Below are 72089 nucleotides of genomic sequence, written 5' to 3'. Positions count from 1 at the left end.
CGAAATATCCTTTCTGAAAGGCAAAAGAAAAATCATTTCCAAATAACATTTAAATAAACACCTTTAATAACAAAGCTTAAAATAACAACAAACATGCTACAAACATAGCAACTACAACAACAATTATAATTGATCACCCATAAATTACTTTCCACTACTATTGCACCATGTTCCATAATCCACATTTACTTGTTTTGTCATCATTATATTCACAAAAAGTGACATAGTATTTGATCTAAGAAATTGGGAATGCCACCAAATCATGTTTTACACATCTTCATCATTTGAAACAAAAACAAAATGGTAAGTTTTTCAAGAAGGTACAGTGACACATGATAAATAAATTCATAACTTCTCGACCCTGAGTTTACAACAATTCACTCTCAATAATCCTCTTATACGTTTAAGCGTAATACCATTTGGGAACCTACACAATGTAGACATCTCACCCTCATAATCAACTGAGGCACAAAAGGAATTGTAAGCATTCATTTCATCAATGTGAAGCATTTTGACTACTATAAATTTTAAATTACACACCCTTCCACTCATCCAACTACACTCTTTTATACTATACGTACTAAAGGTGAGATAAAATGTAACTCTAACATGCATTGAGTGGTTGGGGTGACTCAAGACATGTGTCATCAAGTAAACACACACTAGGTCATGTAAATAACAATTGTCAACTTTAATGAAAATGTGTGCCAAAAAGGTGACCCTGTACGAGATATTACCCTCACATTCATTAGGTGGTTGGGACTGTAACATCCATACTTTTAAAAATAACTATATTAATTATTTTATCTTTACTAAAATAAGAGTTAACAAATCTTACGCTCTAATAATGTGATTATATTCTATTTAAAAAATATATTGTATTCTAGATAAATTTTAAACGTTAGAAAACAAATCAAATACTTTTTAAAAAACATTGTGGTCAAATGAATAAAAAATATTATCCAAACATTAAAAGAAGATAAGAATTAAAATAATTTGTCCTTATACGTGTGTGGGGTGGGTAAAAGCTAAAAAGGATTAAAAAAAATAGAAGGAAGAAAATAAAGGGAGGAAAGAGAGAGATGAGAGATATAAGGGAGATATAAGAAAGTGAGAGAAGGAGAAAGGAGAAAAAGAGAGTGAGAGAAAGAAAGGGAATTGGAGGAGCGAAATTTTGAATTTTCTAGAATTCTAATCTACACCTCAAATGTAAGGGGGAATGTAGTTAAATTCTTTTTATATTAATCATAATAAATTATTTGTGTTTTATTAATCGATTGAATTATATATTATTCTTTTTTTTCTTCCAGTATTAATTTTTATTTATTTATTTATATTTGTGTTATTGAATTTATCTTTAGTTAAGCAATAATTTTATTTATTTATTTATCAATTTATATTTATATTATTTAATTTATCTTGAGTTATACATTGATCCTATTTATTATTTATTTATATTCATATCATTTAATTTAATTTATCTTTGGTTACACATGGATCTTATTTATTAGTTTAATATTTTTTGTTATTTTATTTTTCTATAAGATATCGATCCATATCTAATTATTTAAAAAATTTGCTTTAATTATTATTTTATTGTATTTTTATATTATTTGAAATACTATTTTTTTATAATTCAAAGAAATATATGAAGTAATAATAAAAATAAAGTAAAAGTAATTATTATTTTTATTTAATGAGTTTAGATAAAAATGAACTATATGTTTCATTATTATTTTATGTTTTTTTGTATTTGTTCAAATGACGTGTATAAATTATTGGTAAGATAAATATCACATATTTTAATAGTCATCATATTTTTGCAGTTTTTGGGAGTGTCAAAGAATATGTTAGTTTTGAAAGAGTCATAAAATTTGTTGCTTTGAGTTACATGCTAATATATGAGTTTTTGTGTTTGGAAAGTCATAGTTTATTACAATACGAGATGAAAGACAGAGACCATGGTAGGGTCTAAGGAAGTTATCAAGTAGGTGAATATTTCGATAGTTCAAAATAATTCCCTGGACTAAGCTATTCATAGGCCAAACTTGGAATTGTCTGATACCTGCTCTGAAAGAATATTATGTGGCACCTCACGATTATTTATCTTATTAATTGATCAATTACCATAATTATCCTATTATATTATTGTAATTACTTGATGGACGTAATTACTCTTACCATAAATAATTAGGGTTTTCCCTTGGGTGTATTATAAATAGAGATTACCAGACAACTAAAGAGACACCCTCATATTCTAACATCACATGGCCGAAACTCATTCTCTAAAGGGATTTTTGAGCCTCTCATCTATTTGTCTCTCTACTCACATAATTCCATTCTAAGCGATACACCCTAAAGGGGAACCCGATCAAGATCATGTCTTCGTCCCTCAGCCATACGATCACGTGTCTACCAGGTATTATTTAATCATTATTCTCAACCCGATCAAGATCATGTCTTCGTCCCTCAGCCATACGATCACGGGTCTACCAGGTATTATTTAATCATCATTCTTGTTTCATTATATGATTGAGGAATCCTAATCCAACATGTGGTATTAGAGCGTTTATGTTGCTTAATCGATTCTTCTTTCGTTTTCCCTAAATTTGGAAGAAACGAGGATTTTGATTCAACCTATTGATTTTCGATGTTTTTATTTTGGTATATTATTGAACCACTTATTTTCGATAATCCACCTTGATATCATAAAATAAATTTTAATTTTTTCGAGATCCATAAAAAATTTAATATGAATGTTATGTGTTTTTCATAATTTTCGTGAGTATTCCCTTATTTGGAATGAAATTAATTTTGATTCTATGTTCATCATCATTATTTGTTGTTCATATAATTTTCGTGAGTATTACCTTAATTAGGAATGGATTTGACTTGATTGTGTTTTCCTAAAAAAAAAAAAAATTGATATCTTAGTCTCAAAGTTTTTCCTTGATTGTGTTTTCCTTATTAATTTTCGGGTATTATTATTATTATTACTATTTTCGAAAATAGCAGTCGTGTCAAACTTGGAAACATATCAATCTAATTAAAATTTTGAAGACCAAATCTAAAATCAAATCCCTAATATTTCGCTACTCACCTTATCGGGTTTATGAGTAACATATTTACGCGTTTCCTTTTATTTATCGAATTAAATATGGTAAATCTCATGATACCGTAATTATTGTTTAAAAAAAATACTTATTTTGTTAAACTCTTAAAAAAAATAAAAAAATATTAAGTTTGACAAAATTAAAATTAATTTTTTTGCTTAAACTTAATAACATGAGTCTCCCTTCTGTCCAACGATGATGGGTTATGTCTTGTTATTTGAGTCTAATTAAGCACCTTCACTTACTTGTGAGTACACTTAATTATTAAATATTCACATGACATTTGTCTAAAAACACAATTAATTATATTTTGTCCAACGATGTTTGATGCACTTGTGTTTTGCAAACTTAATATGTGCATAAGCTTAAATGTTCACTTCTGCCCAAAGATGATGTGTCACATTCTTATTGCACATACCTTACTTATAATTGTTCATTATGCTTAAATAATTGGTAATTAACCAAAGTGAAAGCTGATTGTTTAAGTAGAACCTAATCTAGTCTAGTATTTTGATGTTATAATAGATTTTATCACAGCTTCATTATCATAATGGTTCTTACTTATGCCTGCTTTAGATCTAAGTTTCCCTATGTCACTCTAACTTTTTCCTTAGCCTAACTATCTTAATTCGTCGTCTAACCAGCCCCTAATATGGGAATTGAGACCTTGACTGGTGAAAATCAATGAAGGTTTCCTAGTCCACTTCATTATGACTTCTCTTCCTTCTGAGTTTGAAGCCTTCAAAGTCATTTATAATACTCAGAAGGACAAATGGTCCATGAGTGAGTTGATTGCTATGACTGTTCAAGAAGAAGAGCGCCTGAAGTTGGAGAAACCAGATGTTGCTTACCTCGTGGTTGCTGAATCGAAGAAACGGAAGGGCAAATTCCATAAAAAAGGAATCTAATAAGGCCCCTAAAACTGATGCAAGTGCACCCTCCAGCTCTAACAAATCCACTAGCAAGTCCTACTGCAAGTTCTGCCGCAAGGTAGGACATAAGCAGTCTGAGTGCTCAAGCTTTAAGGAGTGGCTGGCTAAGAAAGGTAATCATCTAAATATGATAATTGAGTCCTTTAATTTAAATGTTCCAACTAATACTTGGTGGTTTGACTCTGGTTTTATGGTTCATGTGACCAATTCAATCCAGGGATTCCTTACAATCTGGAAGCTGGAAAGAAACCAAAGAACACTTAAGATGGGGAATGGACAAGAACTATTTGTCGAAGCTGTGGGAACCTTAGAATTACTTATGAAAACTGGAAAATGTATTAAACTTTATGATACCTTATATATTCCCGAGATTACTTGGAATCTTGTATCAGGACCAAAGTTAGATATTGATGGTTTTTATGTTTCCCATGGTCATGGCAAACTTACTATTTCTTTAAATTCTCAATTGTTTGATACTGGTTTTCTGGATAACGGTCTCTATAAGATAGAACTAGATGATAGCTTCTCCAAATCTTTGTTATCATATAATATTAATGAGAACTTAACAAAGACCAAGAGAAAACGAGACTTGGAAACTTCATCCATGTTGTGGCATCAACGTTTAGGCCACATTTCACGAGATCGCTTATCTTGACTTATGAAGGATGAAGTCTTACCATCTCTCGATTTCACTGATTTTGGAACATGTGTCAAATGCCTCAAAGGCAAAATGACATCCACGACTAAGAAAGGTGCCACTAGGAGTTCAAAATTATTAGAACATATTCATACTGACATTAGTGGCCCTTACAACATCGTTGGAATAACAGGACATAATTCATTTATCACTTTTATAGATGATTATTCTCGTTACATGTACTTGTATCTCATTAAGGAAAAATCTGAATCACTTACAACTTTTAAAGATTATAAAACTGAAGTTGAAAAACAACTTGATCTTCAAATAAAAGTTGTGCGATCAGATAGAGGAGGTGAATATTATGGTAGACATACTGATTTGGGACAAGCCCCTGGTCCATTTTCTGAGTTTTGTAAAAGCCAGGGGATTGTGAACCAATACACCATACCCGGTACTCCTCAACAAAACGATGTTGCTGAAAGGAGAAACAAGACCCTAATGAACATGGTGCGTAGTATGTTAGCCAACTCCAATTTGCCCTTATTCCTCTGGACCGAGGCATTAAAAGCAGCAGTTCATATACTCAATAGAGTTCCTTCCAAATCTGTCCCTAAAACTCCTTATGAACTTTGGATTGGAAGGAAATCGAGTCTTAGATATATGAAAGTATGGGGCTGCCTTGCTGAAGCTAAAGTTTATAACCCTTTCTTAAAGAAGCTTGACATGAAAACAGTAACTTGTCACTTTATCGGGTATCCCGATCACTCAAAGGGTTATAGATTTTATTGTCCTTCCCACGTCACCCGCATTGTAGAAACCAAGCATGCTCATTTCCTAGAAGATTTCAAGATCAGTGGGAGTAGTGACAATCCTTACCTGGATTTACTAGAAGTACAAGAGGCGGGAAGGAGATCTACATCGACTACTAATTTGCCTCTGATCACTCCTCTTGTATCCACTCCGCGCGTCACTGCACCACCTACTCCATGCTCAGAACCTGATGCTACTCTGAATCCATCCGAGAATGAAGGCACCCTGAACGACAAACATCAGTACAATGCAAAACCCACTAATCAGCTCAGAAGGTCATCTAGAACTAAAATTGCTACTAATTTTGATGATTATGTAACCTACCTGACTGAAGCAGAAATGGATGCCGGAAGGTATACTGATCCTACCTCTTACAATGAAGCCATTACTAGTAATCAGTTTTCTGAATGGAATAATGTCATGCTCGATGAGCTTGACTCCATGAAGAAAAACAATGTTTGGGATCTAGTAGAATTACCCGACGGAGTAAAACCTGTAGGATCTAAATGGGTGTTCAAAACCAAGCTAGATCAGAATGGAAACATTGAACGCTTCAAAACAAGATTGGATGCAAAAGAGTTCACTCAGAAAGAGAGAATTGATTATCAAGAGACCTTTTCACCTTTCTCTCGAAAATATTCCTTAAGGATCGTAATGGCCCTCGTAGCTCACTTTGATCTAGAGCTACATCAGATGGACGTCAAGACCGCTTTCCTTAACGACGACTTGTATGAAGACGTGTACATGCAACAACCAGAATGTTTTAAACCTGAAGGTCAAGAACACTTAGTCTGCAAGTTGAAGAAATCCATTTACGGGCTGAAGCAAGCCTCATGGCAGTGGTACATAAAGTTTGATGAAGTCATGAAGAAACAAGGTTTCCTTAAGAATCAAGTGGATCAATGCACCTACCTCAAGATGAATGGGAGCAACTTTACTATACTTGTCCTTTACGTAGATGACATTCTATTGACAAGTAATAGTATAGACATGTTGCATGAGTCAAAGCGCATACTTTTGCATAATTTTGACATGAAGGATCTCGGAGAAGCCGCTTATGTTATTGACATCGAAATATACCGAGATAGAGCTAAGGGGATTTTGGGATTATCCCAAAGGGCCTACCTTGACCGTGTCCTCACTCGTTATAACATGCAACATTTCTCTCCTTTTGTGGCTCCAGTAATTAAGGGAGATGTTTTTGGTTCTTTTCAATGTCCGAAAACAGAGGCTGAAAAAGAGCAAATAGCGATGATACCTTATGCATTTGTAGTTGGAAGCATTATGTATGCTCAAGTCTGTACTCGTCCGGATATCGCGTACATTGTTGGAATGCTAGGCCGGTATCAATCTAATCCTGGTCTAGATCATTGGAAAGCAGCTAAGACTTCGATATCTACAAGGCACAAAAAACTATAAGTTGACCTATAAGAGAAGTGACAGTTTAGAAGTGGTGGGTTATTCTGACTCTGATTTTGCAAAATGCAAAGATGACAAGAAATCCACTTTTGGGTATATCTTTATGTTAGCAGGCGGGCCTATCTCATGGAAGAGTCATAAGCAGCAATTAACAACAACCTCAACAATGATGGCAGAATATGTTGCAGTGTACAATGCAACTTGTCATGGAATGTTGTTGCAAAATCTTATTGTTGGACTCAAAGCCATTAACTCCATTTCCAGGCCATTGAAGCTTTATTGTGATAACTCAGCTGCCGTTAGTTTTTCGAACAATAACAGTTCGAGTGGCGCTGTATTATATCTTGATACAAAGTACTTGTTCGTACGTGAGCGAGTTGAGGAAAATAAGCTTTGTGTTGAGTATATTAGTACTAAAAATATGCTTGCGGATCCGATGACTAAAGGTCTCCCACCTAAAGTATTCGAAGAACATGTTTCGAAGATGGGATTATCTAAAGACCTTATTTAGCATATTTGTACTTACTTATGTTTAATAAAATTTCCTCATTTGCCTTGATTTGTGTGTCCTTAAATATGTTTATGCATGCCTAAATATACATAGACATTAACTGTACAAATCAAAGTCTAAAGGGCTTACTTATCAATTGATCCTAAAATTTACTTAAGTTTTAAATTTGTATTGTAGTATGATTAATGGGGGTTTGAGTTGAATACTGATTCAAAGACTGTATTTCTCTACTACAATTACAGTTTAGGACTAAAATGAGTGTTAAAATCTGGCCAGACTTATCTAATGCTCATAATAAATAATCCTTTGGCCAAGTGGGAGAATGTAAGAATATTATGTGGCACCTCACGATTATTTATCTTATTAATTGATCAATTACCATAATTATCCTATTATATTATTCGTAATTACTTGATGGACGTAATTACTCTTACCATAAATAATTAGGGTTTCCCCTTGGGTGTATTATAAATAGAGATTACCAGACAACTAAAGAGACATCCTCATATTCTAACATCACATGGCCAAAACTCATTCTCTAAAGGGATTTTCGAGCCTCTCGTCTCTTTGTCTCTCTACTCACATAATTCCATTCTAAGCAATACACCCTAAAGGGGAACCCAATCAAGATCATGTCTTCGTCCCTCAGCCATACGATCACGGGTCTACCAGGTATTATTTAATCATTATTCTCAACCTGATCAAGATCATGTCTTCGTCCCTCAGCCATACGATCATGGGTCTACCAGGTATTATTTAATCATTATTCTCGTTTCATTATATGATTGAGGAATCCTAATCCAACATGCTTAACATAGCCAAAGTTAGGTAATGCGTATATATCTCTTTTATGGGCCGATGAATGACTAATATTCGTGAGAAAAATAAATACAATTGCACTAATTTTTTAATGAGAAATACTCAAATACCTAATCACTTCCCAAATAACTTTTGATATTCATAGTGGATTAGAAGTGAAATATGGATCCATATATGTGATCAAGTGAGGTTGTGGGTCAAAAACAAACCCCATTATCATGGCTATAGGTCAAGTCATAGACCCCATTATTTGCATTGTATGTTAAGTTTATTAAGATTGATCGGCTTACGAAGACCTCATTACCTTTTGTGTTTTTCTTTGATATGTACCTATTTAGGGATGGCAAAGCGAGGCGGACTGGCCCGCATAACCCGCATAACTTAAAAATCTAGAATTTTCTTTTTGTACCCCCATATTTTTCTTCATGCAGTCTCGTATTTCACATTCCAAATTTTTTACTCATATCTTATTACACATGTCTCGTGAAAATAATATTGCGAGACCATTCACCTAATAGATCTAAAATAAAAAAATAATAATTAAATTTATTCAAAATTTCTATTTAAATTTTTTTTTTTTTTTAAAAATATTTCATATGTAGGCTGGCCCACAGGCCAACCCTTATTCGAGGTGGGCTAGTAAAATTAGCCTGCATATTCTATGCGGGGGTGAGCCAACCCGCATTGCCATTCCTATACTTGTTGTATGAGTCGAAGCATAACTTGTTTAGTAAGAGTTGTTCAAGAAGATTTTTGGAGATCTTTTATAGAACGTTGACTCATGAAGAACTTAGTGTTAATATCTCTAAAATGTATAAAATATATGGATATTTTTCTATCATGATGTAGAACTCTTATTATTGTAAAACTTATATATTTTTGGAATATATTGTGAATAATTACCAAAAATGCAAAATGTTGATTTTTATCAATGAGGTTATATTATGATTAATGTTATCTCTAAGAAAATCTTATTAAAAAAAAAAAATCACTCCCAACTTGTAATTAAATAAAAAAATTATTTATATAATAATCTTGGTGTTACAAGGGTGATTCAGGACACATGTCACAAGATAAACGTGCACTCTAACACATAAACAAGACTTGTCAACTTTAATGGAAATGCATACCAAATAGAGGTGATCTTGGATGACATGTATAATAAGTATATTTATATAATTACATTTGTATAATCGTAAATACATTTAAAATTGACTTGGAATATATAATTATAGTAACATTTATAAATTTGAAAAGAAGTAAAGTACAAGTGCATAATAATATAACGAATAAGAAAACAATTGAATATTTATTCAAAGAGAAATTGAAATTTGACATAAATAAAATAATTGGATGAATATTAATATAAATAAAATTATATGAATAGAAATTTATATAAGTTAATTTAGCAAGAATAAATAATTTAGAGATAATAATAGTTGTGAAAAATAATTTTCAAAAATTGTAACACCATGTTAAGTATTTTTTTAGCAAAATAAAATTTTAAATTCTAATAAATTATTGAATGTATAAAATGTTGTGATATACATTTTCTAAAGAAGTGTAAATGTAAAATATTTAAGAAAAAAGTTATCATGATTACATGTTTAATTTAAAATAATAATAACAATAATGTTCTTAACGATTTGAATATTTGTTAATTAAGTTAAAAATAATATTTCACTACAAGTGAATATATAATTTTGATATTAAATTAATGAGATGTGCATAATCAAATGGCTTATTTATTGATTGTAATGACATATTACAAAATTACAACATAATTAATTATGGGAAGTTGATCCCTAAGGCCAAGGTTGTTAGGACATTGATTTTTTTTGTGTCCTAGTTTATATTGTTAAGCAAACCCAAATATAAGTGGTGTATGTTAGAGATTTAAAAACCATATTAAATCCTAACATTTAAGCGTGTTCATACGTGTGGATCAACCTAATAATGCAAACTAAACTCATTTAACATATAACCATTGATTGTAGTTGTTGTCTTTGGGTGTAAGTTGTTGGGACATTGATTTCTTGTGTGTCCTGGTTTATCTTGCCAAGCAAACCCAAAGATATGTGGTGTATGTTAGAGATTTAACAATCATATTAAATCCTAACATTTAGACGTGTTCAAACGTGTTAACCAACCTAATAATGCAATCCAAACTCATTCAACATATAACCATTGATTGTAGTTGTTGTCTTTGTATACGTCTCCATCTTGTATCAAATTTTAATTGTTATAGACCAATTTGAATTGATTATTTACTCTTAGAAATATATAATATATAAAACTTATTCATCTACATGATATAGGAAGTACCAACCATATATGGAAATGTAATATATCATAGTATGAAGAAAAGGTATAAGAGAAAATATTACAACATGCATCCATCACTTAGTTACTACAATTAAGGATTGTAATCTCTATATGAGTTGTACATGCTACAAAATGTTGGAATGTCTTATAAAAAAATGTAAAGAATTGAAATTTAAAACCTTGGAAAACTTTCTTTCTTTTGCCATTAGTAACAAAGGGTTTGAATGGAATTTACCACAATTGTGGTGGAGTTGGAGGGTTAATTGTTTGATCAAGTTTAGTTTTTGGTTGAGAGGTAAAAAATTGATTTGTTTGTTGTGGTTGTATAGGTAAGGGAGGTTGAGGAGGAGGTTGGTTCGTTACCTATGGTTGGGTAATAACCTCCAAGAGTTGAGACATTGACGCTTAGTAGTAGCTAGTAGGTCTAAATGTGCATTTTGATGTTTCTCATGTTTTAGGAAAACAACGTTTGTTCCTTTTATCTAGTATTGCATCACATCTTAGACTATAAGTTGCATGTTTTCTATGATGACAACAATCAGAAGGGCCATGCTCACAAGTAGAACAAGTATAAGGGTTATATTATGGGAATCAGACAATGGTTGATATTGAGGTTGGTTGACTTGGATTTCTTTGACAGTTTTAGATACAATAACTTCTTTGTTTCCTTTTCTTGAGCTTTTACTTTTGTATTAGTTGCAACAAGTTTGTCCTCATGCTTGAGCTTAGCCTTTTCAGTGTAAGTTAGTGCTTTGACTTGCAGAGAATATTCAACCTTCATATCTAACTCTAACAAGATCTTTTGAAAGGTTTGCTCTTGAAGGTTATAATAACCCTTGCCTTGAGAAATCTTGCACAAGTTCTAAAACACAACATTGTTTTTGCCTTGGAGGAAGAAAAATGTAGTGTCCTTCGCAATGCATATTTTGGTGGGACAAATAATGTTGAGATCTTCTAAATTAAATAATGTGGTTTGAAAATTAAAGGAACAAAATGGTCTAGTCATTTTGTGGGGTTAAATTAAGCCTTTTGATTAACATTTATTCATGATAAAATTCACTTAAATATAATGAATATAACTATTTTGAAAGATTATATGTGTACCGAGACAAAAAATTAAACAAAATTGGATCATTTTGTAATAAAATTATAATATATTTACTATATAAATTTTTTTTAATATATAAATATATTAATTATGATGCTGTCTAAAATTTATTCTTTTTGTAAAATAAAATCTTAAATAATTTATAATAAATAATAAGAAATATATAATTATTTGTCTAAATTTATATTTAGACATAAATTTAAATATTTAAAATTGATGATTTAAATACTTTTTATAAGTAATTAAAATATTTTAATGACACAAAAACTATTTTAATTTTTTTAAAAAGAAATCAAGAAATATTTATGGTAAAGTAAATTTAAATTTTCTTATTTTATTTTATACAAATAATTTAGATATTTGTGTGTTGTAAGTAATATATTTTGTTTGTACATATGTTAACAAAACTAAATAAATTATGACTTAGTTGGTAAGGAAAAGAGCAATAAAATATAAAAAACAAAAAATGATAAGGAAAATAAAAAATAAAAAATATTTGATTTAAGAAGAGAAAAACGTAGAAAGATAAAAAAAAAGAAAAATAATATGAAAGAGAGTTGTGTATATTTTTTCAAAATCATTTACGCCAAACAAATAAGCTTAATTCTCTCTTCATTCATCCCGACCATTTCATTGTAACCAAACAAAGTCTTAAAAAAAAAGACATTCATTCCAAAGTAAAATAGTATGATATCCAACGGCTAAGCTCATCTGATATATTTTGTCTGTAACCACAGCAGATAGGATACAAACCCCTAAACCTCAGACTCAAACTCAAACGTGTGGGTATTTTTTTTTCCGCTTACAAAATCATCTTGTGGAGGGAAAAGTATTAAGAAATGAGTTTAGTGTAAAATGGTGGTAGGGTTTAGAGAAAGAAGATAGCGTGAGTGAAATCAAGGTAGCATAGGAGGGAAAGGGAAAGGAAAAGGAGTGTGAATGTGATGGCTCAAGTTCTTCTATATCGCCCTCCTCTGTTACGCTTCATGTCTTCTCGCTTCTTCACCTGCTCTTCCTTCCATACGCGTTTTTCTTCTCTCCCTCCTTCTACTCTCACCAAAACCAGGTATGCATAACTTCACTTTCTGTTTGCCCCTTTTAAAAAAGTTTCCAAATTTTGACAATGAAGGCAGAAGGGTTTATTTGCTCGTCCTTATTCTTTTCCTGGTTTTTTCAGGACGAGTTTTCATCTGAGAAAAATTTGGGTTCCCTGTTCGGTTCCAATTGCGGCTACTCCAAGGGCGTTTATGTCTTCTGTCCCTACCACTGAAGCTTTTCAGAAAAGTGAAAGTTCCACAGCTTATGGTTCTGATCAAATTCAGGTTTTGATTGTGTTAATTAGTTCACGCGTGGAGTTTTATATGATGTCGTGTGTTTTCTTGTTAGTTAGTGCATTAGTATTTGGTTTAGTTAATTGCTTTTTTATATGTGGTTTGGAAGTGGCATGTTTGGCAAAGGGTTGTTTGATACATGCAGGTGCTTGAAGGCTTGGACCCTGTGAGGAAAAGGCCCGGGATGTACATTGGAAGCACCGGCCCTCGAGGGTTGCACCATTTGGTATTGTCTTATAGTTTCATTTTCTGCGCTGTGGCGCTTTGGGCTGCTTTGTTGCTATTTTGCTTTTGTCCTGAGGTTTCACTGATTGATGAAGAGTGTATGTGGTGTCTTAGGTGTATGAAATTTTGGATAATGCTGTTGATGAAGCTCAAGCTGGGTTTGCTTCCAGGATTGATGTTGTTTTGCTTGCAGATGATTCTTTGAGCATCACCGACAATGGTCGTGGGGTATGTTTTGTTTGTTGTATAAATTTTCTCATGGTTGATTGTGCTTTATCTGTATGTATCTTGCTTTGACATTTTTTGTTGGTTCATTTTTTATAACTGACCTAATTAATGTTAATTTAAAGTTTGAACCTTTGTATTTTACATTAAGAATTTCGACACCCCTCTGCCAAAAACAAACATGAGTTGGGTATAGTATGGTACTATTTTCTTTATGTAACCACTAACTATTTTCTAACTTTCTTAAATTTTTGGGGTTAAATATTATATATGACCAACTGCTGGACAGTTGACAATGCTAGCAATGGTTATTTTGTGGAAATAAATATAATTTGCCTTCTATCAAGATTTTAAGCTGTTAACTCTTGTGCTCTTTTGATCAGTATCTTTTACTTTATTTTGATTACATATAATAATTTATCTCTTGGACTGCAGATTCCTACTGACTTGCATCCAGTTACTAATAAATCTGCCTTGGAGACAGTGTTGACGGTATTATTACACATACTTGAATAAGTCTAGATAATTGCTTCATTATATGCTTTAAACATTTCAGAAGGTCTATGTTATATGGCTCTTTAGATACCGTGAATTCAAATCCAATAGAGTTTGTTTTTCTGTTTTACCTTATCAATATAGGGAGATGCATCACTATTTGAAATTTAGATGAGCTATTTTATCACAGAAAATTATGTTTACAGTGTAATGAAATACATGACAGTTTGAAATTTAGTCGAGCTATTGAGTTCTAGAGTTGATTTTCCCCTTAATGGCTATTAGTTGTTATTAATATTATTGCTAGATTCAAATTTTTTTTATTCCATGCGTTGTTTTAGTTTGTTGTTATCCATTTGTTCAAGCAAGGTAGTAAGGTTTTTGTCATTTTTTACACCTGACATATGGAGCTGTTTCTACATCTTCACTATCTGTTGACTCAAGAAATATGTGATGCGAACTTAGTGTTATGCTATCTATTAGTTTGCCATGCTCAATTTGACAAGAGAATCATTTAACCATCAGCAAATATGACTGAGATTTTTCTGTGTTATTCTGCAAATTTTATTGACAGTATTCAAGGATTTTTAATTAACTAATTAGAGTATTCTATATCTGGTTTTGTTTTGTTGATGAACCTTATCATTCCCGTAGTTCCATAAAGATAAGGTTTGAGAAAGCGTTTCCTATTTTCATTTTGCTTCCTGTTTCCTGATGTGTATGCAGGAAAAATTGAAAACGAGAATGATAAAATGTTGTTTTCATTTTTTCTATACAAACTTCTAAAAACTGAAAACAAAGTGGAAAGAGAAAATGTTTCCTATTTTCAGTTTTCTTTTCAAACTAAACACCCCCTAAAATTTTCATTTTTGAAAAGTTTGGAATACATAGTATATGTACATGATCTTTTGGATAACAGTTATTTACTCTTTTTAACTTTGCAGGTCTTGCACGCTGGTGGAAAATTTGGTGGTGCCAACAGTGGGTACTCTGTTTCAGGAGGTTTGCATGGCGTTGGTTTGTCTGTTGTTAATGCCTTGTCAGAGGTGTGTTTTTATCAATTTTGTCTTTTTCATTTTAGTTGAAACTTTTTCAAGGTTTATACAAATGCTTTGGATAAAAAAATTGTGATGGGTATAACTGTTTTTGTCTCTAATTTTACACATCCACGCATTCTTATTCATCACATACTTAGATGTTAGCAAATAATGCAATCACTTTTATATTTTGTTTTTAGTCAGAGGTTGCTAGTTATGATTAGTCAACAATGTTATCTAAAGGTCTTCTTTACTATCGAACTTCACAGTCACTGGAGATAACAGTTTGGCGTGATGGAATGGAATACACACAAAAATATTCTCGTGGAAAGCCAGTGACAATTCTAAAATGCCTTGTGCTTCCAGATGAAAAGAAAGATTTTCGAGGGACACGTGTTAGATTTTGGCCCGACAAAGAAGGTTCATATTATTTGATAATGCCATTTTTTTCTAGGTTATGTTTTCTCACTACAAATTTGACACATGCTGTACTTTTTCCTAAACATGCAGTTTTCACCACTGCTATTCAGTTTGATTACAACACAATAGCTGGACGGATTAGGGAGTTAGCTTTCCTCAACCCAAAGGTGAAGTTGTTGATTGATTTGGTATTATCCATTTGTGATGTCACATACAACATTCATTATTCTTGTTAGGAATGGTCATAAATGTTGGTACTTCATCATAACATTTTATTCGTGTATATTGATTACTTCATGAATGTATTGATAAGTGACTAAATTTCCTTTAACGACTATCGATATAGAACTTGTTAGATATAAAAATCAACGGTGACCCTTCACTTAGTAGCTTAAGTTTTTGAGGGAGTTAGTAATATGGTATAAGAGTCCCGGTGACAGTGGTTAATAAAAGTTGAGAGTTAGTGCATTTTTTATGCTTTAGGTCCAAGAGTAAATGTGTGATTGGGAGTGTTGCATATGAAAAACTATGTGAGCCTTCACCTAATATTTTAAGCTTCTGGGACAATTGATGCTTGATGTTTTTGTTTTGGAATGGAGTGTAAGGATGGAAATTGAATACAAAAAGTATTAACTGCTAAAACGGCGGTTGGTCCCTTGGTGGAACCACATAATTTATGTTCTGTTGTCAAGCAATGACGTCATTTAGATCAACATCAGAGGAAGTGCTGGAATTTCTGAAGCTCAGTTAAACACTGAATATAGCACAAGAGAAGGAACATTGTCACTCAATAAAAAGGGGCTTAAATATTTGCCTGTTGTATGTAAAAGGAAAGCAGCCAATTACTTAAATTGACTGAGAATCATAAGGTAGCAACAGAGAAAAAAATTGTGTGCACTGATAATGCATGATGGCAAATTGGCAATATAATACCATAGTTCCTCATTGTCATGTGACCAATTTGAATGTGATTATAAACGATGTTTTCAGTATAAAAGTATTATTTGAATTGAGCTAAAAGACTCGGTTTGTATTATGTTTCATATCCATTTTTTTTTGCACTGTGATATTTGTTATTTAAACTATGTAGCACTCATTGCTTGATAATATTAAATTGGTATCTGGAGATAAAAGTCATACAAAAGCTACCTTAATAATTATTAATTTGATGTACTTGGCATCAACAACTCTTATTGAGTTTCCAGAATTCTCAGTTCTTTATGCATAACTTGCAGAAATTCTTGATTCACGGGATTGGGTTTTAGATTTATTATCCATTTTTATTATCTTAAACACAATAAAGCACTGTAGATATTTATGAGTTACATTTGTTTTAAATTAAAACTCTTTTTTTCTCCCCCACAACTTAGCATATGGCCCAATTAATTTGTTTTATTTTGAAGAAAAAAATAGAAACATCATTTTATATGTTACTGAGTTTGGACAGAGTTATGAAAAATTCTAGGCACTTGCATAACAATTTTTTGATAAACAAATCATATACTTGAATTTTTTAAATTAATAAGATGAAGCCTAGCTCATCACTTCTAATCTAATTTCTTGTTCTACTTCTCCAAGAGAATAGAGGGTCAAGCTCAATCTATTTGGTGTCAACAGAAATCTAACCCTTCGTATCCTTTTATACGTCATCTTTGATGCTTGTCTATGCTTTGAAGTAATATTCCTTGGTTTTCATAGTGGCTTAAAGGGGAAAAATGCATGGTCCCTCATTAAGCTATCAATGAAAGTCTTCTAGAAGAGGATTTTTATATTTACCTTGTGTCTTATGATAGGTTTTCTTGACCTTTGCAGCTTACAATCACACTTCAGAAAGAGGATAATGATCCAGATAAAGCTCAGTATAACAAATATTTCTATGCTGGGGGGTTGGTTGAATATGTGAAATGGCTCAATGCAGATAAGGTCTAATGCTAGTAATTTATGGTTAATTAATGCCATTTGTTTTTTTTTTTTTATTGTTTTGTGCTGGTTTGCTTACGGAGGATATCTTATCCTTAGTTCTACTTTCTCCAATTATAAATTAAGTCTCTGTTATACTTGTGTTGCATCACATTTTATTATTTGTTTCTATAAAATATCCATCGTACTGCATATAATATTTACCGCACAACTCTTTTAAAGTTCACATCTGTAAACACTTGCTCACATGGCATTTGAGATAAAAAAAGTTTGAATGGTACCATCTGGATTCAGATTTGTATAATAAATTGTGAAAGTTGTATTACTCACTACAATTTTTGAGTAATGCTACTGACAACCAGTTGAATCACCATTGAACTCACCCTATGCAGGATGACACAATGCTAACACAGGGTTGTGTTTGTATTTCACTGTCAGTTATATGGGTCTATTAAGTTTTCTTTTCATGCTGTATGAGCATTTATAAATATGTCTTGATGTCTGCTAGCCACGAGACAAGAATAGTGAAAAAGGCCAAATAGTTAGCGCTGGAAATAAGGCAAAGCTGTTACAGTTGTAGTTAGTTACAGAATTGGTTGGGTAGTTGACTTGAATAGAAGGAGGGAAGAAGATTGAAAGGGATTTGTTGGTTTTGGAGAACAGATCATTAACTCAGTTGTGAAAGGGGCAACCCTTTGTGAAGGGGAAAACCTTGAAGTAGAACAGAACATTTTGAAATCATTCTTTATTCTATTTCCATTCTGGATTTGTAACAATATTTTTAATTGGGGCATCTTTGTCTACATTTGGATGTATTCTCATTGCTTGTAACTAGTGTTCTTCTTTGTTTCTTACAAGGATGGCTTAGTGTTGCTACCGGATTTTTTCAGTCTTGATTTTCTTTAGTAAAAATGTCTAATTGTTTTCATTTGTTCCTTTTAATGGAAAAACTAAATACTTATTATGCAATATATTTGAACTGGATCTGGATTTGGATCTGGATTTGATGTTTTCAGTAGCTGTAAAATGGTTACTGACCAGTGACCCTCTGTTCCAGAAAACACTTCATGATGTTCTGAGTTTTAGAAAAGAAACTGATGGCATCACAGTTGATATAGCTTTTCAATGGTAAGCCCTCCAACTCCAATTGATAGCAAAGTTAGCTAGATACATTTCATCTTGTGTCAGGATTCATTTGTCTGTATTTGGCATTTGACTGCTCATGGATTAGGAGATAATTTGTGAATTTAGGGTTTAGCCTTTTATATCTTGTAAAAATAGAAGCTCAAAATGAATGATGGAATTTTGGAATTTTCTGTATAATATTGTTGACTAGTAATTGTAATTCCTTTTAGCATGTGATTCAATTAATTTCTTCTTTGCTAGGTGTGAAGATGCATATTCAGATACAATACTGGGATATGCTAATAGTATACGCACTATTGATGGTGGCACTCATATTGAGGCCATGAAGGCTTCTATAACAAGAACACTGAATGGTCTAGGAAAGAAGTCAAAAGTTATTAAGGTATTGCTCAGCTGCTGTTTTTTTTTTCATTTATTTGTCCCTCTTGCCAATTTATGCCTGGCTACTTCCCTGAAATATGGAACTCCTGGTCTAGAATTTGTTACTTTGATAATCTCTCTGACTATACCTACTGATACTTTAACTGCTTTGTTTTACCCTTAACCTTGGGTGCACTACAGTAACTAATCTCTCAATAGGCCAAACAACTTTCCCTATTGAATAATGTATGCTTAACGAAACTGAAACTTCTGTACATGTTGAGATGTTCTATTAAATATGGTAATTGTAAGATAGCAAATGCTTCCCTTTGTCTGAAATTGATCATGAATTATTTTATGAGTAGTTTCTTTTCATTGTTAAATAACGTTTTCTGTTCTTTGCAGGATAAGGATATTACTTTAAGTGGTGAGCATGTTAGAGAGGGTCTAACATGTGTTGTCTCAGTCAAGGTCCCAAACCCTGAGTTTGAAGGACAAACAAAGGTATTACCTATTTTATATTAGTTTGATGGAATGCTTATATTCTCTCCTTCAGGTCTACTGGAATATTGGAGTTTTTAGAATCTTATGTTCTTTTCTTGCATTCCATGGTACTGCTTTTCAAGTTTTTTTCTTACCATTCTCTTTGATGTGAAGACAAGATTAGGAAATCCAGAGGTGCGAAAAGTGGTTGATCAATCTATTCACGACTATCTTACTGAGTATTTAGAATTGCATCCCGATGTGCTTGATTCAATACTTTCTAAATCTCTTAATGCTTTTAAGGTAATCATCTATTTTTTGAGTTTACAGTTGTATTTTAAATCTATTGCTCCTGATTGGAGGTTAGGCTTAACCAAATGCTTCATCTTGTGAATTTATTGTCTAATTAGGCAGCTCTGGCAGCAAAAAGAGCAAGAGAATTGGTGAGACAAAAGAGTGTATTGAGATCTTCATCTCTTCCGGGAAAACTAGCTGATTGTTCATCTTCAAATCCTGAAGATTGTGGTATGATGCTTTTTAATTTTGTGGAACTTATTTTACTTACCATTTGAACCATAGTTTTGTGACGGACCTGGAGTTATTACTGTTAATTTCGAATATCCTAACTCCTAGAATATGACATTTGTTGAGGTCTCATATTGCCTACGGAAATGGCTAAAACTTATTATTATAAAGGCTTGGAAACTCTTTAACCCATGAAATTGCTCATGAAGTTATGTTAGACCCACCCAAATTTCTGATGGTGTTATTAAAGCCTGTTGTAAAAAATATTAAACTAACTGTCTAAAAATCTCTTTGGTCCCATGCTTTCCCAGTAAATGTTAAAAAAAAGCAGTTTTGATATTATGTCCCAAAAGTCTTTATTTCAGTGTATTTCTTTCGTCTTTTTTACTTGACTTTCAGTCTTGCCACCATATTATGTCCAGGGATTTCGAAATTATGGCCTTTCCAGTTATTGTTGAAATATATTTAAATTTTTAAGGCTGTAAGTTGATTCCCCCTTGGGCAATTATATGCAACTTGGTTTGTAATGGTGTTTAGGTTATGATGTTATGTGGCGGTTTCGTCCCAATTCTAGAGATAATATTTTGTTTAGAGTCCTTTGGTGATGTTTCTGAATTATTTGATTCATGTTTAGTCAATAATTTCTACTTTAAAACTAATTGCTCTTACATGACATGACTATTTGCTCAAATATTCGCATCAGTATTGTTGGAGTAGGAAAGAGAGGAATGGACTGAAACTGTGTTTGAATTGAATACATAGTGGATGCGAGTTTATATAGACTTATTACATACATAAATACAGGATATCCTGTTTCCTCTAAATCAAAGATTATATTAATATAATCCATTAGTAGTAGAATAAATACGGAATACATTATGATTTTCAACACTCCTCCTTAAGCTAGATCATATAATACCCAAATGTGGATTGTTTACCATTGGGTGAACTGACCCAATTGACATATGGGTCACCAACTATCTTAGCTTGTCTCCTGTCTTCATAATAAACGAGGCCACTCTTACTGTATTTTAGTATCTGAATTACTGCATCCCAATGTCCTAGAGGGAGTTCAAGGACTGTCTCAGTACACATTGTAGATCTAGATATTGACTAAGATAGTTCAACTTTCCAACAAATCTGTAATCTCCTTCTAGGAAAAATCAAAGCTTAACAAGGTCTATAGTTTGGAATTGGTGTTAAAGGTACTCTATTATGTTAAGAATGGCAACAGTTCATTAGTGATGTTGATATGTCTAAAGGGGTCGTACAACCAGAGGCTCTGTTTGGGGAACATCTAGGTGCACAACAGAGTGATGTTGAGAAACATGTTTAAGTGAGACTAGATCAGGGATATTAGGAGGGACAAAACTTCAAATGTCAGAAGGAGAGGAAGCAAACGCAAAAGGAGGGAAACATCATAGGTTGAAAACCTTCTACGATCAATTATATCCTAGGAAGAGACATTTGGTGGACTATGTATGGTGAGAGTTTGTCAAGCTAAAGCCAAATTGTGAAAAAAACATGTGGAGCCAAAGACACAAGGAGAAAGTGTATCAAATGGTGAATGAGGAGCCTAATCATTTGGCACAGAGGACGGCATGTGATTGATAAAGTAGTTCGTTGAGAGGACAACACCACCCTATAAGTGACGGGGGAACATTGCCAACTAGAAGAGTTTGATGGGTTTCAGTGAGATACTTGTTTTTTTTGCTTAGCCACCTTGTTTTGTTGAAGTGTGTGGGCATAGGATATTTGATGAAGAATGCCTTTCAAAATCATAAATTGTTGAATCAAATGATCACATGCAGCTTCATTGTGAAGAGACTGGATAGGGATACCAAACTGAGTTTTTTTTTATGATAAAACTTCTTAAAGAGGGAAACAAACCCAACCTTTTCATGAAAGATAACCCTGTATAATGCAAAAAAGGCATCAATGGGTGTGACAAAATATTTAAAACTGAACTAGGTGGGTGGCTGCCAGAGTGTTGCTGGATGAGTCACTGGAGTTGTGGCAGTGGTTGATAAACCTTGCCAAAAAAGAGACTTATTACATTGTTATACATAATCAGAGGATATTTTCTCCTCTAAATCAATTTTTTTGTCTATATACTGCTATTATTGTAATAAATACAGAATATTGTATTCTGATTTTGTATGTAGAGCTGATTCATGTCAAATATCTGCTTTGAATTGAACGTTCTTTGCCATCATATTGCAGAAATATTTATAGTTGAAGGTGATTCAGCTGGAGGAAGTGCTAAGCAAGGGCGTGACAGGCGCTTCCAGGTAAAATGTACATGTTTTCATTAAAAAAATCATATAAGCATAAGTGATTAAAAGGAAAGAATTGAAGGAATAGTAATGAACTTATCTTATTTGATTTGTCCACTACTTTATTAATCACTTGTTTATTCAATGCATATACTCTATTTAGCTATTTAGTTGTTTCATTTTCATTCTTCTAAAACAAAGGCTTCACAAACTCATATATAGCTGATTATTTTGTTTCATAAGTTTTCCGCTTAGGATGTTTTTTTATGATGTCTAGTTTAAAATGTTTACATTGAATACTATGTATTATGTATGTATTTAAAAGTAATTTTCCATTGTTTTTGAATATTACTATTCAATTCAAATTATGATTCATGATTCAAAAAATATCTTGGCAATTTACAATTGGAATATCAATTTGATAACCTTGCCTAAAAGATTGAGCTCTTAGGCAGTGACATATGCACATTGCGAGTATGGGGGCAATTGCCCTCGTAAAAAGTGTTGCACTTATAAGATATTCTTAAAATGAATTTATAAAGTTATAAGAGATAAAAATTAGATTTTTTTGAGACTATGTATTTTGTAAGAAATCATAATTTTTTTAAATATTATATATTATTTTTGCCCTGACTAAAAAAAAAAATTCTAGATCTGCCACTGCTCTTAGGTGTAGACATGCTTTACTATATCTTTCACACACTCCTTCCAATAGCTGTTTGGGTGTATAATTGTACTTGAGATGAATACAAAAGAATAGAAAATGAATTAGAGAGCTTCATTCCTCTCTCTTGAGTTCTCATATTTATAATGATATTGGAAGTTCAGATACAATGAATGAGAGGAAAGAGAAAAGAATAAGAAAGGTCACACATAAAAACTAGGTAGAGCACAAAGCTCATAACTTTTCAATAAAGTCTATTTAAGATGACCTATTCTAACACTCTCCCTCAAGTTGGAACATACAAATTATACGTGCCAAGCTTGGAACAGGTAAATTCAATTCGAGGTCCTCTCATGGATTTGTTAGCACATCTGCGAGTTGATCATTGGATCTGACAAATTCAGTACATATTTCTTTGGACAACTTTTCCCAAACAAAATGACAGTTGATCTCTATGTCTACTCCTCCCATGGAATACTGGATTGGAAGCAATGTGGAGAGTGGCTTGGTTATCACAATACATCTTCATTTGCTGAACTTCACCAAAATCTAATTCTTAAATGAACTATGATTAGAAGAAATGGAAGAAAATAAGGAAGCATTACTAGAAATGTGATCAAAAGCACCTAAATCAATTATTCATGAACTTTGACACTCCAGGGTTTGAGAAATGCAAGCTTTTAACAAAATAGAATGGGTGAAAGACTTTGTTTGGCTGCCGGATTTTAACTTGAGATATTCTTGATATTCCTCATTAGTAAATTGTGGTTGAACCTTATTGGATTGAAAGATGTTTGGTGTCTTGTTAGGAGAATCATGTAAGGAGAAGCAATTATTTGGTATGTAGCCAATTGTCCTACAAAAGGAATATTGAGGATGTTTGCACCCACTTTGAGTGAAGGAAGGCTTACTGAAAGAGGAATCCATTTATAATAAGAATTATAGCAACCAAATGTAAACGACAACAATAGTAGTCGACCACGGCGGATGCAGACTACGGTAGGCAGCAACAAATGACAATAAAATACAGTAGAATCACTGTACCTCAATGAGACAAACCAGATTGGGTGTTCGTTGTATGACATCAGTGGAGGACGGAGGATGGCAATTGACAACCTGAAGAAGGAGAATGGGATCCACGTGCTTTGATACCAACTTGACTTAGAAAATGAATTAGAGAGCTTGATCCCCCTCTCTTGGATTCTCATATTTAAAAAGATATTGGAAATTTAGATATAACGAATGAGAGGAAAGAGAAAAGAATAAGAAAGGTCCACATTTAGAAACTAGGTACAACCCAAAGCACACAACAGTTTTTCAATAAAGTCTATTTAGTTAGGATGACCTATTCTAACAATCGTGAACGATGTACAGCCCGTCCCACCACTATACCTTGTGTTGAAATTACACTTTTTTATTACGATAATGGACGCAATAAAGACTAAACTTCTGACCAGTTGTCAACTTTGATACAATATGGAATAGTAACTCCTAAAATCTTGCTTTCTTAGGTGAAGGTGGCAGACTAGTTTTGTTATTTAGGAAAACACTCTTATTGGCTAAAATTTATTGAAAACTACAAAATTAGGAGAGTTTTAAATAAGTTGTGAAACTCTCCAAATTTTGTGATTTCCATTAAATTTCAACCAATGAGTATTCAAATAAGTGTGTTCCTAACGTTTGTCTTGCTATGGCAAGAACTATTTAATCTATTGCTTGATTTAGTTTATTTATACCTTTAAATGTTATAGTTTCATTTCGATGCAAATATATGTAAAATAGGGGATCGTGCTATAAAAGATCGTCACTTACATCTTGAAAAGCAAATCACTAGAGGGAACTCATCATTTTTTTCAAGGAAATTATTTTCTTTCTCAAATTCTTGTGCAATATTTTTCTATTTCTTTAAACTTTGAATATTAATAATTATGTTAATGAAATGGTAGAGGTTTTAACATCAATAAATTGTACAAGTAGCATTTTTTTCTTCGAATTTCTTTTTGAATGATACAATATAATTTTGTTAATTTTCAATAGAACTTTAACTTACAAAATGGGAGATGTCATATGACAGGAAGTTTTATTTTCTAGGATCAATATTCCAGTGATGAGGAATTGAACTTATCACACTCAAGATACAGGTTGAGTGGTTATTTGTGACTGGAAAGTACCTACTAGATCAAAGGAAGGTTTAATTGTATTGCTATATGTTTAACAATACTCTTTGGTAGTGAATTGCTGAGTGTAGATGTAGGAGAAATGAGAATGTTAAGATAAAATGTGTATACAAGAAAGGATGGGATACAAAATGAATGTATATATTGTGGAGTTAGTCGCGTGACTCCAATTGAGGACGGACATGTGCAGAAGGTCACTAGTGGGGAGAATAGATCATATATTCAGTCTTCTGAAAAGGAATAGAGGAGGACCAGGGATATTAGAGAAAATTGTTAAAATTTAAAAGAGATCTGATGGTGCATAACATTCATTAGAGTTTGGTCCTTAACTGAGCCGATGTCATCTTGTGATTTATGTAGCCAAGTTCACATAGTATAACAAGGCTTTTGTTGTTGTCATTAAAGCTTTATGTTACCCTTTGAATGTAAGAAAACATTATAACAAAGGTAATGCTATGATTAATGGAAATATAAAATTGAGGAGTTTTCAAATATGGATGTGTTTTCATAATACTAATGCTTATTTTTTTAATTGCTGTATCTAATCACTTTAATTCTGTTTACTGACATGTGGAGCATTTTGTTAGGTTGGTCTTCATTGTGTATAAAAGAATTGTTTGGAGTTATTTAAGTGCATCTATTTATCAGAGCATATTTGATGCAGGCCATTCTCCCTCTGAGGGGTAAGATTCTGAATATTGAAAGGAGGGATGAAGCAGCAATGTACAAAAATGAAGAGATCCAAAATTTAATTCTGGGTCTTGGTCTCGGTGTGAAGGTTAAAATACTTCCTGTTTCATTAATTTGCTATTAATGAGGGAGCTAAAGCACAAAATTAACTGATAAAAACGCAAATGAATAAATATACAATTGAACGTTCTGAAAAACAGGCCACAGTGAACTGTAAATAAATTATAAAATATTACTAAATTTTGATCTCTTCAATTGCTAAATTGTTAGTTTTGTCTTATTGATTTTCTTCTTGTATTGAAACTGAAGTTATCGCTAGTGATATATGATCCATCCAGAGTCTAGTGAAAGAGTGACTTGCATTCAATTTGCATAAAATTCAAATTTTAGTAAATGCAATCTTTAAACTGTTGAGATTTCCAAATGGAGGTCAACAAAAGAACCAAGTTAACAACAATTAATGTGATTTTCAAAGTGAATTTAGAGTAAACAAAATAGAAATGCGAAGGTGAGCAGAAAGAGAATATGGTAATTAGGGGAGACAACAAAAACATTTGGTATTGCTGTCATGTTACAAAGGAACCCAAAGTAATCTTGATTCCTCAATAGGTTGGGAAGTTAGAAATTATAATTGAATTCCAAAGTTGAACTGGAAAATCCAACTTTAATAGCATGATAACCATGTTATTCGTGATATTTTATTTCCTACATAAGTCCTTCTCCTGTGCCTGAATTCTTTGCTCTTAACAACTATTATTTAGTAATTTTGTTAAGCATTTTCTTTTGTCATTTCAGGGAGAGGATTTTAAAAAGGATGCACTCCGGTATCATAAGATTATTATTTTGACTGATGCTGATGTGGATGGTGCTCACATCCGAACTTTGCTACTGACATTTTTCTTCAGATATCAGGTATTGTATACGGGAAATACTGGCACAATCTACTCCTAATGGAAGATGAAAACAAAGCTAGCTCCTTTAAGAATATAAATAAAAATAAATAATAAAATTTGATGCATTGGTTCTATCGTGCAGAAAGCTTTGTTTGATGAAGGTTGTATTTATGTTGGTGTTCCACCGTTATACAAGGTTTGCCTAAAACTTTTGCTTCATGGAATGTTTATCAGATGGAATCATACTAACTTCGAGCTATCTTTACTGGAATAACCAGGTTGTCAGGGGAAAACAAGTGCACTATTGCTATGATGATGCTGACCTTAAAAAGCTTCAACGATCATTCCCTCCTAATGCATCGTACAACATGCAAAGGTTCAAAGGTATGATTAAAAGTTATTTTGGCTGAACGCTGCTTGCATTAGAATTATTTGTAGGATTGTATTTTAATTTTGACAAAATAATTTTTTCATGCGACATTAGCTTATTTAATTGTAAGGGTTGACATTGTTTGAGAACTGCTATCCATCATGAAGTGGGTCAAGTGAATTTCATTACCAAGGGGAAAATTTATCTGGCAAATATGGATGGTCAAAAAAAAAAAAAATTGAAAATAATTGAAAGTGTAATCTTAAACTACCTCTCTCCCACCTCAAATTTGTGAAACTTGACAAATATTTGTAGAAGTTAATATTTTCTTCATGTCATTAAGGTCTCCCCATCCTAAAGTCTATTCAAGCTTTAGTTGAACCATTTCAATCATAGGGAATGCTTGTGAAATATCTGCTCCATACATAATCATACAAAACAAGAAGAGCAACATGACTGTATGTCAATACTCGGGGGTTTATTTGATTACGTATGCTCAGTTTGATAGAGAGAAAAAATGAAGGGAATGGAGGTGGGGGGAAGAAAGGAAGAGAAATGCTCTGTTATACTCAATGGACAAGGTGGTAGTAGATCCAGCCATTACTAGCTATGCTGTTGTTTTGTTTTGTAACTATAAATTGTTAAGATATTTTTGGAAGTTTCAGATTTGATTCCTATTTTTTTTAATTCTGTATATTGGTTGTATCTTGTTTTTATTACTAGCATATCAATCCCACAATCTCAAGGATTTGTTTCCTAGACTAGGCAGTGCTTGTTTCCAAATTTATCCAATTAATGTATGTATATATATAAGATGTAAGAAATGAGACTGAATACAAGAGAAGTTATTTTCTTCTAAAATTGAGATAAAACATTATAAAACCCAACATAATTGATTATGTAATAATCAGTTTTGTTTTGGTTTGTAACACCTTCAATTCATTTTCGCACATTTTTTGTGCAGAAATACACCTGTGGGTCCCCTTCACCCCTTTTTAAGCTTTTCTTCCTCACCCACTTTCTTGCGTTCCAAGTCTGGCAATGATTTTCTCTGGCACCAGTGATGTCTTATAGACCCTTGTAGCGAACAATATATTAGTTGAAGAAAGTAAGTTTTATGTTTAAGAGTCTATGGTATTGAAAATTATTTGTTTCTTCTGAGGTTCATTTTGTCTCCCCAATGCTGAGTTTTTTTCTTTTTGCTCTAGGGGCTAATAATTTACAATGTTATCTTGATTTCTATCTGTAATAATAGTATACTCTTGTATGTTCTATAAATGCAGGGTTGGGAGAGATGATGCCTTTACAACTATGGGAAACAACCATGGATCCAAAACGGAGGTTACTGAAGCAATTAAAAGTTGAGGATGCAGCAGAAGCAAATGTTGTTTTTTCCTCTCTTATGGGTACTCAGGTAATGTGAAAATGGCTACCTATTTTGTGATTTTTTTTTACCCGAGTATATTTGTTTCTATATATTTCTCTAGATACATTGAACTTTAAGAAAACCAGGGAGAACCGAATTTGATGAATAACTTATGATTTCAAATTTGCAATACATGTTTTAATCTATTTATGCATTAACCTGTGAAATTACCATAATTTTTGCATTTAAGAGGCTAGTTCCTTCATCCCATGCACTGAAGAAGCAAGGTGGAATTTCGGGCTAGTATGATGAAAGTTTATACAAATAAACCAGATACAATAAACTTAGGATGTCTTATAAGATAAACCTGGATTTTAGTTACACAAGTTGGTGTTGATCGTTGGCCTTTTTCTGATAAGCGCATTTGACTATCTTTTACCTGGGCAATAGTAATTAAGAGTTGCGTCTGTTTCATGTGCTTATTTGTTCGTTGGTATATAATCCGTTTTTCTGTTATCCACAATTAGATTGGCCTTATCTACGAATTGCATGCCTTTAGGTATAATAAATTATACAGTTTTTAGTAAAAATATTCTTGTACACCATGGTCTGAGTTATTGTTACATAATAGAATTTTAATTATAATTTGTATCAGGTGGATATTCGGAAGGAGCTCATACGAAATTCTGCAAGCATGATTGATCTTCATCAGCTAGATATTTGATAGTGCAGCTAGTGGAGAAAGGAATGACTTCCATATTAGCCATGCACTACAATATAAAGCACAATTTTTTCTATATGCCCTGGAATGTAGAGAAGTCTGAAATTAAGAGGCTCCTGTTTTTTTAAACAAATGGAGCTGTCATTTTTAGTTTCTGGGAAGTATTTGGGTGACATGTTGGAGGTTCTAATTTTATTGTTAATTTGTCAACTGCATATAATTTTTCCCTATATATGGTCCCAAATTTTGTAATTGCACGTTGAATCATATTCATGTACTTCAGATGTTACCCTTCACAAGTTCAGTGCTATGCTCGTGTTTGATCCTGCATTAATATGCAAAGTTAAATTTATTTTTTTCTGCCTAATATGTTTGAAAGGTGAATGACTGAATGAAACATTTGCATGGGGAGACATCAACTTTAAGGAACATGGCAAAGGCTATTAGCATACTGTTATTTATAGATGTCATTTTGATAGCAATGGTGAGTTTTTACGGTCTGCAAAATATGATAAAGAGAAATGGTGGTATAGTTAATTTTCTGTAATATTGCTGACAAAATCTACGAATATGTTATATCTTTAACATGGTGAAATAAATTATATATTAAATGCTAGGGAGGAGAAAAATTTCTACAGTTACATTTATGGTTCGACTAAAAGTGAGATGATTGCGAGGAATTGTACAATTTCACTCTTAACACTAAAGAAATACTTTGCTTGCATACCATTAAACGTTGTGTCACTGTAAATTGAAGATAAGATGGTCTTTGTAATTAAAAAAATGAAGATAAAAACCAAAGGAACTAGTAAACAACTTCTTATATGTCCATGTTTTTAGATTCTTTATATATATATATATATATATATATATATAACATTTGTCTCAACACAATGTAACAGTTTTACACTTTATTAGTTTTAATCACTGTAGATATAATTTTTAAAGTTAGATATTTTAATATATTATAATTTCGTATTATTTATAAAAATCATTCTGAGATAAAATGCTTTCTATATCATTGATTAGTTGCATGAGTCTGCAAATTTTTCTCAACAGTGAATAGAAGTTTGTTTAATTGTACAAGCAATGCGATTTCGAAAAATAGATTTCATTGCTTTTGTCGAACTTACATTTTAGTAGGAATATAAAAGGAATATGCCATAAACTGGCATCAAACCAAGCAAAAATATTTCTGACATGGCACCAAAGAGAGTTTAAGAGAATATGCCACTACAGTATTCGATATTAACAACCTTATTCAATAAGAGGAACCTTAACTCATGAATGTTGAGAGACCAAACAATTCTTTTGCTTCCTCGTGGAACTGAGAGGAAACTCATTTGTAAGTTCGCGCGCGCATACAACCATTTGTGAAAATTGAAGGTTTATGCATGTGATGTAAAATGGGGTTGCATCCTTTTTTCAGTGAATGATGAATAACATGTTTTATTAGTTTGTTGTGATTAACTTGGTAGAAGTTTTGTGCACTGTTGTCATGATATTGTCTCTTCTAAGTTCCTGGGTATTCAATCACTCTTGATCAATGAGTGGTGGATGTGTTGAAACTTGTTTATTTGATGACATAACAAGTCCATCCAACATAAAAAGCAAGTTGTTTTGATAGTTTTCATCATCGTTGGGAAAGTTGTCTGTGATGATTTTTTTAAGTATGCTGTTGTCTACGAGAAATAGTATGTAAATTTTGTAAATTGAGAACGATTCATGTTCTGACATGAAATTCAACCTGATCAGGATGGATTTTCAATGCTTAAGAAGGATGTGGTGGTAGTGTCATCAAGAAGCCTAACATTCATTGCTTGCTACAGAAGATGGGATTTTAGTACTTTACTTTGAAATGTTCAACATTTAGCACCCACTAAAGTTTTCAGAGATTGAGATGTCAAACTTGACTTAGGTCTCATTAAGTTTCTTCCAAGCTTTGTTTTCTTGTTTAGCAGCTATTATAACTGGTTGCGAATGATAGAATGCTCAGGTTCTGGTTGTCTACGTAGAAATCAATGCTTTCTCATTGTCCCAGAAAAATGCTAACATGAGAGGGTCATGATAAACTCTAGAACTTTTATTTCTCTGAGTTCTTATAGAATAGACATAACAAGTATTTCCAACCAAAAATGTTCCTGGCTCATGTAGTCATGTGCAAGAAGCATATTTATATATGTGCCTGAATTTGAATCGCAGTTGTGCAGAAACTATGTAGGAAACAATATAATCTCATTGGGAAAGCTGCGCAGATATGAGGTCAGGAGGAAGTAGGTTGTGGGGACAGACGTCTTCCTTCCAACTACGCTTCAAATTATTCTTGTTGTTTGTGTGTTATGTAGAACATGGTTGCCATCTCTTCTTTTTTCTCTTAACCATATGCTGTAAAGGTGGAAGAGATGCAGGAACATGAGCAACAACTACAATAACAAGGCGGCTAGACGAATTACACGACGTTATTTGGCTCAAATAAGTTTTCAGGGATATGAGCATGAACAAAAAATGTGTAAGTATAAGACATGAAACTTCTATTTAAAGTAGAATCTGTCATTTCGTATATCTAGCTTTTGAGGAGAGAAGTGTTCTATACATTCTCTGATCAAGATGTTGTAGGAAAAATTATCATTGAACGAGGCTTGGGAATTTTTCTCGTTGTTCTCTTTAATAAACTCAAACTAAACATAAACCACGAACCGCTCAATTTGCCACTAAGGTTTGTGTGGTTGACCGTTTGCATATTTGTGAATTATGTTATTTATTTAGATAAAAAAAAGTTATGCAGGATGAAGTAGACAACTGTTTCCCATGCAGCACTTATCTGTCAATTTCCTAATGTTTTATTTCATTTGTAGAGCTATTTGCTGGAAATGAATGAGGAAGTTGTACTAATACATAATGTTCTATATTATGATGCTTAATGAGTGTAATATAAGTGATTCAGATCCTTTCAACTATTTCTTTACACTAGCTTTGATTGCAATGATACAAAATACACAACTGAATTAATTCAGCGGCATGAATTGATAAGTAACTTACATGCTATGTTACATATCTAAGATTCATCCATCTTCCATGAATGCTTTATTAAAGAATGCCTAAACTTCTTAGGTTATTCAAAAAGGTTTCTCCAATGAGAGAGCCAACTTTAAGAAATACAGCAGGATATCCTATTGGAGCTTCTACCCATTCTTCACTTCCTTCTTTGGAAAATACTTTTCCTGTCCAGATATGAACCCAACTGCTACTCTCCCCCAATGGAAAATATGCTTTAACTTTTTTCTTTCCTTTGTCAAGAACAGGCACCACTAGGAACTCAGAACCAACCAAGAACTGCTGATAACTCAAATTTTGCACACGTTCATCATTTGGATAATGAAGAAATAGATGGCGACATACAGGCAATCCTTTCTGAGCAGCTTCCTGTTTAGAAAATAAAATGGAAAGGACCGTTTTAATGCCTAATGGTTTATATATACTTATTTAGTCACTATAGATAGATTTTGTGATCACCTTCACCAGCTGAATTCGATAAAATTTCCATGCTTTGTATACTTTTGCAAAACGTGCAAAGTGTGACATTGTTTGCTGGTTTGAGTAAAACTGGCTGTTGCATGATGGTTTGTTTCCCTGCATACAGTTCAAGCATCAGTGAGTCATTGCCATGCAAACTTTATATGACAGAAATTTATTGAATAAAAGGTTACCTTTTTGGTTATATGATTATATCCTTATTAATTCAGATTGTAGTATTTCTTGAATTAACACTTTACATTAGCATATCAGCTAAGTTGCTTCACTCCACATGGTGAATGCCACTATTTCTTTTAGTAAATGTTAGATATTATGAGATATTATAAATATCGTTAGATATTTCATATTTATGTAATGGGTTTAGCCCATATATTTCTTTTTCTATATAAACATAGGGTTATAAACATAACCCTATGTGTTCAATATACACAAAGGGATTTACCCTATTATTTCTTTTTCTTTAATAGTAAATTTTAAAGATCAGTGAGAAAGAGAAGTTAGAAAATATTTGTGGTAGGGTAACATATTTACTTTTAAGGGTGAAGCTCCCTTTCTTAAGTAATGTTATAAACTATAATCTTAAAGAATAAAAACTTCCATTGGTTAGCCAAATTCTTGTTGTAATAAATGTATCCTTGCTGAGTACTTGTACAATGATTATAAAGATAGAATAAGAAAGTATAATCATGATAAAAAGGGTATGTCTAATGCAGGTATTTTACTTACTTCATGGGTACGGAAGACTATGGTAAAAGAATTTAGCTCCATCCACCGCAAAAGCAATTCTTCACTTCTATTATATTTAACTATAGGCAAGTTTACTGTACAGTATCCTCCAATGTCACTGTGATTAAATGCATAGCCAGAAATTCCACTGCTCAGTAGGCCAACAACAGAACTCTTTATTCCATCATTTCTTTGCCAACTGACCATTTGGTCTCCTTCCCAAAATAGCATCCCCCACTTGGGGCTGTCTCTAAAACCAGCTCTCATGAAGAAAACCAAACCCTCCTCTTGGTCTTTCTTCACCTTGTCCAAGGGTTTACTTTTCCATTCTTCTACAATCTCTCTGTTAATTTTGGCCCATAGTTCCGGGTATCTGTTATGAGCTGAAATAGGATCTTCACCTGAAACAGAGGGTTCATCTTCTTAGTAATAATCACATGCTCATACGTTCAGTCTAGTTTTGTTCTCATTTTTTATACTTTGGTTTGGATGATAAGAAAATGTTCAGATAATTATCCCGGAAGAATGTTTTGGCAGAGGATAAAAGATATGCTTTGTAGCCAATAGCACGAACTAGTTTCTTACTTTAATCCACTTTTCTTTGTGTTTTACAATCAATTGCCATAAGAAAGTCCTCGTGAAGCAGGTAAGAATTTTACACTGAGCAGAAGTGTTGGAGAAACAAAGATACATGAATGCAACCTGAATATAGAACAGCATCAACAGGAAGGCCTTCACCAAAATCAGCCATCCATCCTCTAACTCCATCATCCACCATGTCTCCAAGAATCTGCTTGAACCAAGTTGCAGATTTTGGGTGCGTCAGATCTAGCATTCCTACATCAAAAGCCGTGTTTGGAACCATGTATGGATTTCCATTGCCGTCTTTTACCAATATGTCCAACTGTTTTGCCTCCTCAAAGAGGTTTCTCCTTTTGTTTTGCTTCTCATCAACCTATACGATTAGACAAAGAAGAAAAGGTTTATAGTAGTGACATTATCTCAATTTTCCTAAACTAGCCACATGTCTTACCAATGGCACTTAGCAAAATGAAATTATGATAGCAAACCAAGAGACCAATCATGAATTACTTTCACTATGCTAAAATGTAGTTTAGTGAAGAAAAGAACAAGTTAGAGACTACAATATTTATACTTGGAGTGATTCAAAGGGAGTATTACCGGAGCTAGACAGGGATTGCAATATGTCATAACTTTTATATTCTGAGAGCTAAGATCTTCAATAAGTTCCTTCCATCCCCAATACCTTTGTGAATCCACTTCCCAATTCCACCAGAGCTGTGAACCAATCAATGTTTTTCTCTGCCCTACCCAATCCTGCGTAGTTGTCACAAGTAATCAACATAAATTAAAAATATCAAAGAGTTGTAATGGTTTCAAGTTTGTGAGTGTGAGTGCACAAGCCAAGTTGTTCATCACAAGTTTATTTCCAGTATTAGAAATCTGTGTATATGACATCAGTCAAACAAAATATACCACTTAAATTATTGTATATGCTTGGTTTAAATCAAGAAAAAAGGATTATCTATAGAAGCAAACTGAACTGTGAATTACATGTTTGCCGAAACTGCAGAGATCCAAAGAGTATATATGACTTTGAAGTACTTTTGTTTTTCCTTTCTTTTTAAATGTAGTGTTGAGGGATTACCTGCAACCAAAATGCCGAGATAGGAACATCATAAGTCCTTAGTTCATCCCAGATATGACGTACAGCATCTGTGCCACCTTGCATTCCAACTATAGCACCAGATATAATCCATTCAGGAAGCTCTGGTAACCTTCCGATGCTTTCTGTGAAACGTTCAATCAGTTCACAAGGTGAGTTTCCATGCAATATCCGCCCTTCAGCTGAGTTTCCATGTATCTGCAAGCTCCACGTCACAAAATATGAGAAACTGTAAGCTTGAATTATATACATACATACTTGAACCATATCTCTGAATTTTTGTAACCATACCTGTATCTGTACTCTGTCAAGTCTAGTAAGATCGAAAACTGTATAATCATATCCTTCAAGGCAGACAGACCTCATTCTTGACGTTATGTAGAATGGAGAAGGAGCATAAGTTGTACTCCAATCACCTCCTGCCCTGCCAATAACAACAAATAGTCATCAGTCACCGTGTTTTCAACAGTATATATGTATGTATGACTTACTAATTTGAATTAAGCTTATGAAGGTGTACATTACACTACCTGTAACTAACCAAGTTAGCAGCCAGGGTTATGGGTTGATCTCCTCTTCCAATACCTTGTTCTTGAACAAATATGGGCACCCTTTTGCCTTTGAAGTTCATGTGAGAAAACTGCTCCCCAAAGCCGTAAAACCTCTCCTTCTCATCACTTGCATATGTCAACCACACTCTATTGAACTCTTCTGGTTTTGGGATATCCAAGTCTCCTATCTCTTCCTCCACTGAAGAGACTAGCAGAAACCCTCTTGGTCTAGAAAGGTACCAACACCAACCCAGTCTCTTTTTCCTATTACTCCGGCTCCTCTTGAAGCCCTGGTACCCTCTTGAAACTGTTTCAGAGACTTGGTTGCGGGAGGTGAAGTTAGGTTTCTCAATCTTCACCTGAAACCCAACCTCATGCTTTGTTTTCTGATTGAACAAAATCCAATACCTTGCATACACAGAAGGTCCTTTTGCCTCAAACTGCATAGTTGCTTTAATGCCATGCCTTTGAAACCTTTTACTCTTCTTAGTCATATTGAAAAGCCTTCCTGTGATCATCAAAGTAGGAAGCTGAATCTCTTGTGCATCAGTTTTCTTTTCCAACCTTCGATACACAGAAGGAGAATCTGGCACTTCACATTCCAAATGATGATCAAATTGACTATTGATCACCCCAATATCCTCAATAATCCTAATATCCTCAATGGTTTGGTGATTGCAAACCATATGAACATCTTTGTCTTTGACAAGAAAGGATCCTCTACTTTCTTCCAATTCTGTGTCAACCAGTGCGGCTGAGACAAAAGCCTGTCCGGGGATAGTAGACCAAATGGGTCTGGTTTGTTGAGAAAGGTGCGAAATTGAGAGGTGCCCTCCATTGTTGGAGGTCCAAGAAAGCTGAAAATCACTGCCAATTGAGAAGGTCTGATCCGAAGGAACTCTTTTGGAATTGAAGAAGAGAGAACCTTGGACATAAGGGATGGTGGTTGAAACTGAAGAAGGGAAAGGGTTGTTGAAATGTTTATGGTGCTTTTTAGTAATCTTTAGAATCGCCATGGCAGAAAATTTAAAACTGAAAGTTTAATACAATGGTTGGTTGAAAGTGAAACCTTAAAATATGAGTTCTTGAGATACCTTTGAAGCTTTGTATTGAGTTCGTTTCTTTGACGCATTTGAAAGAGGGAGGTAAAGTATTTTGGCCTGTTTTGTATAAAACGGTCTTTGGTATGAAACACATAGTTTGACTTTACTTGAATTACATATCAGGACACAATACTTCAGCAACCAAAATTGTTTGGTTTCGCAGTGGAGAAATCACGATTCATTTCCTTCTTTTCCATTTAGTTTTGGTGTTTTGGATTTGTATTTTTTGTATAGTGATTCGTTGTTAAATTATTACCAAGAAATGATTTGTCAGTTCATCATAAAAGCAGGTGGGCCTTAACTTTTATGGGAACATCACACTGTGTGAGAGCAGTTTGTGTTTACAGTTTGGATGTTTTCCTACTTATTTGATATCTTAATTTGTGTTTTTAACCGTCAAAATCATGAAAAGTTTGGATAATAAGAATGGAGATATTTAAGTAGCATTTGATGTATATTTTTCTATAGCAACATTAAAGGAAAAACTGAATTTTTAATTTTTTATAGTTTCGATTAAACGTGGATAAATTTGATTTTTAAACTTTAAAATACAACAAAATTGGGAATTAAATCTACATATAACTTTTAAGTTTCGAGATAGAAATAAATCGATATAAAAATTCTTAACTGTCGTTGGCTAAAATTAAAGGAATTAAAGACACGGTTTTTTAAATAATTTTATTTTTTATTTTGTTCAATTCTCTATTTTAGTCTTTTATTTTTAAAATGGAGACATTTAAAAAGTCTATAACTTTAGTTGATTTTCAATTTTGCATATGCTTTATTTTATTTATTTCAGTCTAATAGAATCCTAAATTTAATATATTCGTTTAAGATACCATTAAAAATGATTTAATTAATTAAAATAAAAAATAAAGTAGACAATTTTAAGGATTGCATAAAAATTATATAATTTCTAGAATAAATAGATTAAATATCTCTATTTTAAAATAGAAAAATCAAAATTATTGATTGAATAAAATAGAGATGTGAAAACTATATTTAAGTTTTTATTTCTATATTAAAAGTCAACATTTTTTAGAGTGCAAGAACCATGTTTAGAAAAAGAAAGTACAAATGTTGTATCATTCGCATAATAATTAAGTTTATCCTTTTTGGGGGATATATTAAGCTTCACCAATATTAAGTATTTATGCAACTCAATAATTGAAGGGAAAAAGGACAGTTAAAATAGCCAGAAATAACGTTTTAAGAGATGAAGTTGAATCTTTCCTTGATTGTGGAACAATTCTGATTATGAATCTTCCCTTAGTGTTGGAGAATGTTCCCAGTACAGCATCCATCAAAGGCACGTGATCATCTTCTTTTTTTTTTTTTTTTTTCAGTTTTTGTTTGTGGTTTGAGTTGGGACGTTTTGTTCGTTACTTCCTCTGGTCATTCAAACTGAATCTGGTCTTGTTACGAAGAAGATTCAATATTTGATAATTCAACTTCAATATTTTTATCAATAATTGTATTTAAGCATTTAAATTTCCAATATGGTTTTTGTTAATTGGAGTGTCAAACTATGAAGCCCAGACATGGATATGGGTACGGATATGACACGGACAAGAATACGGAAATACAGCTAAATTGAAAATTATAGGACATAGACACGGTTATGTATAAATTAAAATGTAGTAATATATTTTGTTATATGAAAAAAATCAAGAAAAACATTTATAGAAATGGTATAAAAAAAGATGTACTTATGTAAACCATAATGTTTAACTTATACATTTATTCATCTTCATTAAAAAATACAATTTTTAATTCTGGTTTATCAAGAGATAAGCTAGCAATATCGAGAAATCTATTGTCATCCAATGAAAAATCATCTCCTGCAATATCTCATAATTTAGTCACCACTTTACGCCTTCTACTTGAGTTCACGAATGCTTTGTTACTGGTTCTAACTCATATTTATAGAATTTATTTTTCAAATTATACATTTTTTTAAGGAAAAAATATATTATTTATTCTTAATTTCCTTTTTTATTTCTAGATTTTCTTAAGATTTTTATATATATTTTTATTTAAATGATTTGTTTAAGATTTTATGATTTTATTTGAGATTTTATTAAGATTTTCTATGAAATAAGAGTTTTATTTGAGATTTTAGTTAAGATTTTCTGAAATAAGATTTTTATTTGAAATTTTAGTTAAGATTTTCTGTGAAATAAGGGTTTACAGAGTGAACCGCGTCCCTCCGGTGTGTCCAAGGAGTGGACCGCGTCTCCTCCGACATGTCCTGGAAGAAGGCGGTATCTGGTCCATATAGCTGCGTCTGACACCGTATCGTGCATGCACTCGCCGCGTATCTGCGTCGTCGGTATGTTGGAAGCGCAAACGGCTCGATTTTGGCCGTATCCAAGCTTCACAGGTGTCAAAGGATTAAAATTTTAGATACATTCTAACAGATAATGTGAATGCTCCAAAGCCAAATCCACTAATAAGATAATATAATTAGTTTTAAAGTTTGATGATCCCGTCACAATTTCATTATACTCTTCAAAGTTTTATATTACTTATATTCAAGATAAAAAATAACTTATATACACAATAGGATTCAATATACAAACATCAAGATTTATACAATATATGAGATGTTATGATTAATCCAATACTGTAGAGATTTTTAAAAATGTAGGATGGGGGTTAGCAAACTAAAAAAATGATACTACAAAGATTTTTAGATAATATTATACATTTTTTGTTGTTTACGCATCAATTTACTTTTAAGAACTTTCAAAGTGGCAAAGTTAACTCACATGCATTGGTTTGAACTTCCTGGGTTTGTTGCAGTATAAATTTAGGGTTTCATCTCTCATAGAACTTTCACATTGTAATTTAATAAACTATTTCAATATTATTTTGAATTAAATATTTTATTCAAAAGGCTTATCTAGGAATCTTTGTTTTTTATGTTGTCGTTTGATTTTTTTTTCTAACTAGGAAGGTTTTAAAATCTCTGTAGTGGTGCCTGTTCTCTTTTTTCTCTATTCATCGGTTTAACTTTCACACTTCTCAATTTTGTTGCCTCATATCAATCAATCCAAGTGATTCTGGTTACATTTTGGAGAGCTTCCACCATTTTCATTCACAACTCGTTTAGGCCAACACATCAGAAATCTCTCTCTTATCAAAATTTTTTTTATGTTTAAGGTTATTGTGCAATCCCAATAAACATTTACTAATGGTATCTTTTCTCTAAAATATTTGAAGTTTGTAGCTTTAATTATCAGTTCATGTTAACACGAGAAAATACAAGAGCTAATGCATTTAAATAGGAGTATATCAAGAGTAGAGGGCTGATCAAAACACACATTGATTTACAGTTTACAAATTTGTGGTACATAATACATTTGACTATGTTAATTTTAGGAACTAAATGTTCTACATGTATATTTCGAACTATAATACTTATTTATTTCTCATTCTAGAGATGTAAAAAAAAGTAACTAAATGAATTTCTAGCCAAACTGCAGTAAAATTTACAACTTCTTACCACTTTATTTTATGATTTCTCACACTCTTCTTACCACATCATTTATATTATTTATATAACTTCATAAACTTTTTACCTCAATAAAATAATTCAAAAATAATTTCTTAAATAGGTTTATAGATTAGTGGGACACATTCCTGAGAATAAAGTTTGGTAATAAAACCATCGTGTGTAACTTATACTAAAGATTAAAACTTGCTAATAAATCTTCACGTACCTATTTTTTAATTATCATCATGATAGAAACAGTTTCTATTTATTTTTTATTATTTTAAAAATTACTTATTTAAATTAAAGTCTTATATTTTACTCTAGATCCAAATCAAACAAACTCGATTGCTCCTAAGCAAAACTACTTGATGTAGTTAACTAATTGCAGTACCAAGAAAGCTACAGAAAAATTGGGAGGAAGATATAGAAATAAATTGCATCTAATGTGCATTATTTACATCAGGAAATTGGTTAGAACTCAAGAGGATTTTTTAAACCTTGAACAAGTAAAAATAGTTGAGCTGGGACAATTCCGCTACTTGAACGCAAACGAACCCTATTGCTCCTATGCAAAACATTTAGCTAACCACGATCTATTCAAGTTCCAAAACTCTTCAATAACACAGCACAACTGCTATAATCAAGCATCTTCTTTTAAAAGTTTAGCTTCAACCAAAACTCGAAAGATAAAACTCATACCAAATTACGCAATAGCTCAGAAACTCCTCCGCAAAAATACCTGCTAAAGAAGAGTTTTTCAAGCATACGCACAAAAATTTCAAATCAAACATAGTTAAACTAATCTTTGACTAACAGTTGCATGCATGTAGAAACAACACTTACAAAGGTATCTGCTGGCTTCCTCAGTCAAGCAAATCGGAGACTGAATTCTTCCTAAATCCATCAACTTGAATCAACTGGTATGCCAAAGATTTAGTGGGCAATATGCTATCAGCTCTTAACCTGTCCCTAATCCCATAGGCTGGAACCTTTGCATTTATATAGGCGTTCAATAGAAGTTGGTACATCCTTGGTCTAGATGGATAATCATCTTGTTTCATTCTATAGAAAATCTTTTCTGAGTTATGAATGTCACCCCTCTCAGCATACTGCTGCAAAATAGTTAGGTAGGTGGAAAACATCGGCTTCATCCGACTCTGCTGGGCTGCCCTGTGAAGAATAGAGTCAGCCTTCTCCACTTCCCCGGCTTGGACATATAGTTTCACCATTGCATCCCAGCTAAGTGGGCCTATTCGGCACCCGCTATCTCCCATTCGCTTAATGAGATCCTTACCCTTAATTAGCTTGTTATGATTTGCATAAACCTTCAGTAGTACAGAGCCGGTCCTGGAAGAAAGCTTCCTTTTCTTTATCATTGTCTCAAAAACATTCTCTGCTTCATCAACCTTATTCAACTTTCCCCAAGCTTCAATTGCCACAAGACTCTCATCATGCCAAGGGTTTGTCTCACACACCTTCCAAACTCTTTCCACTTCATCCACCTTTCCTAAGTTGGCATAGAGGGGAAGCAAAATTTGGCATAGCCACCGATTCCGGTTTAAGTTTTCACCTTCCATCTCCTTCAATAAGGTTTCAGCTTTATCTTGAAGCCCAGCTGAGATGTAGTGCCTAGCCAAAACAGCCTGTGTGTTGATGTCTGGTTCAATGCCTTGAGCTTTCATTCTATCAAGAATTTGATCCATTCCATCAATATCTCTGGACTGGCCTTTTGTGTCTATTAAGATTGAATAAGTAAGAGAAGAAGGTTTTATATTCTCATTTTCCATCAACAATAACACATCAGCTATTTTCTTCTTGTTATTCCTCTTATACAAAAGTAACATCTGATTGCAAGCAAATACTGTAATAGAAAAGTCCAAATTCTTCATTTTATTGAAAACTTCCTCTGCTTTCTTCACATTGTTCTGACTGACACAGTTAGCCAATAACGTCCGATGCATTAACTCTCTACTACAAGATTCTGGAATAGTCTCAATGTAAACCTCTGCCTTATGTAAGCCACGTGTTCTGGCAATTAAATCAAGGCGAACCGCATGATCTCTTTCAAGAAACTCAAACTGGTTTTTTGACTCGAGCCACTCTGAGAGCTACATAACCAATCATAAAAAAGATTTAAAATTTGCATTACGAAACATTCTCGTAAACCAGAAAATAAAAAATAGTAAATATATCTAACTATTAATGTTTTAAATTGCAGTTGCAAAGACCTTCAAAACCATAATGCTGCAACTGCAATCGTACATGTAGGGCACAATTTAAAACCATGTTAAGTTGCTAGTTACGAATTATTTGAACAGAAACATATATAGAATGCATTTCTAGAAAAATAAGCAATGAGACAATAATTATATCAAATGAATTGTTGAAAATATGACCGGAAGAATGTTTGCATTCTAAACAGGAGAACAAATTATTATAAACATTTGCAACTAATCAGTATACAAGACATGAATCTTCTTACCCTGCAGCCCTACAAATAATAATAATAATAATAATAATAATAATAATAATAATAAAATTGAGCAAACAGTTCACGTAAAACTAGGAATGGTTCATGTTTCATCTGCATCAACAGGAAGAGTATTCTAATTCCATGGCTAATTATGCGGGAGAAAAATAAAAAGGGACAGTACGTGAAAGAAAAAGAAGAGCACCAACAAGATTCTTCATAAGGGAGACAGCCATAATTAAGTTGAAAGAGCACTTAGGTGATAAGCCAGTGGCCGAAAAAGCTCAAAATCCAAAAGATAAGCTAGAAAGCTAATACTATCCAACGTCAACCTTAGTAAGTACAAATAATCTGAGGAACAGAGTCAAAAAAATGTTTTCAAGCAATTATTTGCCAAAACTTGAACCATGCACAATTAATTCTTTGTTGAAGGAACTGGATACCAAATCTGATTCCTGGAATATTATTAACACTGAAAATTTTCACCAATTTAAGTATAAATAAACAAAAATAATTAAAAGTTACCAATTTAGTATCCTTCCAACCTCAATCCCCATGATAGCATCATTAAATATTGGAACAAATACAATTACCTTAGAATATTATAATTTATATTGTATTAGAAGACTTAGAAGAACTTAAGCATTCTTTTCTCGGATGGACTTGTACTGGTTGGATAATACTTGTGCCTAGATGGATAATACTTATGCCTAGTTGGATAATACTTGACCTATATTATTAGTATTTGTTTTTTGGGATAAAACGAGATATTTATTGAGATAGAGAAATACATTACATAAACAAAGGAAGACAAGGAATCCTCCCAAGCAAAAGAACATATTAGATAACTAAGGACAAAAAAACAAAATCAACAAAAAAGTATATAATAAATCTTCCACGTCTCTTAAGATATTTGTTAATGTGAAAATCCATTAAAAATGCCACGAGCTTTATGCCAAACAAAGAGTTTTGCTCCAACGAAATGCATCAAATTGTAGCAAAGATTTACATTGCACAAAAATTTATAATAGGAGTGGATATTGAAAAATAAAGACTTTGAATTATACTACCTTGCCTATTTTTCTGTATTATGCATTGGAAAGATATGTTCATATCACAAAACTTGGAGCACCAACTGTTATTCATACTCTAATCATAACTCAGACTAAATAGAAAACAAAATCATGAGATGAGAAAATATGGTAACTGATCATTAAGAGCTAGTAAGGAAACAGAGAACAAATTCTAAAGAATATAGTGATATTTTCATATACTCTAATACTTTCCCTCATGCTAAAGCAAAAGCTCACTATGCTTCAAACCTTTTTTCCTAAAAAAAAAAGTCAAACAGTAATACAGCATAGATTGAGACGGTACAATGACAGGATTAAGATGATTCTCTAGTATTGCCTCTAGGTCAGTTGATCCCTCGGGTAAAGTCATGTGGCCAGCTGATATACCTCAGGGAAACTTTTGAGGCGAAGCCAGGATGTTTCTGTGATCTCACGGAGCACATTGCAAATCATAAGGGTACAAATTTCAGTGGAGGTCATAGGTCAACAAGCGAGTCCAAACTGCCTTGAACTGTAGAAAGATGAGGCATGAAGTGCCTGAAAGATGTAGTGATGGCAGACTATGGGTGAGGATTTTCAAGGAAAATCTGGAACAGTTGACGGCTTCTAAAAGAGAGGCTCCATATGTCATGCAGGATGGGAGATGCATTAGAAAAGCTTAACAAAGAATGTGCATGTAGAGTCCATTATTGAACTCAAGATCATCAGGGCTTAACCTGCCTTGATGGAGTGACTTAGATACAAGGGTCAACAGCAGGTGGTGGACAGTGGCAGTAGTCTGAGGCAAAGATGAGGTCAAAATGGCCTCAATATAGAGGAGGGCCACCAGCGAAGGTGATAAGGGGAGGAGATGGCCAAAATGAATATACTCTTGTAACTTCTACAAGGTTGTCACACTTGGAGATCATAAACCAAATATAAACAAAGGTGTTATGGCTCACTAGAGATGTCATGAACGTGGATGGTGGTTGAAACAGACAGACTGACAGTATTTAATTGCAATAAACTAAGAGTTAGAATGGTTTAGCCAGAGGATGAGGGCTAGATTCTGTTAGAACTTAAAGAGTACTGATACAATAATTGAGTATGTTAGATGATTCTGTTAAGATACAATAATTGGGCTAAGCTCGTTCCTCATACTAGATAAAAATGTACCTTGTTTGTTAGTATAAATAGGAGTATAAGGATTAGTGTTTTATATCAAAACAATATTACAACTATTCATAGCTGCAGTAGTTAAATTTTTATATTTTCTGGTTTCTATTTTTCCCCCACCACAACTCTTCACGTTAAACACGTATTGTTCATTCACAACAACTGTTGGCTAGCCTTTTTCAGTCAACATTACTGTTTACTTACTATAGAAGTTTTTCTTGCAAGTACAATTTACTACCAACATTTTCTAGTGAATATTGTTTACGAATATTGTTTACTGCCAATATTTTTCCATCGACTTTCTTTCTTTATTGAGCTTAAGTCAGCTAACATTACCATTCACCATCAACGTTTTCCAATGAGTTTCTTTTTTTTTTTTACTTCGGACAAGCTTTTTCTGGCAGGAATCTGTCACTAGTGGCATCACCTTGAAGTGCAATGACTATTTTTGCTCACCAACATTTGTCGTGACCTCAACATTTTTGCTCCCCAGCAGCAGTTGTGCTCTCCAAGCATGTTTTTCCTTTTGGCCATTGCTGTATCCTTGGAGCATTTTTGCTTTTCAACAACTGTCATCTCCTCTTATCACTCTTGCTTTCTAGTAGTTGCCATGTCCTATGAGCCTTTTTTTTTTTCTTTCTGGCAGCTGTTGTGTTGTCTGATCATTTTTGCTTTCCAGTAGCCCACTGCATTCTCTGAGCATTTTTTGCTTTCCAGCAGTCACTATGTTTTCTGGTATTTTTTGCTTTCCGCCAACTGTCGTGTCAACTACCCATTTTTGTTCTTTGTGAATTGTCATATCCTTTTGACAATCTTTAATAAGCTTGATTCATATGATTTGAGGGGAGTGATAAAATTATGATTTGAAAGGACGAAACATATTGAAGATTGATTGTCTCTTTGACAAAGAGAAAGACACATCCAAAAAATATCCACTAGCTTTGTCATTATTTACTTTGTCAGCTTTGGCATTCAATTGGTAGGCATGTTACTAAGTCTCTCAAGAAGTCTTGTGTTGATGACATTTGAAACAAACTTGTCTCATATGATACATATGCTCCAGCTTGGAGAGAATGCTAATTACATTAAATAGGAATATATAATATGATTTGATAGGGAAATATCTTACCAGATATTTCCCATTATTAGAGATTATTTTGTTCATTATCATTGTATCTCTTCTTCACTATAAATAAGAACTCTCACGTACGTACCTACACACATAATTTATTATATTTCTTCCCGCTTTATCTCTTCTCAACATGATACCAGTGCGATACCCTCTCCCCGTGAACTTATTTTTCATTAATCCTTTCAACAACACTCAAAATGAGAGTTTCAAGGAAATGATATTACCAAAAGAATCAATGATAAGAAAACATTGGGAGCCATTTGGTTTGAAAAATGCTAACTGTTTTCATCTTCTATTTCCACTTGTAATTACATAAAGGTCACCTGTTTGTTTTTTAAGCCTTGTTTTCAAAGTTTTGAAATGAAAACAATAAAAAATCATTTTTTTATGTTCTCAAACCAAATCTCTGAAAACAAAAAATATGAAATTTGTATTATCATTGAAGGGGAAAACAAAATCCAATAACAGAAAATGTTTTCTCCAATTAAACATATTTTCCGCAAATATAAGTAAGGACCAATGGCAATTTCAGTTAGTTAATTAATTTCAAATTTCAAACACCAAAAGGCATAATGTACAAACAATTTAAACTTAGCGCAAATACCTGCAAAGCTCTCCCAAACATCTTTCGCCTTCGAAGATAAAACGTGGCATGTGACACCTCCTCTCTGGTTAGTTCATTCCCTTCTGCTAACCACTTCTCCAGAGCCACATGAATAGACACACCCGGAACATTCATGATCTCATTTAATAGTTCAGATTCAACCCTTCCACGACGCGGTTTTCCTTTCTCCTTGACCACCTCATCAACCTCGTTGTGAGGCTCCTCTACATTCTCCCTGTCACCATCGTCATCCGATTGGTCGGCATCAGAAGCTAAAAGACTGTCAATTTCATTTCCATCACCAGCAGGTCTCCCCAGCTCGGAAAACCCATCCTCCAAATCATCATCATCTTCTTTGGTGCTACTAGAAGAAAGTTCGCGTCTCCACACAGTAGAATCCAGTGATGCACTTTGCCTCGAATAAAAACGCGTATTGCACAGCAACAGTCCCCCATTAGTTATTCCATGAGACTCGGTGATACCACTCTCTTCTTCCACACAATTAGTTGACGCTAATTGGAGAAAAGAAGTTCTCACATTATACCCTCGGATCCTATGCAAACAATGCACAATAAACAATCACTTCCAACTCTTCCTGATATTGAAATATGAACTAATGAAATTACCATGCCACAGGGAAAATAATTTAAAGAACGTGTAAAATTTTAACTGTAAAAAGAGGAGAGAAAAGGGGAAATGGGTTGCGTTTGAAATGGAGCAGTTAGCGAAAGAGTAACGAATAGATAGAGATGGCTTGAGAAGGAGAAGGGTTACCTGAGAGGGATGGAAGCTCGACGAAGAGCCCACATCGGTGCTTTCGAAGGTGAAGAAACAGTGAAGAAGCAGAAATGGAAGGGAAGTGCTAAACCTCTAATCAAAACCCTTCCAATATAAGTATATATATATATTAAAAAATATAATGCAATAGACAAACGATGAATTAATTTTAATACAATTTTTTTTACAGTAAGCAAATAATATCAATTTCTAGTTATATAAAAGTTACTTTTGTTAGTACAAATAAACAAACATTAGGTTTTATTTTTGTTGTATAAATGAAAAGACATTTTTTAAATGATTAAATTTATTTCCTCCTTCCATTTCTATTTATAATTATAATAAAATATAAATAAAAAGTAGTGTATTTTCGTGTCATTACACAGTTTATAATAAGAATAATAAGTGTAGATTTTAATAGGGTACCTCTCAAATACTTATATACTTATGCTCATAGTTTACATAAGTAAAAGTTAATAAATTAATAAAAAATTAATTTGAAAATGAATACAAAATTTCATTTTTGGATGGTGATTAATTTTTTATAGAATAAAATATGTTTTAGTACTATATTAATTATGTATTAAATAATTAATTATTTAAGTATAATAAGAAAAAAAATCTTAATTCATTAAATTTAATTATGTTAGTTTTTTTTTAACTTTGTTGAAAGGTTATGTTAAATATGTACATGAAATTACTTTATCAACCTTTACGTGTCCTTATTCATAGAACCTAATGAATAAATTTTAAATACAATTAAGTGTTTCACATTCAATCACAAGGATTAAAGAAAAAATGAAAGTTATAGTAGACCATTTGTTAGATTTATTAAGAGTGTTGTGAAGAACTATTTATGGAAGCTAACAACACAAGGCAATGCGAACAAAGATGGTGCAATTATGTGTTGTCATTGGAAAGGAAAATGTTTTTAAATCATTCTTGACCACATTTATTTTCAATTGTAAGTGTTATTATGAAAATAGAGAAGTGTTTGTGACCTCTCAAAGATTGAGGAACTGGGAGGTTGCTTTGTAGTTGTTAAAATTAGAGGGTAAAGTTAAGGTTTCAAATATTTAAATTGTCTTTTATCTTCTCGTTCTTTGTTTCTTATTGTTTGTTTGATTTTGATTTTTAATTTATGATTATCTTATTTTGATTTTTTATAGACGAAATTTTTAGAAGAGAAGAGTGTGCACTTGATTATATTTGTTAAGCGAATATTTATGATGGGAATTGTGATTAAGTGCTTAAAGAGCAAAAGAAGAAAATTGCATACTTACACACAAAAAAGTTGAACAAGGAGAGTAGAGAAAGAAAGAAAAAATTGTCATATTGTTTAGTTCAATGTTTTGGATTATTGGTTGTATTGGTAAGGTATATTTGAATATGTAGAGATAAAGTTAGGATTAGGGGATGAAATTGGATTTGTGAGTTTTTTTTATATGCAATGTTAGTATGATTATTAACATAGTCAATTGGCAAAGTTCACTTTGTAATTCACACTCCATTTTTGTGTTCATTTCTGATAGTAAATTTTAATTTGTTTGTTTCCTAAATTAATAAAAAAACAATAATTTTTTTTCTTAAATTATTGATGACCGTCAACAACATCAATCTCCAACCTATAAAAGAAGTCTTAAAAGCACAAACTTAATAACACTAATGAATTTTTGTAAAAATATAATTACAAATAACATTCATAATAAAAGAATACCCACATAATTACAACATAATAAATTTTAATTCTAACAAATATTATTAATGTATTAAACAATAACTACATAGTTGAAATGTATTTGACAATAATTACATCTCCAAAATAATTGAAAAATTTATTATGAAAATATTGAATTGAAAGTTTCGTTGACATTTGAACTGATAGACCGAAAGATTGAGAGACTTTGACATTTGAATTATCTACATCCATTAAATAGACTAGAAATTTAGAAGGTTGACATTGATTTCTTGTTTCAACAGATAATTCACGTAATATTAGAAAGTATAAATAGATCATCAAGACATTAACAAATATTCAAGTCAATTAAATAGAGTTAAAGCTCAAAAATAAAATCCAATCCAATTATGTTTAATTAATTAATTAGTTATTTGTTTTATTTATAAATAACCATGAAAAAGAAACAATGAGTCTACATTAGAATGAAATTAAAGTATTGGGTCCAATAAGTCCATTATTTACTAGTATAAATAATAGTACATTTAATTCAATAGTTAGAGCGAATAATGACATTTAAGACAAAAATTGACTTAAACTTCAAAGAATTTTTGCAGGGTGCATCTATCAATCGTTCACCATATCGAGAGATAATTGTTGAGTATCTGAGAGAACAAGTGTGAAGCAAAAGATGAAGGTTGCCATAACCGTGAAGTAAAAAGAAAGTAACTATTCCCAATATTTACAAGTACAACATTATTTTATATATATATAAAAGATTGTATAAATTCAAAATCATTTTAATATCTCATTATATACACTAATAAAAAAATGTGTTAGTTTTTGTTTTGATAAGTGTTTTTAAATTTGAACGTGTTTTTGGTGTAAATAAATATTAAATATCTTAAAGAAACAAATACGAGTGTAAGTTATTTTAGTTTAAGCTAACAATGATTTACCATTTTCAACTTATATTTTGATTTCTCTTTAAGATTTATATATTTCAAAATATTTAATTTTAGTACTTAATTCATTGTTAAAAGAAATACAACATATTTATGATTATAAGAAAATCAACATTTTAATTAAAGAAATAAAAGTAAAACCTAATCCTTTTTGTTTACTTTAGATTTTATAATGACAAATTTAGAATTTAAAGAGAAGATGAACCTTTGTTTAAAACTAGAGGAATTGCAAACCGTAAGGGTTAGTAATAGTAACTTGATAAAAATACTCTTTATAAATAATTCATGTGATTTTAAACCAATGTAATAAGTAAATGTGTAAAGATTTGAAAAATGTAAATTGTAGAAATGAATATTCCTACTTCATTTCCTTGATTATGCCTGATTCATTGAAATATAATAATCATTGTTTCACTTAATATCAACTACAATTTGACCTTTATTAGCTTCTGAAGGTTCGAATTCAAATGAAAATTTAGTCAATACCAAAGACATATATGCATAGTAGTTGTATTTATAACATAAAATCCTACAAACGTGGGTCATAGAAAAAGGACCTATGTTCCTAGCCATGTCAATCCTATAGGCTCGTGCTTTTACAATCGTGGCTGATGCAACTGACTTTGGGGAGATGACCAGTTTGGGAAGGTATAACTTAGTGCATGGAGCAGCATTTTATATGACAATTCAAGTGATGTATAACTGTTTTTCTGGTATGGGAGCTGGTATGGTTTATGTCACACCCATTTATAGTTTTAAATTTTTCTGTCACGATGGTGCACTATTTGTATATTAATCTTAGAGGTTATAGCTACATGCTATGCTCATTCAAGTGTGTACCGTTGTCCGAGAGTAGGTGCTGCCAAAAGACTGTTGTAGTTTGGTGTATCTTTTTGGGTGTGAATTGTTTAGGCAAAATCACATAATGGTTTATGCTTTAGCCTTAAGGAAGAGTAACCATGTGATTGTTGTATACGGGTTGTGATACCTCTGAAGTATCTCTCTTAATTTTATTCATTCATTGTTGATAAAAAAAAATAACATGAAATCCTATCTTTAATGAAAAGTGTATTACATATGGTTATAGATTACACGAAATTAACATTTTTAGAGGGTAAAAAGTTGTTTGACAATGTCCTTGTAGTCTATAAAAGACTATAGAGATCTTAGAGTAAAAAGAAAAAAAATATCATGGATTATGAGGAAACACATTATTCAATTAGATAAGAGTTGTTGTTATATATGATGAAAAAATTAGGATTTTGTACAAAAATAGATAGATTGGGTAAAGGAATGCTTAACATCATCTACAATTTCAATGTTAGTCAACAATAGTCCTACCAATGAGTTGAGCCCTTCAGAAGGTCTTAGATAGGATACCCTCTAGCCTCATTTTTGTTTCTCATTGCAATTGAAAGTTTGGATAGTATTGCAATTGAAAGTTTGGATAGTTAGACTGTTGTAAAGAATAAGCTTACAAGGGATTAAATTAGGAAGCAAAAAGAACGATGTTATAATTTATAGATGATACATTGTGTGAAGCAAAAACAAAAAATGTTTTGGTCTTATAAAGTATGTAACTTTTTTTTAACTAGCTTTTGGATTTAATAAGGTAAATTTCATTAAAAGAAAATTAGGTAGTGTAGGAGTCGAGGCAAATATCATACATAAGTATTCATAAATGTTGACCTGTAAAAACATGCATTTGTCATTCAATTATTTAGAGATGTTAATTGGAGAAAATCTGAGAAGATATCAGATGTGAAAAGCGGTAATTAAGAAAATAAGAAAATACTAGCTAGTGGAGTGGAGAGAAAACCATTTGTCATTTACAAGAAAAACATGTCTCCTTAAATTTGTCTTTACAATCTACCTTTATTTTACATGTTGTTTAAAATGCCTCTAAAAAAATCCAGAGAGATTTTTTATTGGATTGGGACAATGAGGGTAGGAAGATAGCATGCCTAAAATTGAATATAAACCAAAATAAGATGATGGAGGACTAAGAAATTAAACTGTTCAATAATATGAAACATACTAGGCAAGAATCATGGTGGTGAAGTAACATTAGGAAAGCAACATGTGGAAGATAAAGGGGAACTGGTTTGAGAATAACATGGAGTGGAATTTAAGAAAAAAAAATATATTTACCTTTAAAATGATAGATGGATTAGTGATTGACCAGTGATAGAAAAATATCGAAGATTATATGTCAATTCCACCAATTAACAAGAGACAATTGGAGAGTTAGGCAATTGGAACAATGATACTGGGCAATGGAACCTTCTAAGATATTTTAAACATTGTACTAATTTCGTATAAGATGTTGATATGGTATATACACTACAATTATGTATTAAGAGGACAAATTGAGCCTTGAGTGATTATTTCTAATGGTTTCAAATATGAAAATGGGTAGCTTAAGGGGTGATGTAAACAGATGGAAAAGTTAGAAGCGTTCGACCTAATTTTCCTCTAGGTAATTTTTTGTATACATAAGTTGAAGTATCCAAAAAATACTTCATATAATATAGTAATTGCATGATAAAAACAAATCTCAATTATTTCTTCATGACAAATCTAAAAAATTTGCCTAAAAAAACATATTTAAGAGGATTTGTTTGAAATCATCATGCTTTCTCTTTCTCGTTTTTGTTTTAAAAAAATGTATATTTTTTATTTGGATTTTATGACAATATCATATATGCCAACTATCATAAACCCCCCAAATAAATCGTGAAAAATTAAATTTATGGCTCTTTCAACATTTTTCAATACAAAGAATATAACCAACTAAACAAGTTCTTAATGTTTTCGAGTGTTAACAAGTTATTTTTCTAATATTATATTCTTTTTTTAAAAATTAAAAATTCCTCCACAAAATTTATAGATTTCATACATTTTCTTATATGAGAGTTGAGACCTAAAGAATATTGAGAGGATTCTTCTATCTCCTTTTATGGTTGGTCGTGTTGTCCTTCAGCTACCTTGTAAACTCTTTGTTCTTCTTTTCTAACTTTGGTTCTCAGTCTTCTCGTAATCCAGACTCAGGGGTACATGCAGAAGATACTCCGACTGATAGAACAGTGGAAATAACAGTTAACTATTCTATAATTAACTATGAATTAACTAAGAGCTACGGAATACTAAACTAGATTTAACTATCAACTTTTCTTCCTTCTTTCTATTTCCAAAATATCTCACTTATATAGGTGAGAATTAGGTTAATATATTTGTTGGGCTTACATGCTATTGGGCCTCCTAACACCGACACTCAAGTCAACAAAGACTTTCGGTACTCGATTCTCAGAGCACGGTATATGATGACGGTCCTGATTCTTGGAATATGTGTTATTTATATTACTTTGATGGACTTTCTTTATTAGGTCAGGTTAAGGAGTTAAATCACGTTTAGGAATGCATTACCTAACTCTTAATCACGGATTAGTTTCGCTGACCTTATTGAGCGTAATTGGACTTATGCTGTCAGTCGACCCTATGAACATGTATTTTTATTCGGTCAACCCAGTAATAGAAACCAAGATGTGACATCAGTCGTACAACCCTCACCATTATAATAGGTACCATTTTCAACCCATGAATTGTACCCACGTGAAGTGAAAGGTGCAAACAAATATATAAAAATATTTATTTGAAATAAAATAATTAAATTTTTAATGTAAAAGAATTGAGAAAAGTATCAAATACAACTTTATTAAAAAATAAATAAATAAAAATTGAGTATTCAAATCACAAGTTCTATTTCATCGTAGAAATTGTATATTTTAAAATTTCACTTTAAAATTTCGTGGAATACAAAAGCATGAGTTACAGTAATTTTTAAAAAATCTGCCAATAACAGTAAATTTGATTTAAAAAATGTCCCCACTTTCTAAAAGAAAAACACAAATAACGAAGACCAATCAATAAAAAGTTGGATTTTTATGCACGGATACTTTACACCAGTAACAATATTCTACATTAACTTTAGATCCAAATAAGTTATGAAAAAAACATTGTTTCATAAATTGTGGTATCAGAAAGTATTTCTGTTCGTGGAATACTCATCACTGAAAAGATTGTTATGTATGTCTGTGACAAAAATGGATGTGAAAACTGAGAAATGGTTTTGGTGGACGCAGATAAAGTTAGTTTCATTGACGAGCAAAAACAGATGCAGATGAGATGGAGGAATGAAGCAACCGATGGTACAAAGAGTTGAGAAATTCTGACAACCAGAAACTTCCCACAGCCATTCCACTGAGATATGATATGATACACGTTACAAAGACCATCCCAATCATTTCTTCTTTTACATCAGCTAATTAACTTGTTCCATCTATGCGTAAAAGAGAAAAAAAATTCAAACACTTACACAGACACCCTCTAGCCATGCACAACAAACCCTCCATCCTTCATCATTTGCTTAAACTCATTGAAGTTAACCATTCCATCGCCATCCACGTCCACTTTCTTGATCATGTTCATGCAATATTCAACGGATTTCCCATGCTTTAGCCCCAAAGAACACAACACCGCGCTCAATTCCTCTCCCGTGATGAACCCATCTCCATTTTGATCGAACACGTTGAATGCTTCCCTTATATCCTCCTCGTCATCTTTCTCGTACATTATCGCATTGTACAATTCTCCAAACTCGTCCTTGTCCACGTACCCGTCTCCATTTACGTCGATTTTCTCGATCATTTGGGTCAAGTCTTGCTCCGAGATCGTGATTCCCAGGTTTTTCAACGAGTCACTCAGCTCCTTCCGTGTGATTCGCCCATCCCCGTTTCGATCAAACATTTGAAAAACTCGCCCAAGCTCTGCTTGATCCATGGCTTGCAATACACGAGGGATCGATCGATAAGGAGGAGAATATATATGGCAAAACAAATACTGTGAGAAGGAGATGGAAACTTGGATCAGAGCTTGAATTGAAGAGGGTGCGTGTGGAGGGAAAATAAGGAGCTTTTGCTACAAGGTGGCAAAAGGCTTATCAATAACCAACTCCAGCCAAAAAATGCATGACACATTCTTAATTACGTCAAATCTTCGCCTATTTTTGGTTTGTTGTTGTAAAGGCTGTTCCCTAACCGTTTCTAACCACTTAAAAATAAAATTGTGTGCACATTTATTTTCAAAGAGTTATATTTTACCTTCTTGCAGTATATATTACCTTCTTGCAGTACTATATAGATCCATGGCTTGATCCTTTAGAAGAATGAAAATATATGAACTATATTTTTATTTATCTATTATCAAATCAATTTATAAAGATTAATATTAAAATAAGTATATTATCACTACAAAGAATTTTGTACTTAACTATGAGATAATTATCTACAATTTTATATTTATAAGTAAATAGATATTTACGCATAAATTAGAATTCATATGTAAATTCACATTATCTACTAATATAAATTAGGATTTGTATGTAAATTGACATGATCTACGAATATATTAGTATGTAACCAGAATTAAATTTTATGAGTGGTATCTCTAAACATAATCAATGGAAAATTTTGGGAATTACTTTTGAAGGAAAATATTAGTAAGAAAGGTGTATATGACTTAATGAAAATTAAATAAGGCTTTACATATGAATTTCATTTACAAATAAAAAAATGTTTTCTTACATACATATTCTACATACATGTACTGTGCAAGAGGATTCGTGACCTCGACTCAGGTATTTGGGGAAGTCCGCTTGGCGTTTGGACCCTACAGGTAGGTCGGGAGCTCGACCCAGGTAGGGGTCGACACAGGAAAGGTAATTAAGATAAAAGATAAAGAGATATTTTTATTATAATGTGCATGTTAGTTATATATTAATACGTGTTAGTTACATATTAATTAAAAAGCTGTTGAGAATAAAAGAGTAAGTACTCGAGAATAATGGTGCACACGTAAACAAAATGTTTTCCTACTGTTAGCATCTGAAGATAAGTGGTGCCCGTTAGCAGGTGGTTTTTCTGTTATGATTAAATGCTCTTTTGTTCAGATTACATTCTCGTTAGAGAAAGTTGTTGACGGGTATCTATAAAAGGGGCTTGAGACCCCTGGTAAAGGTACGCTGTTTCTGAATACTAAGATTGAAACTGATTTGATATCTCTAGTGCTCTCACTGACTTGATCGTCAGAGTGTAATCAATAGGTAGAGCCCATTCTGTCCAACGGAGCCGAGTTCCAGACTTGCCAGAGAAGACAGATCAGAAGCGAAGCTCTCCATCTAGTCCACCTGAGGTCAACTGGCGAGAACAGTACAAATGCATAACATTTTTATTAAAAAAAATTGTTAAGAAATTAATGTGGTACATATGTGTCCTATCCCTAAATCATCCTAGGAAAAACCTTGTTCTTCTCTCCGAAGCCCTTCTCGCTCAAACCCTTTTTCCTCTAACTTTACTTCTTCATCAACAACCACGTTTGATCAGCCATCCATCTCTCCTACTAACATAATTTTTTGTTCCACAACAATGTTAAGATTTAATCTTCCCTAATAGAACCTCACCCCTCAGCTAGTTCCTCACAGACTCTCACGATAGTTTAACCTCTCGCTTCGGTGGTCTCACTCTCACACACCAAGGTCACTCTCAACAACACAATGATTGGTATAATAGATGTAAACTTTCATTAACCACACCATAGCCTCTTAAGGGCTTATAAACATATTAACCCTTGGTACCAAGGGTTCAGATACATCAATTGTTTTGTTTTCAAACAAAGTGAAACCCTTAATGTTGTACCGAAGTTCGACTAGAGATAAATATTCAATCCACCTAATAGTAGTATCTCTTGAAACACAACATAGATAAGCTTTTGTAGATTTATTGACAACCTCTCTCTGGCCATCAGTTTGTGGGTGAAACATCATTGAACTAAATTTCACACCATGTTTACTTATCTACTTAGTCCAAAAGTGGCTCATGAAAATTGAGTCTCTATTAGATACTATGCTAGTTGACCATCCATGAAGTTTAACAAAATTGTCCATGAAAAATTGTGCCACCTTAACCACTCCAAAAGGATGTGAAAAAGGAAAAACTGAACATACTTAATTAAACGGTCCATAACAACAAAAATAACAGTCATAGAAAAAGATTTAGGAAGATTAGTAATAAAATTCATAAATATAGATTTCCAAGGCCTATAAAGAATAAACAATGATTGTATCATACGAGTAGGAAATTGAAATTGAAGTAAAGGTTTAAATTTCTTACAAATATGACAATTCTAAACCCACCTTTTTACCTCTTTCTGCGTACTTTTCAATATAAGTGATCTTTAATCCTTTTATAAGTTAGTTCACAACCCGAATGTCCTCCTATGAATGAATCATGGAACTGTTGAAGTATTTGAATTTTCAAGCCTTCAATATTTCCAACAATTAACGCACCTTTACACCTCAATAAGTCGCCATAAGTATAATACTTATGTAGATTTTGGGTCAAGCCAATGAAATTAACAATCTTTTGTAATTTATGATCCCCTTTCCAAAATCTTTAACCCGCTGCAACAACTAAGATGTCAGAACAAACAATGAAACTAACGTACCATAAGGTGGTTTCCTTGAAAACACATAAGTTGGCACACTCTCATTATCTTTTTTATACTTTATTTTTGTAAAACAAGCAATCACTCACACTTTAATTTTCTCTAAAGAAAACACTCTTCTTTGAATTTCTCTCTATTGTATTTCTTTTTGTGGTGCATATTACAATTGAGAAAACATCCTTTTTATAGGCTTTAGGAAGCTCTTCTAGAAAAATCTTCATTATGACCTTAAAACCCCACTAACAACATAATTAAAATCCCACTCCCAACTTTTGACCTTTTACATATCCAAACTCCCATTCTACTCTTTTCTAGTAACTTCTAACTTTAAAACCCACAAATTACATTAAAGTTTATTCAACAAAACTCCCCCATAAACTTAAATGTTTCTACCATCCATCATGCCAATCATCTTCTTGAATTTGTCGAAAAAGACTTTCGGTAGTGGTTTTGTGAAGATATCTGCAACTTGATCCTGACTTGCCACATGCACCAACTCCACACTTCCTTTCTTCACATGATCACGAATAAAGTGAAAACGAACGTCAATGTGTTTGCTTCTTTCATGGTTCACTGGGTTCTTTGCCAACTCAATTGCTGATTTGTTGTCAACTTGAACCACGGTTGCACCTAGTTGCTTTAGCTCCATCTTGCTCAACAAGTTTCTAAGCCATATCGCATGACATACACACCAAAATGCTGCCACATATTCAGCTTCACACGTCGATAGCGTCACAATCGGTTGCTTCTTTGAAAGCCAAGAAAATGCTGTGTTCCCCATAAAGAATACATATCCCGATGTACTTTTCCTATCATCTATGTCTCCGCACCAATCACTGTCAGAGTAACCCACCAACTTGTAATCTTCTGCTTTTGAGTAGAACAACCCGAGTGATACAGTACCTTGGATGTACCGTAGGACTCGCTTCAACGCCTTCCAGTGTGAGTAAACCGGTTCCTCCATGAATCGACTTATGATGCCGACACTTAATGAAAGATCCGGCCTCGTGCATGTGAGATAATGAAGGCTTCCTACCAAACTCCAGTATCTACTTGCATCGACACGTTCTCTTCCATCGAACTTTGAGAGTTTTGCCCCTGGTTCCATTGGTATTGATATTGGGTTGCAATTTTCCATCTTGTACTTCTTCAAAATCTCCTTTGCATATGTCTCCTGTGATACAAAAATACTCGTCTTTTTTTGTCTAACCTCCAAGCCAAGGAAAAACTTCATCAATCCCAAATCTGTCATCTCAAATTCCCGTCTCATTGTGCCCTTAAACTCTTCTATCATCTCATTATTGTTACCCATAAAAATGAGATCATCAACATAAAGAGCAACAAATATCATGTTACCTCCATTGTTCTTTGCGGAAAGAGCATGCTCGTAAGGACATTGCTTGTACCCGTTATCCTTGAAGTATGTATCGATACGAGTATTCCATGCCCGCGGTGCTTGCTTCAACCTGTAAAGTGCCTTCTTCAATTTTAGCACCTTCTTCTCCTCTCAGATTTTCATGTACCCAGGTGGTTGTTCGATGTAGACTTCTTCTTCAAGCACACCATTCAAGAATGCCGACTTGACATCCATTTGAAATATCGGCCATTTAAATTGAGCCGCTTGGGAAATGAGTAATCAAATTGTCTCCATTCTTACAAAGGGAGCAAACACCTCATCGTAGTCAATTCCCTCTTTTTGTTTGTATCCCTTCGCAACGAGTCGCGCCTTGTACCTCTCTATCTCGCCTTGAGCATTCATCTTTTTTTTGAATACCCACTTCACACCAATGGGTTGACTTCCCTCTGGCAATTCTGTTAGCTCCCATGTGTTGTTGCGGTCAATCGCTTTAATCTCCTCATCCATGGCAGTTTGCCACTTCTTGTCTCGCACCGCCTCTTCAAAGCTGATATTTTCTACATCTGCCAAAATACATACAAGATGTACCTCATTTGTCGAATCATACAAATCATGCAAACTTTGAATTTTAGGTTTTCGTGGTTCATCTTCATCATCGGTTGTTTCGGAATTTATACTTGTCGGTGCAACATTTGATGATTCTCCAACTTCAATCATAACCTCTGAAAAATTGTTCCAATCCCACTCGCTTGTTTCATCTATTCGTACATCACGACTCACCATCACCTTCTTGCTTATCGGGTCAAGGAGCTTGTATCCCTTTGTCTTCTCATCATACCCAATAAAAACATACCTTTTGCTTTTGTCTTCGAGCTTCGTTCTTCGTTGATCTGGTACGTGTGCATAAGCCACACTACCAAACACTTTGAGATGAGAAACTGTTGGCTTTTGTCCGCTCCATGCCTCTTGTGGTGTTTGATCATCTAACTTCACATGTGGACATCGATTTTGCACATAAATGGCGCATTGCACAGCTTTCGCCCAAAATTCCTTTGGCATCTTTTTGCTCTTAAGCATTGATCGAACCATGTCGAGAATGGTCCGGTTCTTCCTCTCGACCACACCATTTTGTTGAGGAGTGTATGGTGCAGTTAGAAATCGCCTTATGCCTTGCTCCTCGCAATACTCCATGAAAGCCGTTGAAGTATACTCGCCACCTCTATCAGATCGTACAACTTTGATCTGTCTATCAGTTGCCCTCTTTACCATCACCTTGAACTTTTTGAACACTTCAAATGCCTCGGATTTTTCCTTCAAAAAATAAACCCAAGTCTTTCGTGAGAAATCATCGATAAAGGTAATGAAATACCTTTTACCGCCAAAGGATTCTGGAGTAATTGGTCCACATATGTCTGTATGAATCAATTCGAGAAGTTGCTTAGCCCAATATTGAGCCTTCTTTGGAAACGAGGTTCTCACATGCTTGCTGAGCACACATTCTTCACAAAATTTTCCCTCGTAGTCCATGTTGGGTAGCCCGTGCACCATATTCTTCTTTGCTAACTCTTTTAGTCCACCATGATGTAGGTGACCAAAACGGAGACGCCACAACGATGCCTTATCTTCTATGTTGACTTGCAAACATTTTTCTCGTATGCTTATCAAATTCAGCTTGTACATCCGATTTCTTGCCATCTCGATTCGAGCAACCAAACGTCCTTGCTTGTTCTTCAAGTGTAGGAGCCGATCTTTCAAAAATATTGAGTAACCTTTCTCCGTGAGTTGCCCCATACTCAAAATGTTGGTTTTGAGGTCTGGTACGTAATAAACATCTTGGAGTGACCCAATTAAGCCATCCTTTTGTAAGAAGCAAACCGTACCTCGCCTTTTAACCTCCACCTTTGATGCATCTCCAAATGAAACATGGCCATCTTCAGTCTTTTGCATATCTTTGAATAGGTACTCGTGACCGCACATATGGTTGCTTGCTCCTGAGTCGAGGTACCACAGAGTGTCACTGTTAATGTTGACTTCATCTTGAGCCATCAAGAGAACACCTTCATTCGTTTCGACTTCCAAGGCTAGGTTGGTTGTTTCTTCTATCTTTATATCAGCACGACAATCTTTTGCAAAATGCCCCACTTTACCACAATTGTAACATTTTTCAGAGTTACAATCCTTCGCATAGCGACCATATTTGTGGCATTTGTAGCACTCGATGTTGGAATAATTCGATCGGCCGCCTCTTCCTCTACCACGTCCTCTTCCACGTCAATTTGGTTGGCTCGACTGTTCCTTCTCCTTATAGTACCCTTCATGGTTGCTGCCTTTTCCACCACGACCGTTTCCACGACTTCCACGACCACACCCTCTATATTGAGAATTTTGAGGATAGAGTACCTTTTCGTCTTTGATTGACGCCTTGGTTTGAAGCGCTTGCTCGAGTGTTTCCTCCTCCTTCTTCTTCTTTCGTTGCTCGTGTGCCTCGAGAGAACCGACAAGCTCGTCGACTGTGAGCGTCGTTAGGTCCTCTGACTCTTCTATTGCGCACACAATACTCTCAAAATTGTCGGTTAATGTTCTCAAAATCTTCTCCACAACTCGTGCATCGGTCAACTTTTCACCATTTCGGCTGAGTTGATTCACCACAGTCTGTACACGCGTAATGTAGTCAGATACACTTTCTGACTCCATCATCTTCATGCTCTCCAACTCGCCACGAAGAGTTTGTAGACGCACTTGCTTAACTCGGTTGGCTCCTTTGAACACCTTTTTTAAGATGTCCCACGCTTCTTTTGAAGTAGTTGCATTGGCAATATTCTCAAAGCCCGACTTATCAATCGCTCGGAACAACATGTATAGTGCCGCCTTATCCTTTGATCGCATCTCTTTCAACACCTTGGTTTGAGCTGCCGTATAACCCGTGGTATTTGTTGGTTCTTCGAAACCTTCTTTGACCACCTCCCATGTATCTTGAGAACCGAGAAGAGCTTTCATTTGAATGCTCCAATTATCATATGTGGTCGCCTTCGATAACCGTGGTAGCGGTATTTGACCCATCACATTCTCCATTGGCTCTTGATACCAAATTGTAAAACAAGCAATCACTCACACTTTAATTTTCTCTAAAGAAAACACTCTTCTTTGAATTTCTCTCTATTGTATTTCTTTCTGTGGTGCATATTACAATTGAGAGAGAATCCTTTTTATAGGCTTTAGGAAGCTCTTATAAAAAAATCTTCATTATGGCCTTAAAATCCCACTAACAACATAATTAAAATCCCACTCCCAACTTTTGACCTTTTACATATCCAAACTCCCATTCTACTCTGTTCTAGTAACTTCTAACTTTAAAACCCACAAATTACATTAAAGTTTATTCAACAATTTTGAAGTCCAGACCTATTAGCTTTTCCAATCCCCAGTTCTGTAACATGGCTGTTGGAGGTTGCTCTAACAAATGTTTTAAAGTTTTTATCACAACACATTAATCCAAAAAATAGTGCTTCCATTTTTTTTAGTGCAAATAAAATAACCTTTTTCCATAAGAAAATAACAATTGATTTTTGAGTTCCATCACTTTACTTATGAAGCAATATGATGGTTAGATTGCATGAGCACTGCCCTAATCCTGATTCCTGAAGCATCTGTTTCAAATAAGAATAGTACTCAAACACATGACGTATTTTTTTTCAATAAGGTTGTCAAAGGTGCTACCACCTTACCATAACCTTGAATAAATCTTTTGTAGTATCCAAAGTTCCTTTAAATTTGTAGGTTGTGGATGAACAACCTCAATCTTTTTTGGATCAGGTTGCACTCCTTCAGCCAATATCCGATGACCCAAGTAATTTACCTATGTATTTGCAAAACTACATTTCTTTTGATTAAAAAGTAAAACATGATTTCGTAATATAGTTAAAGTTATACCTATACATCTAATATGTTCTTCCAAGTCTTAGTATAAATCAATATATCATAAAAAAACAATATGAAATTCCTCAATTGTTGGCGAAAAATGTCATTCATAAGATTTTGAAATGTTGCAGGAGCATTATTAAGACCGAAAGGTAGAACCACTTACTCATAAAGACCACTATGAGTTTTAAAAGTTGTTTTTATAAATATCCGCTTCATGCATTCTCACCTGATTATACTCACTTCTTAAATCAAGTTTAGAAAAATATGTAGCCCCATGTAATTCATCTAACATATCTTCCATCAAGGGCTTGTTTTTAACAATCATAACATTGACTTTTCTAAAATCAGTATAACAACGCCATGAACCATCTTTCTTTTCGAATAACATTAAGGATTAAGGGAAGAAGCATAACAACTAGAAATTTCCCTAATGAACCTAGTAGATATATTTGTCTCTTAATCCTAGTTTTCTGATTATGAGGATATCTATAAGGTTTCAAAGTAACATGAATGTCACTAGTTAAGACATTGCGATGATAATACCATTTAGGTGGTGGAAGTTGACCGATTCTTAAAAAAAACTTCAAAATTATGTAGTAATTTGTCCAATTGTCTTATCTGAGCTTTAGTCAAAGTCATAACTCTGTGATTACTTGCAATTTGAAAACTAACTACACCTTATATGCCCAACAATATAGGTTGTCCCAACACAACTTTACTTGAAAATTACACAGTATCAAACGACTAATTTTCACCCACTAAGATAACCTTATCACTATGATGGTCGAAGGTCATGGTTAACCGAGCACAATTCTAAACAATCTCACCCAAAGTCTTAAACCATTGCATTCCCAAAATGACCCTAAAATTAGTACTAGGTAAGACCAAAAAGTTAGTTTGAAAGGTACAATTATTGAATTTCCATTGAACATCAAGACATTGTCTAGTTATTCTCAATTGCTTATCAGATGCCACAATTACTGAAAAATCACTAATAAAGACCGACTTTAATCCCAAAGATTTCATTCACTTCTCACTAATAAAATCATGAGTACTACTTGTGTCCATAAAAAAGGGAACTCTCTATTTTTTAATTATCCCACTAAGTTGCAAAGTGTTTCCACCATCAACCCTTGTAGCGCATGTAAAGAAACATTTTTTTTTATCATCAATAAAAAATAAATAAAATGGAACCACTTAAGGGGTGGTTCAACCCTTATACACATAAAACTCAACACCAAACCCGCTATAGGCCACCAAAACTAACTAAACAAAGACATGCCCTTACTAAACCTAAAAATAACTTCAGGAAACTAACCTCATACACACCATTGGTTCCAAACACCAATCAGAAAAGGAGAATGAAGCACCTCGGAACTTTGTAGAGACCCAGTACCAAACTTTAACTTGTACCAATGCAAAAACTTCAGACGCATCAGCCACTCCTCCTTTGAAAAATATGCGATTCCTATGACTCCAGATTTCACTAACCACCCCTACCCAGATTGTGTTCCAAACAATACGAACCGACTCCGAAGGTATATTCAACCTAAATTGATCGAAGTTAAACCTCGGCTCAATGTGAGACACAAACAAAACCCCAAGCCACCTGTAACATAAACTCCAAACTCGCCAAGCGAAACTGCACCCGAAAAACAAATGACTACAAGACTCTTCCTCCTTCCCACACAAAACACACCTCAAGCTTTCTATCTGCACCCCTCTTCTACTTAGATTTACCCTAGTAGCAAGCTTGTTTTCCTACACCCTCCAAGCCATAAGCACTGTAGAAGGAACTGCCTTGCACCTCCATAACTTACTAAAAACTGGCGAAGTATCCACCTCATTGTCCTTCCTGACAAGGTTGTATGCAGAACTAACTGTAAAAGTTTGGAGACCCCCCTCCTTCCAAATCCAACTATCAACCTCTCCTGGGGCAGCCCCAGCCCCAAGCAGAAGTTGGCTCATCTGATCCTCCATCAGATTCTCCCAATCGAAGAACGATCTTCTCCAAGCTAGTTGCCAAACCCATCTTCCATTAGACCAAAAACCACACTCCAACAATTTTGCGTTTTTGTTGGAGCTAATCGAAAACAGTCTTGGAAAAACGTTCTTCAGCGCCTCGCCCTTCAGCCAACTATTCTTCCAGAAATAAATATCCTTCCCGTCGCCTACTTTCCACTCAAAACTATCTTCGAAACTTCTCCCCCAACCCTCCGAAGGCCAAACCTCTTTCAAATCTTTCCACCAAAAAGAACAACTCCTACCTTTTCCTTCCTCTCCCAAAAATCTCCACCTACCATACTTAGAAATGAGAATTTCCTTCCAAAGGCCACCCTCGGCCGAACCCAACCTCCAAATCCACTTTCCCAACAAAGCCAAGTTAAACAACTTTGGATCTATAATACCTAACCCCCCGAACTCACGAGGCTTACAAGCCAAGTTCCAGGAAGCCCAAGTGATTTTCCTTCTATTTGCACCCCAACACCAGAGAAAATTTCTTTGTATCTTAACCAACTTCTCAGCCACCCAGAAGGCAATTTGAAAAGTGACATAAAGAATAACGGAATAGACGAAAGCACAGACCTAATCAGGCATATCCTCCCAGCCATCGACAAACACCTTCCCTTCCACCTACTTAGTCTGGCCTGAACTTTCTCAATCACCTCATTCCAAAAAGCACTGCGTTTATGACTCCCTCCAACTGGCATTCCCAAGTATATGAACGGAGATGCCATCGTATCACAATTAAGAATCGCTGCAAAACGCTGAAGCGTGCCCTGATCCATCCCAGTTCCTCCAATCCTACTCTTCGCAAAATTAACCCTCAAACCAGAAGAGAGCTCGAAACACTGCAAAATCACCTTGATACTAAATACACTTTTGGTATTTGCTTCACAGAAGAACAATGTGTCGTCCGCATATTGTAACATATTTACCTTTACTTTATCCTTTCCGACTTCCACACTGTCAATCAACTTCTTTTCTTCTGCTACCCTTGTCACCCCAGGCAACCCTTCTGCCACAATGAGGAAGAGAAAAGGAGCAAGCGGGTCGCCTTGACAGAGACCCTTTCTAGGAAAGAACTCCTTAGTTGGACTTCCATTTACCAAGACAGACACCAACGCTGACTCCAAACACCCCTTTATCCACCGAATCCAACGATCGCAGAATCCCAACCTCCTTAACATGTAATATAAAAAGTCCCATTTCACTGAGTCATAAGCCTTCTCATAATCGACTTTGAAAAAATACATCGCTTTCTCTTTCTTTTGTAATCCTCTAGAACCTCATTTGCAATGAGCACGCTATCCAATAAACCTCTTCCTTCAAGAAAAGCCGACTGTCTAATATCAATAATTTTTCCAATCACCTTTTTCAAACGCAGGGAAAGCGCTTTAGAGATGATTTTGTACAGACAGCCTACTAAAGAAATAGGTCTAAACTCCCCCAGCTGTTGAGGATTTTCAACTTTTGGTATCAAACAGAGAAACGATGCATTTGATCCTCTTGTCCAAGAACCATAACCAGCAAAATCTTTCACTGCCGCCATCACATCCTTCTTCAAAACATCCCAAAAAGATTTTATAAAACCAAAGTTAAACCCATCGGGGCCTGGACTTTTTGAACTATCGCACCCCCAAATCGCTGCTATGACCTCTTCTTCAGTAAAAGCACCAACTAACATATCATTGTCAGCTTCCGAAATAGTATTGAAACTAACCTTGTCCAGTCTGACCTGACAATCATCGTTCCTGGCGAACCTCTCTTCAAAGAACTTACAGACCTTAACCTTTACCTCCTCCTTATTATCACACCATTTGTTATTATCGAAAACACCATGAAACTGGTTCCTTGCCCTTCTCCATTTTACCGCAGAATGAAAGAACTTCGTATTGAGATCCCCCTGCTTTATCCAACTCTGCCTTGCTTTTTGAAATAAAATCGCCTCTTGTTTAGACTTGGACTCGGTAATTTTAGCAAAGAACGACTTTCTTTCGTCCCTTTCAGACTCGACTAACCCGACTTCGTCATCACGAAAGTCTAATTCGATTAACCTTTTTTGGATTTCCTTGCTAGCCTGATTCACATCTCCGAAGACTTCCTTGTTCCACACCTTCAAATCTACTTTTAGCTTTTTCAACTTTTCTTTTAAACACAAAAATTCCCCCTCCCACCACCTTGTAAGAAGACCAACTCGATCTCACGAACTCTTTAAACCTGTTATCTTTCCGCCACACATCCAAACATCTAAAAGGCTTCGGGCCCCAATCCACTGAGACTTCCTTCAAAATAACTGCACAATGATCCGAGATTGATCTATTTAAGACGAATTGTTGGCTGTTTGGCCAAAAATCCAACCACTCCTTAGAGACTAACACCCTGTCAATCCTGCTTTTTACCAACCCGTTGGGCTTGAACGAAGTAAACTTCCTACCCACCAACGGAATATCTACCAATTCTGAACTTTCGATGAAATCATTGAAACCCTTTATTTCTCTAGAATAGTCAGAAGACGAAAACACATTCTTCCTTTCCTCCTGCCTTCTGATAGAATTAAAGTCCCCAATGATACACCAAACCTTTGATAATTGACCCTGTCTAAAACCACTAACCTCGTTCCACATCTCTTTCTTTTCCCTTAAAGAACCAGAACAATAAATATTCACAATAGTTACGTGGGTTCCGACGCCCCTCTTCCAAACCCCTTCTAACACCATAAAATTCCTCCCATTTACATAACTGGACAACTGAAACGACTTATTACTCCACATCGTAATCACTCCGCCTGCGCTGTTAACAACTTTGTTTTCCACCCATTCCATTTCGTTTGTCCCCCAAAGAAGACACACCTTTTCCCTGCTAAAATCCGAACACTTCGTCTCTTGTAAACACACCATGTCTACCTGCTCCCTGCTGATCAAGTCCCTCACATAATTCCTTTTCACTGCTCCGTCTACCCCTCTGATATTTAGACTAAGAATCTTCATTGACAAACTTACTCCTTTCTTTCCACATCTTTCTTGTAGTCACTCCACCTTGATTAGATAGTGAATAAATGCCATTTAAAACTACTTCATCTCGGCCAGGGAACGAAAACCCTGCTTCTTTCCCTACCTCCCATACACCTGCAGCCACGTTCTTATCGGTCTTTACCCAGAAGATCCTGTTACAATTCTCAATTGCACTGTCAGAAGTGAAAATAGAATTCGACGAAGTGCCAGTTTGATGAACCAAAAAAACTTGATCCACCGAGGGATGTTTCCCTTCTACTTCTCCAACCAGACTCGACAACCTACCCTTCGAAGAAACCCTATTGTCCCCTCCTTCCACACAGCCTTCCACTCCCGCTGACGTTCCTCCCGGAGGTGAAGACCTCCCACACTCCCTCGAAGATGAAACCCCGGTCCTCCTTGCTTCCTCCTCATCTTCTAACTTGTCAACGTTAAGAATCAAGCACCCAACATCTCCTTCTCCATCCACCCTGGCCCCAGATTGTTCCACTGCGTCCAAAGATGGGTTTGTCCTTAAAGAATCTTCAACCCTACTTACAAAACCCGTCTAGACCGAATCGAACCTGTCTGCGGCGTCCTCCTTAACACTGTTTGGAAGACACATGAGCCTTGAATCCTGTTTCAGAGTTATCGGACATGCCAACTGCCCATTAATTGCCCAATCCTCGTCTTTCCCACTCACTACTCTTCTTTCCAAGCATCCAATAAATGGGAAGCTCTCCTTTAAAAGAGAAGGGGGCCCACTTCCAGCATCCGCCGCACCATAAACACTCTCCTCGTGAACCGCAGCCGCTCCAACCACTTTGGAAACGCACCCTATTGGGTCATTCTTGTTGCATTTAAGCACACTTTCACCAGTATTCTCGGCATCTACAAGTCTCCCTGCCTTTTCATCTCCTGCTGCCACGGTCTCATTGGGCAAAGCCAGCTCACCATTTAATGTTGGCTCTACTTTCTTTGTCTTAGAACCACTAAAAGAGCCGTGCACCAATGACCCTCTTAATTGTTCTTGAACAAACCCCTCATGCAGCTTGCGCTCCTTACCAAGGCAACTCGAACCCAGCTTGCCTTGGACCGTCTCCTCAACCCCCATTCTTCCTCCACCGGGGTCGCCCACTCCTCCGTCTCCGGCCGCGCCACACCCCGAATCCACAGAATCACACAAACTAGCCCCTAAGCTATCTTCAACTGAGCTTGCTTCGGTGTCTACCTTAGAGCCACCACCATCCCACCTGCCAACATATATCTCCGGAAAAGTCATCTCTTCTTCGAAAGTCACCTTACACACGTAGCCGTTAATACTAAACTTCTTCACCATATTGACAATGGTGCTTACCAGCAATTTAACCCTAAATCATGCAAACTCCAACGTTTCTCTCTTCTCGGTAGCTTCATCAATCTCCACCACCTCCCCCACCACAGCCCCTACTTTAAAAAAAATCTGATTGCACCACAGCTGTAACGGGATTCCTCTGCAGCGTATCCAAGCAAAATGTTCTTTCGAAGCAAACGAACCATCCCAAGGCGTAACCGACGAGAACACTTCGTCAAACCATGTTCTGTTATCTGCTATGATCTTTTGCAGACTCCCTTTTTCGCCACATGAGAGCAGAGCAATTCCCCCAAGATATCTCAATTTGACTAGACTAAAACCTCCCATCACAAAGCTCTCCTTGACCAATTGCATGCATGGAAACTCCTTAAAACAACCAACGTAAATTCCTTCCAGCCAAGAATCCTGCTCTAATTCCACTGTAATCTGAGTAACTTTCTCATCCCCCTGTAAACTGTTTACGTTCTCACCAACTCCGTTCTTGACTACACTGTCTGAAACAACTTGAGCAAACGAAAACTGCTCCATCTGCTTTCCCTTCACATTCCATGCTTCCCTAGGATGCGTTGTGTTCATCTTTGGAATCCACCCGAGCCTAGGCCCTTCATTCCTCTGCTTCCTTGGCCCATCCTTCATTTGATATTTGGGAAGGTTCACCTGCAGCTTCCAGGTGCCAATCCAGATTGCATACAGCTCTCTTTCCAAAGAAAAGACGTCATTCACTCCCTGAAACCCTACAAAGCCGAACTTTTGGTTCCTTGCGTTGAGTTTTCTTGAGACGAAAACATCCAGAACCCTTCCCCACCTTTGGAAAACCTTCCAAAGATCTCTCTCCAGAAAATGTTCGGGAAAGTTGGTGAAGAAAAAGGAGGTGTCCGCCATTTTGTCCGCAACCGAAGCTGAACAAGCCACCACGTCTCCCCGACCACTCCCTCTCTCTAGATGGATATGGATACTACATTAGTGGTGACATGCACTTGCGTTTATGGTATTAACTCCAAACATGGGCTACGATATCAGAATTCTTATAAAAATATGAATCATTCCCTTCCTCCATCTAATTTTGAGCAACAAAAATTTCATTTAACTTGCCCAATACCTTAGATTTAGTGTTATGGTTTTTATTCTATTTGTCCTTGCAAAACTGCCATAATCCTTTGTGTTAGAATATATGGCCTTAAACGGGGTGAATTGTTTAAGAGAGGTTTTTGAAAACTTTTCAAGGTTTAATAAAATTCTTTGTGTGAATCCAGAACATGAAACAAGTTAGCCAAGAATATAAGCAATAAAATAACAAAGCAACAGAAAAACAATCGGTTGTTTATACCAGTAAAGCTTAAAACAGAATTTAAATGAGTTTAGAGTAAGAGAAAGATACACCAACAGTTTATACTGCTTCACTCTTAAGCCAAAAGCTACATCCAGTCCCCAAAAAACTACTGGGTAGTCCACTAAGTAATCAAACCAGATTACAACACACAAACCACCAAAGTAGTGACCTTGAACTCTTCAAGAAACATACTCCCTTTGACAAAACACACCAAGAGTATTGATCTTGACCACCTCAAGAGCACACAACACTCCTTGGCAACACAACACCAGAAATGTAGTAGGTTGAGCACTTGTTCATAGTACAAACTGAAATCAATACAATTGCAATCTTATTCCACTCTCTTTGAAAAACCCAAAGTTTGATGTGAATGTTCAAATCTTGAAATCAACTTTGTCACAACTGAAAAACTCAAATCTGTTTCTCTTACTTGTTTGAAAACATAAACAAACCATTTATATTTTCCAAAGATTGGTCAAAGCAATTAATGAAGGAGCGTATTCACTTGAAAATCATTTAAAGCACATTCAACAACCAAAACAAAATTTTGTTAGGATTTTTCAAAGAAACAATCGGTTGAAACCACGAAACAACCGATTGTTTGGTTTGGCAGTTAAGTCAACCAAACTAAAACAGTTTTCAACCTTTTCAAAACTCCTAAGAGTAAAACAACCGGTTGATTCGACAAAACAACAGGTTGTTTTTCACTTAGTTGGAAAAATACTTTATTTTCTAAAAGGTTTTAAATAACATTAGTTTTAGATTCAACAAAGGAGTATATCACATTCTATTCTACCCAGATCCCTCCCAAAACACAACAACAACATCAGCCTTGCATCAAACATCTTGGATTTGGATTCTTCAAAACCCTTGATCACTCTTGATCAACACTCTGGACTCTCTCCCTATCACAAACTTTTGAGAACTCGCTGCAAAATTTGACTGCAAAGTAGTAAGTAAGAAAAGCAAATTTGTTGTTCAACTATGACTGGAACCAAGATTTGGAGTAATGATTTTGATTCTACTACCAAGCGAAATCCCTTGTATTTTCTTGGTCATTCTTGCAACACCTCTTCTTATAAACGAGCTAACTAAACAACTTCTTGAATGGTAAATGGTATATGGAAGCGCACCGATTTTCCCATTCTCGTTTTAAACCTAACAGAACAAAAGTCAAAAGCAATATCTTCAGAAATCATTACTCTATCCAAAATATTACTAAAAAATTTTAAATATTTGCCTAAAGAATTTTCCTGTGTTAACCGAGGCAATTCAACCACGGAATCATGGAAGGCTACATCGTCAAATCTGTGGTCCGCATCCTTCAATATCTGTGTCCAAGATTGATGCTACAAATAAAAAAATATTAATGTAAGGACATTGCCACGTAAAAGCTTTCCTTCCATAGAAAGAAGTAGTAACCATGCTAGTTAATAAATTTATGTTTCTTCCAATTCAAAAAACTGTTTAGCTTTGTCCCTCTAGTAACGAAAATTGGTTTCATCAAAAGATGAAAAATGCAACTGAGTTTTATCGAGAACAATAGAAAAAGGCTCCCCATAATCTTCATTGGTGCAAGAAGAGGATTGATTTTGCTGAAGAGTACTCATAGACGAAATTA

At 34.1% G+C, this 72089-nt stretch overlaps 5 protein-coding genes and 1 long non-coding RNA gene across 10 annotated transcripts; 2 read left to right on the top strand and 4 right to left on the bottom strand.

Moving 5' to 3' along the window:
• Positions 1–12273: 12273 nt before the first annotated feature.
• LOC137813965 (DNA gyrase subunit B, chloroplastic/mitochondrial-like) lies at positions 12274–29331 on the top strand. 2 transcript variants are annotated; one of them, XR_011081564.1, is made up of 22 exons: positions 12387–12743; positions 12855–12999; positions 13154–13234; positions 13348–13461; positions 13894–13950; positions 14898–14999; positions 15260–15410; positions 15501–15577; positions 17223–17333; positions 18388–18458; positions 18717–18858; positions 19242–19340; positions 19494–19622; positions 19730–19844; positions 22068–22135; positions 25626–25739; positions 26447–26563; positions 26687–26740; positions 26823–26928; positions 27879–28022; positions 28198–28328; positions 28936–29331. XR_011081564.1 is itself a non-coding variant. In XM_068616462.1 (21 exons), exons 1-21 carry the CDS (start codon positions 12622–12624, stop codon positions 29002–29004), a joined length of 2175 nt encoding a protein of 724 aa, XP_068472563.1. In that variant the 5' UTR covers positions 12274–12621; the 3' UTR covers positions 29005–29331. The 2 variants fall into 2 exon arrangements, 1 of the variants encoding a protein (XP_068472563.1); XM_068616462.1 differs by lacking the exon at positions 27879–28022 and having other exon boundaries at positions 12274–12743.
• A 927-nt stretch (positions 29332–30258) lies between these two features.
• Positions 30259–31716, top strand: LOC137813964 (uncharacterized). 3 transcript variants are annotated; one of them, XR_011081562.1, is made up of 3 exons: positions 30259–30346; positions 30757–30919; positions 31204–31716. It is a non-coding gene; the product is annotated as an uncharacterized lncRNA (long non-coding RNA). The 3 variants fall into 3 exon arrangements; XR_011081563.1 differs by lacking the exon at positions 30757–30919; XR_011081561.1 differs by having other exon boundaries at positions 30757–31716.
• Positions 31717–31926: 210 nt separating this feature from the next.
• On the bottom strand, positions 31927–36822 carry LOC137813963 (uncharacterized). Its single transcript, XM_068616461.1, has 8 exons — positions 35479–36822; positions 35240–35372; positions 34931–35146; positions 34444–34599; positions 33964–34216; positions 33262–33662; positions 32515–32631; positions 31927–32424 (listed from the first exon to the last, which is right to left on the bottom strand). The coding sequence occupies exons 1-8, from the start codon at positions 36513–36515 to the stop codon at positions 32089–32091; spliced, it is 2649 nt and encodes an 882-aa protein (XP_068472562.1). The 5' UTR covers positions 36516–36822; the 3' UTR covers positions 31927–32088.
• Positions 36823–40501: 3679 nt separating this feature from the next.
• Positions 40502–47416, bottom strand: LOC137813962 (pentatricopeptide repeat-containing protein At1g80270, mitochondrial-like). Of its 2 annotated transcripts, none has more exons than XM_068616459.1 (4): positions 47310–47416; positions 46536–47088; positions 40945–42209; positions 40502–40840 (listed from the first exon to the last, which is right to left on the bottom strand). In XM_068616459.1, exons 1-3 carry the CDS (start codon positions 47342–47344, stop codon positions 40965–40967), a joined length of 1833 nt encoding a protein of 610 aa, XP_068472560.1. In that variant the 5' UTR covers positions 47345–47416; the 3' UTR covers positions 40502–40840; positions 40945–40964. The 2 variants fall into 2 exon arrangements, with proteins under 2 accessions (XP_068472560.1, XP_068472561.1); XM_068616460.1 differs by having other exon boundaries at positions 40502–40843; positions 47310–47413.
• A 6679-nt stretch (positions 47417–54095) lies between these two features.
• On the bottom strand, positions 54096–54930 carry LOC137816157 (calmodulin-like protein 3). Its single transcript, XM_068619241.1, has one exon. The coding sequence runs from the start codon at positions 54789–54791 to the stop codon at positions 54339–54341; it is 453 nt and encodes a 150-aa protein (XP_068475342.1). The 5' UTR covers positions 54792–54930; the 3' UTR covers positions 54096–54338.
• A 14229-nt stretch (positions 54931–69159) lies between these two features.
• On the bottom strand, positions 69160–70020 carry LOC137815917 (uncharacterized). The gene has a single exon (XM_068619025.1). It carries the CDS (start codon positions 70018–70020, stop codon positions 69160–69162), a length of 861 nt encoding a protein of 286 aa, XP_068475126.1.
• Between the last annotated feature and the right edge of the window lie 2069 nt (positions 70021–72089).

This window comes from Phaseolus vulgaris, chromosome 1 (assembly GCF_000499845.2).
Source record: "Phaseolus vulgaris cultivar G19833 chromosome 1, P. vulgaris v2.0, whole genome shotgun sequence".
NCBI classification, from domain to species: Eukaryota; Viridiplantae; Streptophyta; class Magnoliopsida; order Fabales; family Fabaceae; genus Phaseolus; species Phaseolus vulgaris.
This window is presented reverse-complemented; position numbering and strand designations above follow the sequence as displayed.

Coding starts and splice junctions, on each gene's coding strand:
- LOC137813963 (XM_068616461.1), bottom strand. CDS start 36,515: ATGGCGATTCTAAAGATTACTAAAAAGCACCATAAACATTTCAACAAC. Junction 35,373..35,478: donor GCTAACTTGGTTAGTTACAG/GTAGTGTAATGT, acceptor TGTTATTGGCAG/GGCAGGAGGTGATTGGAGTA. Junction 35,147..35,239: donor TTGACAGAGTACAGATACAG/GTATGGTTACAA, acceptor TGGAGCTTGCAG/ATACATGGAAACTCAGCTGA.
- LOC137813962 (XM_068616459.1), bottom strand. CDS start 47,344: ATGTGGGCTCTTCGTCGAGCTTCCATCCCTCTCAG. Junction 47,089..47,309: donor CGAGCTTCCATCCCTCTCAG/GTAACCCTTCTC, acceptor TTGTTTGCATAG/GATCCGAGGGTATAATGTGA. Junction 42,210..46,535: donor TGTTTGGGAGAGCTTTGCAG/GTATTTGCGCTA, acceptor TTGGTTATGTAG/CTCTCAGAGTGGCTCGAGTC.
- LOC137815917 (XM_068619025.1), bottom strand. CDS start 70,020: ATGGCGGACACCTCCTTTTTCTTCACCAACTTTCCCGAACATTTTCTG.
- LOC137816157 (XM_068619241.1), bottom strand. CDS start 54,791: ATGGATCAAGCAGAGCTTGGGCGAGTTTTTCAAATGTTTGATCGAAAC.
- LOC137813965 (XM_068616462.1), top strand. CDS start 12,622: ATGGCTCAAGTTCTTCTATATCGCCCTCCTCTGTTACGCTTCATGTCT. Junction 22,136..25,625: donor GGCGTGACAGGCGCTTCCAG/GTAAAATGTACA, acceptor TATTTGATGCAG/GCCATTCTCCCTCTGAGGGG. Junction 25,740..26,446: donor GTCTTGGTCTCGGTGTGAAG/GTTAAAATACTT, acceptor TTGTCATTTCAG/GGAGAGGATTTTAAAAAGGA.